The sequence below is a fragment of the Humulus lupulus genome, chromosome 4 (assembly GCF_963169125.1).
Source record: "Humulus lupulus chromosome 4, drHumLupu1.1, whole genome shotgun sequence".
NCBI lineage: Eukaryota > Viridiplantae > Streptophyta > Magnoliopsida > Rosales > Cannabaceae > Humulus > Humulus lupulus.
Window position 1 is genome coordinate 4136817 of NC_084796.1, and position 63096 is coordinate 4199912.

Here is a 63096-nt window from a genome sequence, read left to right on the forward strand (position 1 = left end):
CACAGATTAACTCTCAATTTTCCAAAAGTCCTTTTACGATCCTCCCAAACCTCTATTTATAGGTCTGGGATTCTCAACTGATATCCCCTTTAGATAGGGATATTTTATTATTCACCTTATATTTATATTACAATAAATGTTTAAAATACAACTGATCCCTAAATTCGAGTGAAGAGTGAGAGATTCCCGGGTGCCTAGACGAATTCTCACTGAAGTCGTTTCGGGGAGTTTGACGTAGTCTCACATGCATGTTGAATACTCCTTCGAGGTTTCCGTGGGCCAAAGGTGATATATGCATGGCTCTCCTCGGACCAAAAGTCATGCAAGTTTGGCTCTCCTCGGACCAAAAGTCATGCAAGTTTGGCTCTCCTCGGACCAAGGTGGTCCGAGCCAACTCCTTTTGCACCTTACCTCGGGTAAGTCCGAGGTAAGCTCCTCCATGACATGTCCGATCGGACATGATGGCCTTCTCCTCGGTCTAAGGTGGTCCGAACCATCCTCTTTGGCATCCCACCTCGGACAAGTCCGAGCCAATTTCCTTCAACCAAGGTCCGATCGGGCCTTGTAATCTTCTCCTCGGACCAAGGTGGTCCGAGCCAACCTTCCTCCTTCTTCTCACCTCGGACAAGCCCAAGCATACCTCTTCCATGGCATGTCAGATCGGACATGATGTCCTTCTCCTCGGACCAAAGTGGTCCGAGCCACCCTAAATGGCACTTCACCTTGGACAAGTCCGAGGCATCTTCAACTACGTCTGATCGGCCATTATGTGGCCTTCCCTTGTCTGAAACTTAAGTCCCAAACTTTGGCCTGCACGGGACCTCTTTCCCTTAGTCACTCTTTGGACACGTTCGAGCCAACACCTAGAAAACCTTGATAGGTTTACCTCGGACACACTCGAGCCAAAATATCAAGAGGCTCCTCAAGCTAAGGTCCGATCGGACCTGTTGCTTTTATCCCTTGAACCAAAATCCAAACCCCTCCTTCAATCTTCTTGGACTTGGTTCCAAACCAATCTCTAGGGTCTTCAAACTGGGGTCTGAGCCAAGTAACCCTTAGACCACATATTCTCTTCGGTCGGGTGTATTTAACTTGATTATGGCACCTCTCAAGCAGTCCAATTTTTAACTGAGGTATTGGGCTACCGCTAAGCCAGATCACCCAACTAATTCATGCCATTTGTCAATTTTATTGCCAAATCATCTTTTCAAATTTTTGGGATAACAGATAGGTAAGAAGGTCACGGGATAACCTTCTTACCAACTCCCAGGTGCCTTCTCCTATAAATATGAAGACCTTGAGAGTTAATAGGGGTGGGATCCTCTATTGTAAGAAATACCCTTGTAATAAAATACATATATAGCAATAATACTGACTAGTGGAGTAGAAGGATTTTAACCTTTGAACCACTCAAAACGTATTTGGGGTCACCATCTCATTTCCAAGATCATTCATCTATTTCGATTCAACATAAGCACTAATCCCTTTCTCTTCTTTTCTTAATTACCTGTTGGCGAAGAACCACGTCAACAGTTTGGTGCTTTCATTGAGAGCAAGTTCGATTTGTGCTGTCGCAAATATCCAACTATGGTGACTACTCGATCCAGGCACGGTAACGAGACAGAACAGCATGATGGGCAGGAGGCTCATCATACTGCCATCCCTGGTGAAGAAATTCCTGAAGTCCAACAGCGGCCAGGCAAACAGCCAGCGGGCCAAGACGACACCGGAAGTTCGGCGCCCCGGCCACCTAATCTGAACCCCTGTTATTACACTGCGGTGGAGATGGAGAATGCTCAACTGAGGAGCCAGCTAACAATAGCTAACCAGCAGATCAAGGATGTGCTGGCCCGACTACCCCCTCTCACAACCGACGCTAACGTCGGAGAGAGGCAAGGCGAGGCTCCTAAGTCTCGTCGAGGTAACCGGTCCAGGCATAGCCGCTCGGACAGACTTCCGACAGCCAACTCCACTCCTTCATCACACCAACGAGAGGCAAACTTCGAAGAAGTGCCTAGAGCCGAACAACAGCAGTACAGCCGTTCGGTCAGAACTTCGACTCTTAGCTCCCAACTAGCCTCGAGCGCGCCCAGGGCAGCTTGAAGAAATTCCAGAAGAAGGTCCGAGGAGGGCTCGCAGCGTCAGCCCGCCCCCAACAGCCATCCCGCGCCTCGTCCAGACCGCCAGGCGCGGGACCCGCAGGTTGGCAGGGCCGAAAGGCCCCCACCTAATTTGATCCATCCTGACGGAACTAGGATCGCCTCTCCAGTCAGGCCTCCTCCGTCTCCAATCAGATATCCATCTCCTCCTCGGCCCGTCCAAGATATTCCAGCCTATGGAAGTAGCAGGAGAAACCCGCCATCAGCAAGACCTTCCCCGCGTAGCAGGGCGCCAAGGGAAAGCCCAGATCCTCAGCACCAAAGGCGAGCTCCATGCCTCTCTAGCAGGAGCTACTGGACCAGCAGTCGTCGGAGTGACCTTTCTGGCGGAGACCTGCGTCAGCGTTTGAGCTCGGCACAAAGTCCACAAGTCACTCAGGGGGGTGACCTGCGAGACCGCTTTAACTCCCATAGAGGGGAGCAAGTAGGAGGCGACAGCCGTGCTCGCTCAGGAGGGGCCCTGTCCGAAGTACGTAACGACGGGAATGCCCCAAATAACCTATCTCAAGATGGGAGGGGCAATAACCCACCAAATATGTATAATGGATCTGGAGCTATTGAACAGCCCCGGAATAACCAAGGACATCAAGACCAAACCCTTGAGATCCTGACCCAGATGGAGGAGCTGATGAGGAAGCTCCTGTCGGAGAAGGAGAAAGATGAGTATGATTTAGGGGACGAGATGGAGCTATAGCATCTTCCCGAGGCCACATGACTTCGAGCTCATACGCGCGTCAAGCTCGGAGCTCTGATCCGAGGCCATCCCGAGAACAGATGTACTTCGGGGTCTATCTTTCGAGCTTGTGAGGATTTCGAGGCTATCATCTTCGAAGTCGTCTCTGCTTCGCAGGCTCGATGCTTAGATTTCGGACATATTCCAGACTTTATGAGTTCATTCACTATGAATCCAGCTTTCGAGGTCACACTTCTCATGGCTCGAAATATGGGTGTAACAGTTACAGCTGTTAGTTGGTTCGGGATTATACCTAATTGCAGCCAAGGATATATATTGGGCTGGTTAATTAGTTATAACTAACTCTCTTTGTTCGAAAGATTCGATTGGGTATTTTTGCTCTGTTTTCTTTCTTTTTCTTCTATTGATTTTTGCAGGTGTTGGCAAGAAACTCCATTGAAGATGGTTGAAGGTTTATGTGCAAGCACTAGAATCAAGCCGTGATTGCTGAAGGAGTTCAGCTGGGTCTTGATGCTATAGATCCAAAGGTTTTCGGATTTGAGAAATTGTTGAAGGGAGTTCAACATTGAGGCAAGGGGATCTTGCATTTATAACCAAGGGATTTGGTTGTTTAGGGTAAAAAGCTTCACTGTATTTTGAGATAGTTTGTACAGTTTTTACATATAGATTCTTGAACTGGTTTATGTAAAATTACTTCTGAATATAGTGAGAGTTATTACCCTGGTTCAAGGAACCCAAGCACTAGTCGGCTGGAATGAGTTTTCAGTGCAGACGAAGCTTGTAATTTTGTGTGTCAACTCTTATGATTGTGTTGCTAAAACTTAGGTTTTTCAGAAACCATTCAGCAAAATTTTCCACAAGCTTCCATGATCTTCTCCGGTCGAGGCAGTAGTTGATCATGTTGTACTGCAAAATCGAATCGCACCACCTCGATCTTTCTCAAACCACCGAAGGGACTGATTCGCCAAGCCATCTCCGTTGCTGGTGATGCATGAGGATCCAATCGGAAAAGACTATTTTAAAAACGGAAATGACATCGAGAACAATGGCTCTGATAAACAAAGTGTAAGTGATTTTGATCACGAATATAATAATCTTATTTATTAATTTCATAATTATTCCACCATAAATATGGAATTGCACTATAAATATTTATAGAATTATATTTAGAGAGTTTTCTCTTGTATTCCATTGATATAATCAATAAAGGTAGTTTTGTCCTCCTTTGTTCGTTAATTAGTGCTGGTTGAGATTACTGTTTTATCCTTCTAATTATCTCTTGATCCTGAAGTACCATTAATTCACTAGTGAATACTTAATCTATAATCAAATTATAGATTTGAGCTCAATAAATATTACGTCCCAGAATTAACCCTTAAGGTAACCAATATTCGATCCGTTAGGAAAGAATGAATTCCAGTATTGTAATTAATGTTTCTAACCATCTATGATATTGAATCTCCAAAACAAAAGTCATTAGCCTCGTTATACTAAGATTCCTTAACTAGTGAATCAAAAAATCCAATAAACAAACAAGAGTTCATGAATGCTCATGATTTAGACTAATCTATAAATGATCATCGATGATAATAAGAATTAAATATTTATGTCAAACGGTAAGTTTATAAAGATAGTTAATTCATATTGGTCTTGTCATATATAATCACTATTATATACAGTACATTTACTAAGATGTCCATCCACTTCCACTAGTAACCATTCATTAAATATTCCTTACTTTAATATGTTACTGACTATTTTATTCATTAAATGTGATCTTAATTCTCTCCTACTAATACAAAAGCATATTCTCATGAATGAATATGAAAATTTCTTGATATTATTATATAATTTATTCATACAATAATTATAACATTTAAATATAATAAAATTGTACTTTTATTTAAATCAATAAAATATCTTTAAATGCTTTTTTTGGCATTAATCATAACAATCTCGCACTTGCTCTCAAAGCAAGTAAGGCAACTCCCTTAATATATATCTCGGAAGAACTCATTCATGTTGTCACGACCCGAGCCCTAGGCCGTGGCAGATTTGTAATATCCATAACTTGGGTGGTCAAAGGTCAAACTTTGACCCTCGGTGGAAAATAGTCTTTATAAATGATCATTTAATTTATATTAAATATTACTATAATTATAAGTCGAAACAATGGAATAACTCCTATAATTATATATGAAAATATTACGGATAAAAGTAGGATCATTTATCTTAATACATAGAATAATAATATCCCCACAGTTATGTAGTCACCAAACAGTTAAATTTAATAAGTCATAAAATACTCAAAATAATACTTTGCATCCACCATTCCTCATTTCTAACTAGGACATAGCTAATTTAGATGTACATACCAATAGGTTCCAAATTAAATACATACAATGTTCAAAAGATAGGACTATGGCACTAAACACATTGGCTTCAGCAATAATTCATACTTTTCCACGTTCGCGTCACTAGGCTCCTGGAATGGGAGAGATAGGGGTGAGCTTATAAAGCCCAGTAGGAAAGCAACTAACAACATAGGACTCAAAAGTTCAATAAAAACCCCTGCATGGTTAGCTTTTTAAAACAAAACATACATCATCATGTATAAACCAAAGTAGAGAGGGACCACAAATAATCATAAGAGCATAGCTACAAGTGCACATCACACCGTCCACTAGATCCCTAGTTCCCGTTACCCACCATAGAAAATCCGACATCCTAAACCGGGTAGCCGGACCTGATAACCACCACAAAGGGGAGGCTCAGAACACTTCCTGTATACAGATGCTAGGTCTTTACACCTACAGGTGAGTGGACACCTGATCTACCTATGATGACACAGAGACTAGATCATGAAACAACAACGTGCACCAATCATGATCACTATGGCTCTCATCGGTATAACCAAATGCAAGTAAACATGAAAAGAAAAAAACATATTCCCTTTATATTTTAGAAAATTGGGCAGCATAACAGTTACATTTGAATAAACCCAAAATCATAATCTGCATAAATAAGTGAACAAAAATATATATTTGGCACTCAGTGCCCTCAGAACAGATCAGAAAATATGCAGATTAAGTTTTCAATTTTTCAAACATTTTATAAATATCAAAATTGGAATATATTGAATGCAATTTAATACGAGTAAAATAAGTCCAATAGTCTAGTTGAGTCCCTGCCTCTTTAGATACCTCCTTAGAATTTAAGCTTATCGATGATCTTAGAATGATTTAGTCCAATTTTAATATCACACTTTTCCTACGTGCACCAAATGAGCAAACAATTATCATCATAACACTCCTTATTCAAAATCGTGTCCAATGACATATAATATGATCATATTTAAAATTTCAAGTTCCAGAACCTCACTCAAGCGGTGCACTATAGCGGTTGGTGGCAGTACCGGAAACGTCGACGAATAAATGCATAGCATGTATCAAAACGATCCTCTCGATGAGTACATCACGAAAAGTACAGCTCCTTCGCCCAAATGACCTCCGGTGTCGCCGGAAAACGCTTCCAAAGGGCGGAAATACCCAAAATCTTGCCGGAGAAAAACGGCGAGTTGACCGGAATGAATTAGTGGGTTTTGTTCCTCTCTCTACGCTGGTTCCAAGGGTATCAACCACTCGTCAAGAGGTGGTCGGAGTTGGCCGAAAAACACAGTCAAAGTTGACGAACCAAAACTTTGACTGGCGATTTCGAACGATTGACGGCGAGTTGGGCGGTGCCGCTTAGCAGTTGAGGTCACCGGAGCAAGGCGAAACTGATGAGCTGCCGCACGTCAATAATGGTGGCCGGTGGTGGTTGGGTCTGGTGCCTTGCCATAGGATGCCGAGAGAAGAAAAAGAAGAAGAGGAGGAGGAGCAGGAGAGTGTCGGGGAGAGAGAAAGAAAAAGAAAAAAAAAACTGAATATATAATTAAATTAAATTTTTTTTTCCTACCCTTTTTTACTCTTCCAACCTGAGAAAAGTCTCAGGTTTCACACATGCCATTGGCCACGTCAATGGAATATGAAAATAATCGGTGATCAACATCAACAATTCAACAATCTCAAGTTCACTAGCATCAGAGCCAGTTTGCAAACTGACCATAATGAAAACTTTTATTAGCAAAATGATTTTTGAAATATTTTTATTAGCAAAATGACCACCTTTTAAACTTAACTTAATAATTAATTTAATAAATATAATTAACATTAAATTAATTTTTCTTTATCATTTAAAGAAAAAAAAAGGGAGTAAACCCTAGGGAAAAAGACCGTGACCTCTCTTGAAGGTCTTCCTCTCCACATTTTCTAAAGTTTTCTTCATCTTCATTGAGTTCTTCTCTTCATCTCCATTACAATACTCAAGTCTTTCTTCTTCAATGATATTCATATTCACATTTGACTTAAGAAAATCAAGAAACCATTAAAGAAGAAGTGAAAATTCCATCCAAGAATTGTAAAGGTTAGTAATTGACTATAATCTCACGTTTAACGATTGAGTATTTGTTATTTACAATTATATAGCAACATGAAGCATAAATTTAGGTTTTTCTAAGAAAAAAATAAAAATCTGGTGTGAAAATAACCTCAGTTCGAGGTTGAAGACGACCTGTAATATGCGACCATATGCGACCAAAGGCGACCCTTTGGTCGCACATGGTCGCTTAGTGTAAATGGAAAACTATACTATGCGACCATGTGCGACCATGTAGGTCGCACATGGTCGCTCAATGTAATCGAAAAACTACACTAAACGACCATATGCGACCGTAGTGTAATTTTCAGATTCACACATGTGGTATTCTTATTTTACACTTGTTAATTTGAATATTTAACTTTATGACAGGTATGGATCACATCTTTATATGCATGGACTATAATGGTGAGTGGAAGATTACAAGTAATCGTATTTGGGAATGGTTTGGTACTGGTTGCAACAAGGGATTTGTGGTTGACCGGAGTATCAAGTTTCATCAACTAGTGAATAAAGTCTATGAAAAAGTAGGTGTTGATCGAAATTTATATGAAATTGAAATAACTCATAAGGTGGCTGGTGAAACATTCAACAAGATGGCACCAAGTAAGATTTGTGGTGATTCTGATGTAGAGGATCTGTTGAAGGAGTTGTACAAAGCTAAAGAAGTGATTCCTTTGTATGTGTGCGTCAAAAAGAATAATGATAAAGGAAAGATGAAGCTTGTCAATGATGGTGATGGTAATGGATTCACTGGTGATGATGTTGAATTTCGTTGTGATGATGGTGTTTTTGATAATGGAAGCTTTTACGATAACTATTTTGGGTGTCATGTAATAGATCAATTTCCAAATGATCCAAGCTATGTCCCGAGTGAAGATATAGCGCAGAGTGGTGAAGACATCATTGGTTCCAATCCCACACCAGATGATATAGTACATGAGGGAGGTAACAATGTACTCGAGGAATGTGAGAAAGTAGTTCAAGAAAATAATGATGTAATTGGGAATGACAATATATTCGGGGGAGGCCAGATTATCCCTTATCAACATTTTGATACGTTTATGGGAAATTTTGCACAATTTAATAGAGAAGCAAGTCAAAATAGTGGCAGACATGATGGATCTGATTTAAAAGTGGGTCAACACTATGAGAGTAAGGATGATTTGAGTTATTATCTTAGCATCATCACCATTAATGGGCGATTTGAAATGCGAACAACCAAATCAACCAAGTCTGTAAAGGAGGTTCGTTGTATTAGTGAAGATTGCTCATGGAGAGTCCGTGCTACAAAGATGAAAGATTCACATTTCTTTGTCATTCGACAATACTATAGTCTTCACAGTTGCTCATTAATGAACCGAAATGCCAATCATAGACAAGCATCCAGTCGTGTTATTGGTTCTCGTGTACAGGGACACTTTAAGAATAATAAAGACCCACTCAACCCAAGAAGCCTCGCAGGATTCATGCGTGAGAAAATGAAAGTTCAAGTCAGTTATTGGAAAGCTTGGAAAGGAAAACAGTGGGCTCAAAATTTGATTAGAGGAACGGCCAAAGAAAATTTTGCCTTGCTCCCTTCGTATTGTCACATGTTGAAGCGGGCAAATCCAGGTACAGTTACCCACATTGAACTTGATTCAGAAAATAAGTTCAAGTACTTTTTTATGGCTTTAGGTGTGGCCATAAGAGGGTTCACTTACATGAGGAAAGTAATTGGTATTGATGCGGCTTGGATCAAAACTAAGCATAAGGGTGTGTTATTAGTAGCAACTACACAAGATAGTGAATATCATACTTACCCCATTGCATGGGGTTTGGTTGACAGTGAGAATAACGCTTCATGGACATGGTTCTTAGAGAAGTTGAAGGAGTTGATACCTGATAGCTCAGACTTATGTTTTATTTCTGATAGACATCAAAGTATCAAACATGCAGTTCGTCATGTTTATGGTATGGCTTCTCATGGGGCATGTTATTGGCATGTAAAACAGAATATAAAACACCGTTTCAAAAGTGCTGCAGGGACTAAATTGTATAAGAAAGCTGCAATAGCGTACCGTATCGAAGAGTTTAATAAACACTTCGACCAACTTCGCAAAATATATCCACGTGTCGCTAAGTATCTTGAGAATGATGTCAAGTTCAGAAAGTGGTCTAGAGCACATTTTGGTGGTAATCGATATGAAGTCATGACCACTAACATAGTTGAGTTAGTGAACAATTTGATGCGAAAGGCAAGAGAGTACCCTATTATTGCTATGACTGATTTTATCATAAGCACAATGGGACAATGGTTCCTTGAACGTCGACGGGAAGCATATGCAGTGACAACTCCATTGACACCGAGGAGGGAAGAAATATTACGTAAAAGATGGGATGAAGTCGGTTCATTGATAACTCTCCAGTTAAACGAGAATGAGTACAATGTGATGTGTGGAGAACTCGATTCAATAGTAAATTTAAGGTCAAAGAGTTGCACGTGCAAAGTTTTCGATATTGATAACCTTCCATGTATCCATGCAATAGCAGCAGCAGGAAAGGCACAACCCCAAAATACTGGGGAACTCATATATTCTATGTGTTCAAAATACTACACGTCAGAATATTGGCTATTAGCATATGCTGAAACTATTTATCCCGTTCCTCCAAACTCACAATGGACCGACATTCCTGAAGATGTTATTGCAGTACAAGTGATAGCACCTCCTGAAGACAAGACTAAAGGAAGACCAAAAATCAATCGCATACCTTCCCAAGGTGAAGTCCCGAAGAAAAAATATAATTGTGGAGCATGTGGACAATCAGGACATAATTCAAAAAAATGTCCTAGTCGACAAGTGCCATTAGATGTTAGAAGCACAACTCATGTGTGATTTATTATTATTTAGTTATCTAAATACTATATTTAATGTTTCTTGTATTTGATCTATGCAAACTTGATTCAGATCTATCTGTCAAATTTATGCTAATTAAAGTGCTTAATGTGGATCTTGAGAAAGCTTGTGCGACCTTAGTGTATTTCAAAGTGTATCATAATATTGGTTTATACGACCTGTGCGACCATGTGCGACCATGGTGTATTTCAGAGTATATCCTAATATTGGTCTATGTGACCATGTACGACCCTATGCGACCATAGTTGATTAATTAATTTTTTGATAATTAATTACAATATATAAGTGATGACATCATTTCTATACATTATATAAGTTTGATTAACAATTTAATTACATTATCTAAGTGTGTCAATATATAATTAGATTATGTGACCATGTGCGATCCTGTGCGACCATATTATATAATTGTTTGTAATCATCTAAGTACATTATGTAAGTGAGTCAATCATTTAATTACAATAAATAATTAGATTATATAAGTGCTTTCACCATTAAAGTACATTATATAAGTCTTTGTAACTATTTAATTACATCATTGAATTACAATATAAAAGTATAAGACCATTTAATTACTATGTTATAAGTGATTTTATCTATGAATTTCATTTAATTAGTGCAAATTCAAGGTCTTCTTTAAAATGGTGGAAAAACACCAAAAGATCATGATGGTCGCTTAGTGCAAATTCAATGTCCTTTGTGGTCGCTTAGTGCAAATTCAAGGTCTTCTGAACTCCAAAAGACCATAATGGTCGCTTAGTGAAAATTCAAGGTCTTTTATGGTCGCATAGTGCAAATTCAATGTCTTTTGAACTCCAAAAGACCATGATGGTCGCTTAGTGCAAATTCAAGGTCTTTTATGGTCGCATAGTGCAAATTCAATGTCTTTTGAACTCCAAAAGACCATAATGGTCGCTTAGTGAAAATTCAAGGTCTTTTATGGTCGCATAGTGAAAATTCAATGTCTTTTGAATTCCAAAAGACCATGATGGTCGCTTAGTGCAAATTCAAGGTCTTTTATGGTCGCATAGTGCAAATTCAATGTCTTTTGAACTCCAAAAGACCATAATGGTCGCTTAGTGAAAATTCAAGGTCTTTTATGGTCGCATAGTGCAAATTCAATGTCTTTTGAACTCCAAAAGACCATAATGGTCGCTTAGTGAAAATTCAATGTCTTTTATGGTCGCATAGTGAAAATTTAAGGTCTTTTATGATTGCTAAGTGCAAATTCAAGGTCTTCTTTAAAATTGGTGGAAGAACCCCAAAAGACTATGATGGTGGCTTAGTGCAAATTCAAGGTCTTTTATGGTCGCATAGTGTAAATTTAAGGTCTTTTATGGTCGCATAGTGCAAATTCAATGTCTTTTGAACTCCAAAAGACCATAATGGTCGCTTAGTGAAAATTCAAGGTCTTTTATGGTCGCATAGTGAAAATTCAATGTCTTTTGAACTCCAAAAGACCATGATGGTCGCTTAGTGCAAATTCAAGGTCTTTTATGGTCGCATAGTGTAAATTTAAGGTCTTTTATGATTGCTAAGTGCAAATTCAAGGTCTTCTTTAAAATTGGTGGAAGAACCCCAAAAGACTATGATGGTGGCTTAGTTCAAATTCAAGGTCTTTTATGGTTGCATAGTGTAAATTTAAGGTCTTTTATGGTCGCATAGTGCAAATTCAATGTCTTTTGAACTCCAAAAGACCATAATGATCGCTTAGTGCAAATTCAAGGTCTTTTATGGTCGCATAGTGAAAATTCAATGTCTTTTGAACACCAAAAGACCATGATGGTCGCTTAGTGCAAATTCAAGGTCTTTTATGGTCGCATAATGCAAATTCAATGTCTTTTGAACTCCAAAAGACCATAATGGTCGCTTAGTGAAAATTCAAGGTCTTTTATGGTCGCATAGTGAAAATTCAATGTCTTTTGAACTCCAAAAGACCATGATGGTCGCTTAGTGAAAATTCAAGGTCTTTTATGGTCGCATAGTGTAAATTTAAGGTCTTTTATGATTGCTAAGTGCAAATTCAAGGTCTTCTTTAAAATTGGTGGAAGAACCCCAAAAGACTATGATGGTGGCTTAGTGCAAATTCAAGGTCTTTTATGGTCGCATAGTGTAAATTTAAGGTCTTTTAGGATTGCTAAGTTCAAATTCAAGGTCTTCTTTAAAATTGGTGGAAGAACCCCAAAAGACTATGATGGTGGCTTAGTGCAAATTCAAGGTCTTTTATGGTCGCATAGTGTAAATTTAAGGTCTTTTAGGGCCGCTAAGTGCAAATTCAAGGTCTTCTTTAAAATTGGTGGAAGAACCCCAAAAGACCATGATGGTCGCTTAGTGCAAATTCAAGGTCTTTTGAACTCCAAAAGACCATGATGGTCGCTTAGTGCAAATTCAAGGTCTTTTATGGTCGCATAGTGCAAATTCAAGGTCTTCTTTAAAATTGGTGGAAGAACCCCAAAAGACCATGATGGTCGCTTAGTGCAAATTCAAGGTCTTTTGAACTCCAAAAGACCATGATGGTCGCTTAGTGCAAATTCAAGGTCTTTTATGGTCGCATAGTGCAAATTCAAGGTCTTCTTTAAAATTGGTGGAAGAACCCCAAAAGACCATGATGGTCGCTTAGTGCAAATTCAAGGTCTTTTGAACTCCAAAAGACCATGATGGTCGCTTAGTGCAAATTCAAGGTCTTTTATGGTCGCATAGTGCAAATTCAAGGTCTTCTTTAAAATTGGTGGAAGAACCCCAAAAGACGATGATGGTCGCTTAGTGTAAATTCAAGGTCTTTTGAACTCCAAAAGACCATGATGGTCGCTTAGTGCAAATTCAAGGTCTTTTATGGTCGCATAGTGCAAATTCAAGGTCTTTTTGGGTCGCATAGTGCAAATTCAGAACCCAAAAGACCATGATGGCCGTATATACTATATTAAGGTCTTTTAAAGTCATTTTTCCCACAAAAAGTATACAAAAATTAGAAACTATGTATATCTAGCTAGCTAAGGATCCGCACTACCCACATATAATTGAACTGCATATGCCTGTCTGAATGTATCTATGTTGTTGTCGTTGAGCACCAATGTAGCTGACTTGTCGCACTTATCGGCAATGTGCATTTCCATTGTCTTAAGCATGAATATACCACAATCTCCGCTATAAAGATAAATTTAACTACGTTACTACCAAATTTGCAAGTATGGATTTAAAAAAGAATATATAAAATAAAACTTACGTTCTCTTGTTAAGAGGAACAGTATCTGCAGGGGCTACTTTTATATTCATGTGACGATTGCACTGATGACGTAAGTTTTCAAAATGACCACTGCCTTGAAGTAAAAAAGGAAAATATTCTGCAAGTGGTTGCATAGATTTTTTCATGGCCTCTATAGAGATCCAGTGACTTGGAATCGAGTCATAAATCCATATCGTCCAGTTACAGATGTCAATTACCACTAACATCCAGTGTTGTTCACCGTCATTCCAAGGCACATAGAAGTAATTGACGCCCGACCAAACTCTCGCCCTAACTGGTCTGATTCCATCAACAAACAACATTAGCTCTGGAGTTTTTTTACATACATTACTATTTTCCTGTCGAGACACGTGGTATAGTGCACGCACATGTTGTCCAAACTCATCAGTCAATATGCATATATCTTTTGGAAAGATATTATGAAATTTATCCATTCTTTTTCTAAATAAATAGGTAATTTCATCGACATGCTGCCAAAAAAACATTTATTAATTATTAATTATGATAGGAATATAATTAGTATTATATAATTATTATGATATATTTGAATGATAAATCTTACCTCACTATCAATATATCGTTGCTTTGCCAACAATATCTCAAAAAATCTTCTATCATGTGACATCTGGCCACAACGAATATAACTTGTACCACCTGTATCGCCATTGTACCACCTAAAGAATGCTTGCACATCATCTTCAATAGGTTGCCTAAAAGGGTCGAAAATAGGAGGTTCTAACTTAGAGTATCGACGTTTCCTTGGCCACGGTGTGAATGGTGATTTCAAGCTTGGGGCTCGTTTTCTTAACCTCAACGGTCGACCATCTCGAACGATTTGTTCTACCTCGTCACCAGGCTCTTCATTAGTAATTCCTTCATAAATAATGGATGGCGGTGTCTCATAGGAATTTGCAGACATATGAGACTGTGTGGTGACTTCGTTTTCTGCAGATTGTGTAGGAAAACCAGATGATGTATTCTCAACAATCTTCTCTCCTACAGGCGTGGAGGCTTGGCCACCCTCCATGTTCCTTTCTCCTATAGGTGTTACAAATCCATCTCCAAAAAAGTGTGCATAAGATGGTGAATCCTACAACCATGAAGTTACAAGGCATATTATTATAAATAAAAATATAGATGACAATAAAAATAGCTATATTAAAGTTATTGCAAATAAAATTTATTTGTTGGTTATCTTTTGTAGTCTTTTCTCCTCCAGCTCCAGAAAGTTGTGCAGCTATAGGTCGAAAGATATCAATCAAAATATCAAATCTTTCTAATAGTGTCTCATGCCTCACTCTATTCAAGTAAGCATGGTCGGCGATGGTTGTCATTATTGCGTCGTGCCTTTCTTTATTTACACGTTCAATCTCCTCATATCTTGCATTGTGCAACTTTTCTTGGTCGGCTATCAAACGCTTCATTGATTCCAATAACTCACTACGAGCATCATAAGAAGAGGGAGGCTGTGAAGATGGATGCAAGTATGATATTTGACGAATTGGACTGATTTGGGAAGGCTCCATATTCGAAGATGGAGGCTCCACACCCGAAGATGGAGGCTCCAAACCCGAAGATGGAGGCTCCACATTCGAAGATGGAGGCTCCACATTCGAAGATGGAGGCTCCACATGTGGCGCAGAACACTGTGGATCACGTAGAATGACATCACCCACTAAAAATGAAGAAATCTGATCAATTACGTCATCTTCATTGTCCTCGTAGCAACCAAGCCTTTCATAAAAAAGTTCTGCCTTCTCCTTTGAAGTTGGAGCTAATGTAGGTCGCACAAAAAACTAATACACAAAGAAAATAAACTAACATAAGTTGCCTTGATCATATTTTTTTTAATACAAGACAATAAATAATTTTGTATGTGAATAAATACCTCAACATCATTTTCTATTACTTCTGATATTCTTGTAACTGTGAGTTTATGCTTATCATTTATTTTCCAACCAAGCCATCGAGGAATATGGTTTCCTGGGATTCTTTGTCCTACCATGTCGCCCAACTTTGGCATTGCTTCACAAATCCATATCTATAAGAGACAAAACAATAATTCAAATCATATCACAAAATGTAATAAAAAATATCCAAAAATAAATAAACTTAATAAAAATATAATCATAATAAAAAAATTTACCAGAAATATCCAAGGACAACTAAAGAAGTTCCACTTAATCTCCTTCTCAGTGGGATTATTCTTCATATCTTTTTTCGTGATTTGCTCTATTAGTTTCTCATATGCCAGCTTCCCCCAACAATATTTGTCAAATATATCTAGCCTGTCCACTATCTGTAGCCATTTAAGATCTACTATCGAACCAGGACTTGGCATTATTAGAAATGCGCTGAGCAAATAGATAAAGCACAACTTCACTCTGTCCTTAGTCCTACATTCTTTCGATATGCTATCTAGAGCATTAGCTATGTCCTCTATTTTAATAGACATCTTGTCATTGAAGTACTTTTTCTTTAAATTGTTCTCAGAAGAAACAACATTCATTTCTTCAGGTGTTGGTCCGCCACTAGTGTACAATCCAGATACTATTGCAAACTCTTGGAGAGAAAACCTCATAGGTTTTCCATTAATCAAAAACCATAACTCATGCCTCTTTTGGAAATCTACCATCCTCAAAACTATCTGGTTTGCTAAGGTGCCAGGGAAAGAGCCTCGAGTGTCGAGGTCCAACAAACGACCCAACTGGGTGTAATGTTTAAAAACGACCTTGTCAAAATTTGAAAGCCAATCTTTTATTTGGTCTATTACACTCAGCGGAGATCTGATGGTAACTTTAGATTTTGCAACTGTATTAGTAGTAATGACACGGGGTATACAAGGAAGCTCTGTCGTTAATACAGTTCTGGGCATCTACAATAATAATTTGCCAAATGAATAAAAATATATAAATAATAAGAATATAAATATAAAAACTATAACATGAATTACAAATTTAACTAAACAACCCAAATTTATTAACTAAGTGACTTTATGCGACCAAAAATTTAGCTAAAAGACCTTGTGCGACCATGTGCGACCCACATGGTCGCACATGGTCGCATAGGGTCGCACAGTATATTTTGCAAATCATGTGCGACCATGTGGGTCGCATATGTGCGACCCTATGCGACTATGTGCGACCCTATGCAACTATATAGTGTGACTATGTGCGACCCTATGCGACCCACATGGTCGCACATGATTTGCAAAATACATGGAATATACTATGCGACCCTATGCGACCATGTGCGACCCTATGCGACTCTTCACTGGATCAAGAGTCGTAGGAGCAAGACTTCGATCACCGATGATAGCTTCTAAATCCTCACGATGACCTTGCATATGTTCCCTCAAAAACGCCACCAAAATCCCTCCTACTGACCTCCTCATAAGATCCATTGGACCCGTCCCACTCTTAGCAAAAATATCCTTCATTGTCCTGGGAAACCACTTTAGACCATTCAACATGTCCAAGTGCCCGTAGTCCTTGGCTACAAAATAAGCACAAGGGGGCTTGCACTCGTTGAAGAATTCCGCATGGTTCATCCCATCTGGAGCACAAATGACCCCAAATTTAGGCTCAGAGCCTAGCCCGGTGCCTATAACTGCCACAGGAATACATAGGTCTAAAGAGCGAGGCACGTATGTAAGGATGTGAGGTTCAATTGGTTGACCTTTCCGAGGCCCTTCCACGGGATCTATGCCTACTAATACTGAAAACTTAATGTTACATTTTACTTGAGATTTTCCTAGAGCTAGGGCAAACGCTATTTTACCGCCTTTGCTATGGCCGGCTAGGGCAACGGTTTTCAAGTCTGCACTCACTGCTGCTTGTTTATCATCGACCAATTCATCGATCAAAGGTTGGACACCTTCTCCTAACGAGTTGATGACTTGTGCCGCTGATTTGATTTCATTGGGCCCGGATGTAAGAAACCCGGACAACTAGAATCAATATTTGAAAAAAATTTAGAATATGATATATAAGATATAAAACATGATCGATTTTTAGGTCCATTTTCGTTGGGGTTTACTTTTACTAATTAATAATAGTAAATATTGTAGAGTATACGTACCTGAGGGGCAACGACTATAACTCCATGAGAGGATATGTGGTGGAGTAGATCTTCATAATATTCGTTTGGGATTATGAAGCCATGGCAGAAGAAGAGCACTGGATAAGTTCCCGCATTTGTTGGAGTGACAATTAACAGTGACTTTGGAGATGAGCATGCTCCTGCCTTAAATAATTTGGATTTAGTGGCAAAACTCCCCTTCTCAAAAACGGATGTTGTAGTTTTAGTTTCCATTTCCAAAACTGCTGCCATATATATTCAATATTTCTTATTATCACTTGTACTTTTTTCTCAAATAATATACTTTATAGTTTGTTGTGTTTGTTGTGTATACAGTAGTGTAGCACCCATGTCTATATATATAGATAATTATTGGGGTTTTTCTTTAAGCTCCACCGGTAAAGCTTTTCATTGTCCTCGACTCATGAACAGTTTTTAGCGTGATTTTTTTATGACTGTGTATATTGTAGTTGTTTAGAGCATCTGCAAATTTTCAGAAAATTCCGAATAGTTTACAGTATCAAAAACTAAGTTCAAACATATTATTTTTCACGCTCATAAAAAAAAGTAGTCACGTGTACAACAATATATTTGGACATAGTTTTCGATACCGTAAACTATTCAGGATTTTCTAAAAATCGCGACAATACTCTAAATAGTTACAATATATATGGTCATCAAAAAAATGAAAACTGTTCAAAGGTCGAGAACACTAAAAATCCTATGAATTGGGCTTAAAAGTGAAATAATATAAAAAAAAATTCTCATATATGTATATATAAAGGAGAAGAATGAGGGAAGCAATACGAGAGTGAGACGTACATTTATTGGAGAGTAAACCCAGTCCTGCAACATTTACATCAACGTGGAATAACCTTTCGTTCACATCCATATAGAAGAAGAAAGCACTGACATTTCCAAACAAAAATGTTTTAACGTATTATTATTATTATTATTATTATTTTAACTTAAATTACCAAACAAAAAACTTCTAATTTTAATTCAATAAATTAATTGCAAAAATCTGCCAAAATGATTATTGAAAATATACCGTCATGGAAGATGGTTTGTTAATATATATAGGATAATTTTTTGTATAGGAGCCTCACTTTAAGTCCTATTGGTGAGACTCTTAGTGTTCTCAATCTTTGAACAGTTTTCGATGCAATTTTTTTTATGACTATGTATATTATAGTTATTTATATTATGTCACTACAACAAAATAGAGGTTTTATGACTTTAATTGGGAGACATTGGAAGTCTACAATGTCTCCCACTTAGTGAGACGTTGTTGCTAGGGTCATTGTAGGTATATATCCCACGTCTCCCATTGGGAGACGTGCCTCACTTCCCACGTCTCCCACTGGGAGAGGTGGAAAGTCAAACGTTGACTTTCCACCTCTCTTATTGGGAGACGTGGGAAGTGACTCACCTCTCCCAATGGGAGACGTGGGAAGTCCCTAGGAGACATCCCACGTCTCCCATTGGGAGAGGTGAGTCATTTCCCACGTCTCCCAATGGGAGAGGTGGAAAGTCAACATTTGACTTTCCACCTCTCCCATTGGGAGACGTGGGAAGTCTCCCACCTCTCCCAATGGGAGACATTGAAAGTCTCCCACATTTAAAAAAAATAAATTAAATAAATTTATAATTAATATTATTTTAATTTGATTTAATAATTAATTAAATTGAAATAATATTAATTTAAATTGAAATTATTTTAATTTAAATTGAAATTATTTTAATCTAAATTTAAATTAATTAAATTGAAATAATATTAATTTAAATTGAAATAAAAAAATATATTTGTTAGATATATACAAGAAATACAATATTTGTTAGAAATATTCAAAATGAACAAATATTGCATTGTGTATGAAGAAAGAGTTAAAAAATAAAAAAAAAAACCTATCAACGAGGTCGGTAACTTTGGATTATCGGCAACACATATGTCGCCCATTCTTGTCGCAACTCATCAATTTGTGCCTCTGTATATGATGTGCTTGTTAGCTGCAAGAAATATAAAGTAAAATATATTAATTAATTATTTGATTACATTTATAGTTTCAAAAATAATTTGTAAATTTTAATTATTAATACCGTTCTCAAGTAATGCCTGGGACTTGCATGTTCAATCAAGTAATGCCCGTTCTCAACTAATCGTTTATTATCCTAAATAATATCGGGCAGCATTTCCCCTATAATAGTGACCTAACCATCTGCATGTGAATAACAAAACAAATAATTCAAACAACATACAATAAGTTTCTTCCTTATAGAATGCATATATAAAATTAATTGTTTATTATCCTAGATAAAATCGGGCAGCATTTCCCCTATAATAGTGACCTAACCATCTACATGTGAATAGCAAAACAAACAATTCAAACAACATACAATAAGTTTCTTCCTTATAGCTCCGCAGCACACAGTCAAATTTCTCAGAACCTACTTCACTAATACACACAAGTTCTCAACCTTCCGTTATCACCGCAGCACACAATTTTAATCTCAGAACCTACTTCACTATGGATGAATATTTAAGATATTCAAACTCTTCTAACATTTGTTTAATAATATTAAAAGTAGAAGTAAGAGAATATATATTTACCTCTTGCAATTAATAATTCAAAAGCTAGCAAAATTACTTCAAGTAGTAATCGAATTCGCTATTAAATTCACAAACCAATATAAATAAATTAATAAATAATAAATAAAATATCACTAAATATCTAGCAATATATAACTTATTATTATAATTTTAGAAACTTAATTACCTCAAATGTGTGATTGATAGATATAGAAGTTTTGATGCAAAGTACTCTCTAAAATCTCACCACCAAAATCACAACCTACGAAATTAAATTAATTAATATGTTAAACATTACTAAACAAATATCACTAAATTCCTAATAAGTAATTGATTGGTAAACAAATAAAAAAAAACTCCAATGAGCCACTAATTATAACCTAAACAAAAAATCAATAAAAAATTTCATAACCTAAAATCTCAATAATCAACAAAAACATAAATTTTTGCATATATTTATATTTTTAAAATTATTTAATAAATTTATTTTAACATAATAACTATATATATAACAAAATAGTTAGAATTTAAAAAAAAAAAAGTGTAAATATACATACAAAAATATATCTAAATTTCGAAATAAATAATGATAAAAATTAAAAAAAATCATGAACATATATATTATAATGAAATATATACAATGTGATAGGTTAATTTAAAAAAAAAACTATGAAATCTTAAATCTTAAATCTATAAAAAAACCTCCATGGAAAAACAAATAAATCTAACAATGTATAGAAAAAAAATGCATAAAAATGTAAAATTAACACAAAATCATGTATATTACTCATCCTAATGCTAAACCTATGATTTTTTATCAAAATAATTAACTAAAATTCATAAAAATTAAAAAAAACTAACCTTGAAAACCCTAAAATCGCAACCCCTTTCGTGCTCTCTGTTTGGTGTGCTCTCTCTGTTTGGTGTTATGAGGAAGAAGAAGACCCAAAATTCATTAAATGGCCAGGGGGACATCCAACGTCTCCCACTGGGAGACGTGGGACACGTGGCACGTCTCCCACTGGGAGACATTGAATGTATAGAGGGGTACATCCAACGTCTCCCATTGGGAGACGTGCCACGTGTCCCACGTCTCCCAGTGGGAGACGTTGGATGTACCCCTCTATACATTCAATGTCTCCCAGTGGGAGACGTGCCACGTGTCCCACGTCTCCCAGTGGGAGACGTTGGATGTACCCCTCTATACATTCAATGTCTCCCAGTGGGAGACGTGCCACGTGTCCCACGTCTCCCAGTGGGAGACATTAGATGTCCCCCTGGCCACTTCTCAACCTATTTCCAACGTCTTCCACCATTTTTAATGTCTTCCAATTGTAGTCATTAATAAAAACTTTCAATGTCTTACACCATTAGACATTTAAAACCCCTGATAAGTTTTAATGTCTTACACCAATGGTGTAAGACATTGTAGGGAGTCATTGTATGTCAAATTTGTTGTAGTGTGTTGTCACATCATCATAATTGTTAGTATCCATCTATGAGTAGTAACCATTAAGAAGTCTTTTACATATATAGCAGTCTATAAATGGTAATAGAATCTCTAAGTTATATGTCATTGTTATATTATAGAGTATTGCTATTTGGCACCTTAAGGAGTCCAACACCACATGGGTGGCACCTTATAGTTAGTTAGCGATATCTCATAATAATTATTAAATTAAAAAGTGTGAGACCTGATACTGGATTACACCAATAGCGATATATGACATACTTGTGGTGTTGGTCACTACTGATGCCCCTTAGCAATTCTCTATATTATGAGTGTTATTATTTAACATCTTAAGGTGTCCAACACCACATGAAGTGAAACATTAGTTTGCGATATCCCATGTTATTTATTAAATATAAATGTGTGAGACCTGATATTGAATTGCACCAATAATAATATCTTACCTCGTTCGTGTTACACCACATGTTGTGCGTGATGTAGAATAGTTGTTTTATACTGACTTTTGTGTGGGCATAGTTAATTCCCATTGCTATGGATTAATATTGCCGACCTTATCACCTTTCTTTCTTATATCTCTGTAACGTCATTCGAACAATTGAGCTGTTTTTTGGCTACTAGTACTAATAAAAAAAATGGAAAAAAAAAGAAATAATAATAAAGCAAGAAGAGAAAATAAAAGGCTTAATTAATTAACAAGTACACCTACAACAATGTAGGAAAACACATTGAAATAATAACTTGTTTTGAAACAATTCTGGTAAAGAAATATACAATGATTCATTATTTACTCTTGGGAAGTATTCGATCTAAATAGGGTAAATTAAGTTCAACGAAAAATAAAATAGTGACTAGATATTTTAATTGAAAAAAAAATAGAGAATTAAGTGATTATTTTTTATAAATGACCAAATACTAAAGTAATATGGTTTTTTATCTTTAATCCATATCTAATATGAAAGAAATATATCTGAAAAGAAACATAATAATGATCTAAAGTTCTTAATAATACAACTATATTCTATAAAAGAGAATTAAGGTAGCGTTTGGTTGCTCGACAAAAATGTATTGGTAATGGTAATGGAATGTTCATTCTTTTGTTTGGTTGAGACTTTGGAATCAATGATTGAATAAGAATTATTATGTTTGGTATAGTATGGAATGGAATGAAATTAATATTATATTGACCAAATTACCCTTATTGTTATAAATGAATAATTTTTTAATCAAATTAACATTATTTTGTAATGTTAGATTTTTTTTATATACCAAATTATCATTTTATTTTAAATTATAATTTTTTGAATAAATTTCCCTCATATACAAATTAAACATATAAATAATAATGAAATTTTAGTTATTAATACTCATATACAAAGTTTTTATATAAAAAAATACTCGTACAATTTCTTTTTAGAAAAAAATATCATTCTTTTTTAGGGGGAAAATAATAACATTTTTTTAGTAAAATATCATTAATACTTAAAATATGTACTAAGTTGAAATTTTTTCATATAAAAAATGTAAGGATCATCTTTTGGGAGAAAATCGGGTGGGAAAGAAATGGCAAATAGGGAAGAATATTATTATATTGGAAATGAATTGCTTTCAGCTCATTTAATTTAAGAATGTTGAGTATGTCGTATACCATAATTACAATTCCAAGGAATGACTTTTCAAATTTTAAATGATAAACCAAACAAAAGAATGGGCCCAGTTTTTGTTTTTTTTGCACTTTCGGAACATATTAAAAAAACATAAGAAAAAATATATATATATGAACAATAATAAGAATTACCCCAATAAAAATGTTATAAAATCAATTAGAATGAAAAAGAAAAACAAATACTTATTTGAGACGTGCAATAACTACCATGAGTAAGAACTAACTGAATTTTATGGTATGTTAATAAAGATTAAAATAACTTAATTCTATTTTACTTGACTGTTGTGGAAATTATGTACTATTCAATTACGCACACCAACTTCCCTTCTCCTCTCATCTTCTCCATCACAACCTTTATTATGAGACTATTACTTTGTTGCACTTATATAAATATATATATATAACAATTTTTTTTTTTAATAGCAGCTTCACTTTAAGCCTTACCGATAGGGCTCTCAGTGTTTCTCGACCTGTGAACAGTTTTCGGCGCGATTTTTTTTTTATGACCGTGTATATTGTAACTATTTAGAGTATCTTGCAAATTTTCAGAAAATTTCAAATAATTTACGGTACCAAAAACTAGATTCAGACGTGTTGTTTTCCACCCGCATAAAAAAAAAATATTAGTTGAGAATGAGAAAATCTGCCTAATCAGATGATAACTCTACTGGAAAACGTGTGTAATAGCTTGTTTTGAAAAAATTCTAACAAGTAAAATAATTTAACGAATTGAGAAATATCAATGGAGTCTGTTGTATATCTTTTATTTCTATATAATATCTAACCACCACTCCATAACTGAAATCTTTGTTTAATTTTGTCTGAAACAACGTTAGTTTATAAATAATGTTATGTGGTCACCAAACTAATCTTTATACATACTAACATATTTTTTAACAAACCATAAAAATAATAATTTTGACACCAAATTTGATTTGTCTTTTTCCTTAATTTATCATTATTCTGACTTCATCAATACAGACTTTTGCCATTTGTTATCGTAATTATATATAATTATTACAAACAAACTTCCTTTATGTCTGCAACCTTCACAGTATCAGCCGGTGTTGCTCGTTTGGTTGGAAAAACGACAATAAATTCAAAAAAAAATTATGAACAAACGACATGTAAACCAACGACAAGAAAGTATGAAAACGACAATTGTATGTGAAAAACTACAAATACTTTCAAACTTAAAGCTACATAGGAATTTATTGTTGACATGTTAAAGTTATGTATGTTCAGTTGGAAATAAATTATGTGGACTAGTATAAATACATCACTTTATTGTTAAACAACTATATATGTTTAGGCCTGATAATGGTATTATTGGGGACCATAATGGGATAGTGTTATATTTCTAAATATATAGATGGTCTCTTTGGACACACTACAAAACTATATGACCAGCCCATTGGGTTTACATACACTCAAGGCCCAATAACCATATTAATTCATTACTCTATATTTGGTATATGTCTATATACACTATATATTTTTTTTAAGGGTAATGGTGAAGGGTCTCTTTAATACACAGAGTATTCAGATGGAGTTTTATAGAATGAAGTGTTGTGATGTTCCAAAAGATACTATATATCTCAGCTTCATCTTCTAATTATTGTTCTTGGTTATTTACAGTGTTAAGATGATATTTGCTCAAGCTCTAAACAATAATGGTGGAGGTGTGTATTTACTAACTCATCTCTATTTTGGTGTACCTAGAAAAGTAAATACATGTTGTTTTGATGAGGTTGTTTTATGTTGAATTCTCTTAATAGTTTGTTTGTTTGCTCATCTATATTTTATCATGCTCAACTCTTTCTAAATGAAAGTAAGAGCTCCACTTAGAACCGCTGATTCTCACCAAGAAAACTATTGAAAGACTTAGTCTCACCAAGAAAAGATAAGTGACAAAGGAATGAACCAGAACCCAACGCATCAACTTACAAACTAACTAGCATAATCAATATGAAAAACGACAATATATACTAAATTAAAACGACAATATGTACTGTGAAAGACTTGGTCTTGTCTTCTGGTAAGGTTAGGTGTACTGACCATAGATGTTGGCCATCAAAGTCCCAAGAAAACATGTCTAGTGGAGTATAATTAATTATTATTATTGTTTACCAGCTCCCAAGAAGTTTTTATTAAGGGGGTATATATATATATGTGTGTACAATCACTATTATAAGTATCAAGTTTTTGGCCATTAGTGACATTTTAAGGTCATTTGTAGCTTTTTTTATTTCAAAATCAAAAGGAAAATAGAGGCACTATATTGATCATCTATTATACAATGTATCTACTAAATTTATATTTTACCATCAATTTGCTTTATTATATTACTAAGACTAATAATTGAATCTGCAAAGCAATGGGGCCTATGATCCGCCCTTTGAGCTGTATTCAACTCACATTTTATCAATTTTTGTGTTGACTGTTCTCTCTTTGCGAATATCTGTGTTCATCAATATTTCCAGTAATCCTTAATCATGGCTGCTGAATTGATTGGAGGAGCGCTTCTCTCTGCTTTTCTTGATCCATTGGTTGAAAAGTTGGCTTCTGAGGTGAAGGACTTCTTCAAAGGAAAAGAGACCATTCTTAAGCTGGTGAAGGAGTTGAATACCACCTTGTCCTCGGCTGGTCTACTGCTCATTGATGCTGAGGAGAAACTGATCAAAGACCAAAGAGTCAAGAAGTGGCTTGATGATCTCAAGGACACCATTTATGCTGCAAATGACTTGGTTTATAAGATCGACACCGAAGCATTGCGAGACAAACTTGAAATAAGTGAATCTCAAAGCGGCTACACTTGTTGTAATAAGGTACTACTCATGAAACTCATCCCAACTCCTCTTACTGCTTTTGATAAGGCAATAAAATCTGAGATAGGAGAGATCCTTGAAAAATTGAAACTTCTTTTAGATTATAAAGATCTTGGTTTGAAACGTATAGAAAAAGAAAAACATCCAGAGAGAGTATGTGCTCCTTTGGTGGAAGAATCAGATATTTATGGAAGAGATGATGATAGAAAAACTCTACTTAATTTTCTACTATCGGATGACATGAGTGGTGACAAATTTTCTGTGATTCCTATAGTGGGAATGGGTGGTATGGGGAAGACAACTCTTGCTCAACTCGTGTACAATGATGAAAGAGTCAACCAAAAGTTTGATACCAAAGTGTGGATTACTGTGGGAGATGAGAGTAAACTAGATAAAGTAATGAAGAAAATTGTCCAGAAGGTGGACCATTCTGCAAAATGTGAAATCGAAGAGCAGTATGAGCTTTTAGATAAAGTAAAGAGGGTTTTGGCTGGGAAGAAGTTTCTTGTGGTTCTTGATGATGTTTGGGATGAGGATCGTAATAGTTGGGAGGTCTTGAAAAGTTGTTTTACTTCAGTGCTACATGGAAGCAAGATCATTGTGACAACTCGTAGTGATATTGTTGCTTCAATTATGGAAACCGAGTCAACTCATTACCTACAAAGAATATCATTTGACAAAAGTTGGGAGTTATTTGCCAAATTTGCCTCAATTCATGATGTCAACTCGTGTGAGTACTCAGATCTCGAAGTAATTGGTAGAAAAATTGTTGATAAATGTAAGGGTCTTCCTTTAGCAATAAAGTTACTAGGTGGTCTTTTACGTGGTAAACAACATAGGGAGGATTGGAATGATATACTAAACAATGATATATGGGAGTTGTACGAGAGAAGAAGTGTTGGAATTCTTCCAACTTTGTGGTTGAGTTATTTTTATTTACCTTCACATTTGAAACCATGTTTCGCTTATTGTGCCATATTCCCAAAAGATTACGAGTACAGAAAAGAAGACATGATGTTGTTATGGATGGCTGAAGGTTTTCTACATCCTAAGCAAGAGAAGCCAATTGAAAAGGTTGGAGAAGAGTACTTCCAAGATCTAATCTCGAGGTCATTTTTTCAACCATCAAGTGAGGATGCCTCAACATTTCTCATGCATGACCTTGTTCATGATTTAGCTATGTTTGTCTCTGGTGAATTTTGTTTGGCAGTGAATGATACCAAAATTTCCAAGTGTACAAGCAAGGTTCGTCATTTGTCATTTAGGCAGGAGGGTCAAGTTGTTGGCCCTATGAAATTTGAGGATTTGTCTATAACTAATAAGGGTTTGTGCACCTTCTTATTGTTGTGGAAAAGAGGGCATTGTCCCTATTCTATGGAGCACTTGCTTGAATTATTACTAAGCACAAGGGGTTGCTTAAGAGTGTTATCTATAGCAGATGGTTATATGACAAAGTTACCTAATTCAATAGGAAAATTGAAGTATTTAAAGTTCTTGGAGTTAGACTTTTGGATGATTAAAGAAATACCCAGTACAATTTGTGATTTGTATAATTTGGAGACATTGTTGTTGGAGAGATGTGATAGTGTTACTAGACTACCAAATAACATAGGAAATTTAGTGAAGTTGAGACATTTTTGTATTCCCTTTGTATTAGTAGAGATGCCATCACAAATTGGTTTGATGAAAAATCTTCAAACTCTGAATAAGTTTGTTGTGGGAAAAAATAAAAATTCTGGGATCAAGCTATTAAAAGAGTTTCAAGATCTGCATGGGACTCTTACTATCCGGGGACTTGAAAATATTTGTAGTGTTGAGGATGTTTTGGAGGCAAACTTGAAGAACAAGAAGTTTCTAAAGCTACATTTCAAGTGGGACGATAGAGATGAACATGATGACTTGGAAAGAGAGAAAGAGATACTTGGTGCACTCGAAGCTCATCAAAATTTGAAGGAATTCAACATACATGGCTACAAAGGTAGTAGTTTTCCAAGTTGGATTGGAGATCATTTATTTTCTAATCTAACAATGGTGAAGCTATTAGATTGTAAAAATTGTATCTTCTTGCCCTCACTGGGGCAGCTACCTGCTCTCAAAGACCTTTCCATTCAACATTTTTACAGTGTGGTGAGAATAGATTCAGAGTTTTATCATTCTGCCACTAGTGTTGGTTCTTCTGCTGCAAACACAAAGCCATTTAGATCTTTGGAGAGATTGAGTTTCGAAAACATGACTGAGCTCCAAGAGTGGTCGTTTATCGAAGGTGGGGTTTTTCCTCGTCTCAAGTTTCTTGACTTTTTCAACTGTAAGAGACTCAAAGTGTCGTTGTTGCCTCATTATTTCCCCTCCTTGAGAGAGCTCGTAATAGATACATGTGAGAAACTAATGCCTTTATTCAAAACAAGGGCTGATCCATTAATGGACTCCTCATTTCCATCTCTTGAGATTTTGCAAATAGCTAGATGTGATGGACAGGAATTGCTTCTACAAGGGGGACTGCCTTCGAGTTTAAAGGACTTTGTAATTCACAGATGCAAAAACCTTGTGGCCATAGACAACGAGTGCTTTCAACATCTCAACTCCCTTGAGAATTTGCAAATTGGCGAATGTAGTCAACTTCGACGTTGGCCAAATGAACTCCCCACTTCTCTTTCTGATCTGGTCATCTTCGGCTGTAAATTGCTGAAACCACGACTCCAGAGGGACATAAGTAATAATATCAATGTCACTATTCTGGAATATGAATGTGATACTACTAAAGATGACCTCCACACCAGCTCCAGATGGTATTATATATTACTCTTTCTTACTCCTAATTGTTTACACTCTTTATGTTCAATAACTTTAGCTATTCTGATATTGATGTTATATTATTCCCACTAGCATCCGACTTGGTATACCTCGCATATGGAAGAATAATCCTTATTAAATTCAAATAAGTGGGACTCGATATTTGATTACACCAATAGCGGAATGCTACCTACTTGTGGTGTTGGGCACCAGTAGTGCTCCTTAGCAATTCTCTTAATTAATGAAGGCATTGAATATGATGAGGCACTACAAATCTATGTATAGCAACATACAAAACCAACTATTCGTTTACAAATCTCTGTAAGTTGCTCGCATTTTTCTCTTGATATTATTTACTAAATTTTGAAAGTTTGTGTACTAGTAAATAAGCTTTGAATACAATTTTCTTTTTATGTATAATTATTGAAACTCTTTTCTGTTTCCAACTTTAGTTGCTGATATATTGAAGAATTTGTACAAAGATACTTATTGGTGTTTTTTTCTTCTCATTACTAAATTCACAGGTTACGGTTCACAATTCACAGTTGGTCTGAAGTGGAACTATAAGTCATGTCCCTGCTGTGATTTTCTTAATCGGTGCTTTGATTTCTTCTTTTAATCATATTCATAATTCATAATCATAATCAATTCATTTGTGAGAAATTAAAGTCTGAAATATTATATGTTACAAGTGCTGTGCTTATAGTTTATGTTTTGAATTCATTGTAAATTTTCAGTTGTGATAATAAAGTCAAAGGTGACCTTCAAACTTGGTGGTGCTATAAGGCGCCTAGTTCTAGTAGTTGGTATTGGAAAAGAATTGTTAGGATCAAAGAGGATTTCAAGGTTGCTTATCAAGAATCCTTGCTCAGCAGGGATCAGTATAGTATAGCTAATTGGTATAAGCTATTGATAAACAAGTCCCAAACCAGATGGAATTATGCTTTTATCTGGAATAGACTTGGTATACCTAAGCATAAATTTGTCTCTTGGTTGATGTTAAAGCAACGGCTTCCTTCTAAAGATAGGCTCTTTCGGTTTGGAATAACCCAAGATTCACTGTGTGTTATTTGTGGCCTGCATGATGAAAGCCATAGACATCTTTTCTTCGATTGCCACTTTAGTAAGAGCTGCCTTCTCTCTATATTGCAGTGGCTTAGAATTGGTTCCAACTGTTGCGAGATGATAGGTTTGATGAATTGGATTCGTCGAAGTAGGCAGTCGGCGTGTAAAAGAAGTGTATATTTGTGTGCTCTAAGTGCTTGTGTTTACCATATTTGGAAAGCAAGGAACTCTGCCTTTTGGAATAGGTCGGTTCCGTTAGTGTCCTGTGTTTCTCAAAATATCAAGACTGATATTTGTATTAGACTGAGGAGGTTACTTGATAGGAACCTTGGTAAGGAGGATTTGGCTTGGGTGAGGAAGATTTATTGTAATTAATGCTGTTTAGTAGTCTGTTTCTTTCTTTGGTGTCTGTTTAATTGGTGTTTGTAATTTTGTTGTGCTTAATACAAGTTGCTGATTTACCAAAAAAAAAAAAGAAATCAAAATGTTATTCATGCAGTTTTTCTCGAGGCATTGTGTGTGTAGTGTTTTTGCCTCTATGTCTATGTAAAGTAAAAATGAAGTGGTAAAATGATTTTGATAATGGAACAAACCTTAATAACAAATAAAATAGTTCTGAAAACTTTACACGAGCTGACCCAAATATTTTGTTATGCTGTTAAGGTTGCTTTAATTTATAGTGAGCAAGTTATTATTATTAGGAAATTTACTCATTTTGTATCTTAAGTTTTTGCAAAATATTATTTTGGTACCATCTCTTTTCAATAATACTCATATGATATTATGTATTTTAAAATTATACATATTTGATACTCTAGACTCAGATTTGATAGATAAAATTTTGTCAATACGATCAAACTGTCATAAGTTATATGTAATTAAGTAATTAAATTTAAATTTGGAACTTACATAATTGACAGCAGTTTGATTAAATTAGTAAAATTTTATTAATTAAATTTGAGTTTAGGATACCAAATATGTACGATTTTAAAATACAGGGTAACATATAAGCATTATTGAAAACAGAGGGTACCAAAATGATACTTTGCAAAAACACAGGGTACCAAATAGTTACCTACCCTTATTATTATTATTACTACTAGTACTAGTACTGCTACTAATATTTTTTTTTTAATAATCTAATTATTATTAGTAAGATTAGTGGCTTATTACTACTAGTACTAATATTTTTTGTTAATAATCTATTATTATTATTATTATTATTATTATTATTAGTAAGATTAGTGGCTTGTCTCGAAGACCCTTTATTAGTTGAGAGAATAAATATTCGATATAGGAAACTACATTACTTAGACACTCTCTACAAGGTAAGTGCTTTGCTTGTTTCAAGCCTATTGATACTTTTTTTCTAGAAATGGTTTAATGACCACTCTTTATGGCCGTATTTTCATTTGTGCTTTTTCTCTGTTTTGAATATATGCCTTTCATTTGTTCTTTGTTGATAAAAGCTAATTTATTCTCTCTTTTTTTTTCATCTTTATTATGGGAAAAAAGAACGCTTCCTCGTAGAAACTATCATAGCTCTAACCTAGCTCCAAAGTATTTGACAAACCCTTTGGATGGGATAGGATAAAGATGGTTTGGCGTGCAAATATGTCTCTCACATTTAAGAATTTTTAGACTATTAACAAAGAAAAATAATAATGGACATCTGTGATATCCAACACCAAATGAAATTGATATACTTATATTGAGCTCACACAATTTAATTCAATAATTAATATTAAATATTACTAAATAATAATACTCATATAATTTAATTTAATAATTAATATTAAGTATCAATGCCTAAAAAATATTCCCAAATTACAACATCCATTATCAATATAAACTTTATTCAATATGTCTTTCTTTATCTTTATTTCCATCAATTAAGGGGCGTTTCTTTGATCTAATATTTATATGTATTTATTTATCCCACTATAACTAATAATCGTATTATGACATCACTGATTTTATATTATTTTAATTCATTTACTGATTTTTAATTATAGTTGTTTGGTAACACTAAAAAAAATTATTTAATTAATTAAAAATTTAACAATTAAATAAAAATTATATTTGATAATTCTATTTTTATTTAATATTTTTTTAAATTTTAATTAAAATTTATTAAATTTTAAAAATAAAATTTTTTCACTTTCAAATTTTTTTTAAACAGTTTTCAATTTTTCATTTTTTTTTCTTCTCTTCTTCAAATCAACACCTCATATTATTAAACAAAAAATAAAAATTATCAAACGCGTTTATTATTTTTTATTTTTAAAAACAAAAAACAAAAATAATTACCATACATATTTTAACTTTTTGAAAATAAATAAATAAAAATAAAATAATATTTTTATTTTTGTGTTTAAAAAATTTAAAAATACAAATTTTGCCAAACGGCCCAGTGGCCCCAAATGAGTGTAGCTAGATTTTAAAATAAGCCAATAAGGGTGGTTTATATATATTAAACTCTTCATAATTTTTTTTTTTTTTCACACAATTTCTAATTTTTTCTTTCAATTTTTTAACACTCTCAATCAACTGAAAAAAAGAGAGAGAGAGAAAGAGAAAGTCCACTATATTTGTTTACTTTTCCAAAGTGACTCTTTGCTTGCTTTATTTTGCTTTGCTATTAAGTAAACTTCTTGCAGTGGTAAAGAGGTCTCAACAATATTTTGTAATTAAATTCAACATATTTCGAGACTTTTCTGCTACATCAAATAATATTTCTCTTTCAATATAAATTACACATAAAACTCATCTCATGTTCCAACTGGTTCGTATATAGTCTAACGATAATCGACATGGATAATGAAGAGACCTACGATCATTACAACATCGAAGTCGGAAACGACACCGTTCAGACGCTAGTGACCAACAGCCCGGGCATGGTCGATTCATGGATTGCCAAGATCGAGCGTATCCACCGCCGCCGCCTGAACCGTCTCGTCGTCGGGCTCGACATCGAGTGGAGACCCAACTTCAGGCGTGGGCAGTCGAATCCAGTCGCCCTCCTCCAACTCTGCGTCGGCCGCCGCTGCCTCATCTTCCAGATACTCCACGCTCCCAACTTCCCCGATTCGCTCACTCAGTTCCTTGGTGACGGCAACTACACCTTCGTCGGGGCCGGAGTTTATAAAGACGCTGAGAGGCTGGCGTCGGAGTTGGACGTGGATGTGACAACCTGCGTAGAACTCGGGGCCCTTGCGGTGGAGGCCTCCGGCGGCGACCGGAGACTGAAGAATGCTGGGTTGAAGGGCTTGGCAAGGGAGTTTCTTGAAATGAATTTGGAGAAGCCGCGGGAAGTGCAGCTGAGCAAATGGGACGCGCGCTGGCTGACGCTTGATCAGGTTCAGTACGCATGCACTGATGCTTTCGTGTCCTTTGAGATTGGGAGGGTCTTGGAAGCCTGGAAAGCTAGTTGAGTTGAGTTTGTAATGATCTGTGTTGGTCGATTATGGTATTACTATTAATTAGTACGAGTACTTGTATGTAGAGATATCAAAGTTTCTGATGTAACTCAATTTTCTACCGTCTGATTGTGGAGATTGAATTAATTATATATAGTTGTCATTCAGAGGAAAAGTAATCCTGTGAAATGAAAGACTGAGAAGTTGATCGAGTGCTTCGGAAATCCATTCATGATCTACGACATGGTGTGTGTTATGAAATTTGAAAGATAGAGGGGAATTTAAATTAAGAGAATATGAACTGAATTGTTTAAAGTGATTTAGATTATCTCAAATAAATTATTAACATTATAAGTAATTAAAATATTATTTTTTTAAATCTATAAAAATGAAAAAAATTAAATTTAAAAAAAGTTTCAAATTCAAGTATATTATTTTAAAATCTAGTATTTTTTGTTTTTTAAGATAAAATTTTGTAGGCGATTTTTGTAATTTAAATTACAAAAAATATTAAAGAATGTATATACTATTAGTTAGGATATAGGTTCAACTACATGAATATGTTCCTTTAAACTTTTTCTTTAAATTATATTCTTTTGATTCACTTGGCATATAGTTCTTTTGCATTGTTCTAGAGAAGCACATTTTTCTTGGAATATTATTTTTGTTCTTGTTATCGATTAACTAAATGTTCTCGTAAATATGTTTACTTCCAACATATAACGCTTAACACTAGGATCTTAACACTTCTCGACATAAAAAATATTACATGACCTTATGTCCTAAATCCTTGAATTTAGTTGTTTATTATAGATATAGGGTTACCTGTGGTCATCTTTCACTTCATATTTCTCATTCCATTTGGTTTATTTTTTTTCTGCTATGTTAGTCATGATCTCATAGTTATAACTTGGTACCTTTTTCCATTTCCACTAACAAGTTTCTTTTTAGGTACAAGATCTCTCATGCTTCAAAATCGGACTTGGAATGTTGACATGCTTCTTACACTTTTTTTTTCAACTCATGTTCTTATGATTGAGTCTATGGCCTTAAGCCCTATTGCTTTTTGTTGTAGAATTTAAGGATGTAAGTATACACAATCGTAACAAGTAATAAAGTAATAAATAAGTAGAGTGTCGAACCCACAAAGAATAATTAATCAATTACCAACAAATTAAGTTTTAATTTTATTTGGTAGACGAATTTTTAGCTTTAGAAAAATTAAGAAACAAAACAAACAAACAAAAAATAGTGATATAATTCAATGGATGAAAATTAGGGCATTTAATTTCATCAACTTTTCAATTTTTTATTTCACTATTCATATTTTATAACTCTTCTTCCTAAATTGATAGCGAGTTAATTTATTAAAATGATTCATATTCTTTCTCAAGATATATATAAGATCTAAACTTTTATGTGAACTTTCTACGTCTCTGTGATAAATTTTAACATATAGCAGGCATTAAGAAAAAACCGTAAATGTTACACAATCCATACAGATACTCTCGTGCAATATGTAAATTAAGATTATTTAACTATAGCATATTCACTTCTCAAATCTCAAATCAAAATCACAAATCATGTAAATGGTGATGAGCACTCACAAACAAACACAAATTAAATTATTGAGAATAGAGATGAAGAAGTAATCATTAAATCCTCATAGAAAATAATAGAAATTCAAGTGACTAAATAAAAAAAAATCCTAGACAAAAGATTTAGTTCATGATTATCGCAGTTACATTCATCAAAGATAAATTAAAGACATTAAACATTAAAAGAAGAAATAGAAGAAGAAAAAGAAGAAGATACTCTCTCTATGTTTAGCAGCAAAAACTGCACTAAATGTGTTTATATAGAAGCCCTAGTGATTATGTGTGAAAAGACTTTCTTGCCCCCATAAAAATACTGTTTTCTTGCTCTTCACGAAAAATGTATGAAACAATAGCCACTACAAAAAAGGGGACTTTTGCCAGTGCAAATTTGCGCCGGCAAAACCCATGGAGTTTTTGCCGATGCAATTTTGCGCCGGCAAAGAATCGCGTCGTATATCCGTCGCTAATTTCACTTTTTCCGACGCAAATATAATGCGCTGGCAATGGCCTTTTTTGGCGACGAAAAAATACGCCGGTAAAAAAATCTGTCACGATATTGTGTAAAACACTTTTAGCGGCGCAATAATGCGCCGGCAATAGTTTACTTTTTTAGTGGCGCATTTTTGCGCCGGTAAAGGTGTATATGTGAAGTTAAGATTGAAACTTTTTGCCGACGTAATTTTGCGCCTGTAAAAGTATTTTTAAAATAATAATTTTGATTAAATTACTAATATTATTTTCAATATATTAATATTAATTAATAATTTTCAATTTTAATATATTAATAATTATTTAATTTTTTAGTAATATTATTTAATTATAAATAAAATTAAAATTAAAATTTTAAAAATAAATAAATAAAAAATTACAACTATTAATATTTATTGTCTCCACCAAACATGAAAATATAAAAGTAATTTAGTAAAATAAATGTCTCATAAATTAAATTTTAAATAAATAGAAAAAAAGTTCTACAAATGAGTACTGCCCGCCTCATCATTCCCGCCCCCGTCAGCATCATCGTCTTCGTCCGAATCCTGGTCTGGTAAGTCAACAGTAAAACCAGGAGCCAATTCACCAACCTGCTTCAACAAAGCACTGAGCAGGAGATCTTGACGTCGTTGACGACTCTCAAGTTTAGTCGTATGCTTCTTTAGGTTCTGATTTTCTAACATAATGTCCTGATTTTGCTGCAAAATGGTGTCCACTTCAGGTGGCAATTGCCCGGACATTTGAGAAGTTGACGAAGATGCTGCCCTCTTTGCGCCAATTGCCTTCAACCTAGGCAACCCCCCAAACCATTTCTTATAACGCGAGCGGGGTCCAAGGACATCCGTGACAATATCCATATCAGGCAGGAAATGACCGTTGACATTATCGCCGACACAAGAAGCAGCAGATGATGCAGGGGCCGTACTCTGCGATGCTCGACGTTCGGTCATCTCATTCTGCACAATAAAAAGCACGTATTTTGAATTCCAATATAACATTATTTGAAAACCTAACTTATAAATTTTTAATATAACAACATATAAAATATAACTTTATTATCTATCCTCCAACATCATATCATTAATGACTACAGACCAGTGATTGAAAAAGAATGTAATTAATTTTGTTCCCGTATCAGGGAGCAAGTGGGCTAAAGTAAATTTGGTCATGAAAATCCATTTCTGAATGAAAATCATGAAGATATTATTGATATATACAGTAGGTGCAGTTAATTCCATTAATGGGGAATTTACGTCTCCAAACATATACATCAACTACATTTGCATGTTTTTCATTCAGAAATGGATTTTCATGACCAAATTTACTTTAGCCCTCAAGCTCCCTGATACGGGGACAACATTAGTTACATTCTTTTTTTATCTTAGTCCACAATCATTAATCATAAAAATATTGGCACATAGATTATAAAGATTTCATTGTTAAAATTTTAATTAATAATTAATAAATAATTACTAATTGACAACAATCAATTAATAATTAATATTTATTAATTATTTACTAAACTTTTTTAAAGTTAAATGATCATAAATTAGTTAAGGTTATGCAACTTACATGTTTTGTCGCCGCTGCATCACTAATCCACTTATCCTTCTTCTTGTGGAGGTGCTCGAATGTGTCGATCATGCTCGGGAGCTGGCCAGTAGATGGGTCCATCTAAAAAAGCAAATTATTTAAACATTGTGACATTTATAATATTTTCGTAAATGTAAGGATATAAGTTATTATAATTTACGTGATCATAAACATGGGCAATGATGGATTTGGAACCGTGTCCTCCTGGTATGGTCATTTTAGCTCGAGCTTCTTTATTTTTCTTCGATATACGCTTCAAAAAGAAAACAGTACTCATTAATCTAAATTGTAATTTTATAATTAAAAATTAATGTAAAATCTACGGCATACCTGGTGAGAATCAGAAGCCTAAAAATCACACAAAATTTCCCAATCAGAAGAAGTAATCGACACAAAAGGTTTTGACTTCGCTCTCTCATTGTCCACCTCCTCCAACATCTACCCAGTGTTTCTACATCGTGTGGCACCAATCAGTCAGATGTTTTTGCATTTGTCTTACCATGGCATCGTTGATTACTGGATTGTCTTCTGGATAAATAATTTTTTCCTAAAATCACAATTAAAATTGGAATTTGTTAAAATATTATGAAGATAGACAAAATATTTAATAATGAGTTATTAAAGGTTTAAAGAATGCTTACAGATAGTCTCTTTCGAATAACTTCGATATCAGCTAGTTTTACTTATTCCCAAGCTAGTGTAGTTGGGGGTACGGTGCTACGCAAATAACGAGCCATGGAATTGTTGAACCACTTGCCGTACTTTTGAATAGCTTTTCCAGTTTCTTTATCAAACTCTACTTTCAAATGACTAACTTTTTTGATGGCCAGCTCCTTCTCGATATTGGCACCGTAATAAGCTCCCCTGCCTCTCTTGGAGCCACCACCTGTGTCATTACTTGTTTCGGCCATTCTACTTTAAAATATTCATTAATTAACTAATTCAAATTATGTATGTCTGTTGTTTTTTGTTATAAAATTAACATTTATTCATTATGGTATTTCCAAACCTACCATATTCCGATCTAGTGGATCCCTTGGAGATAGTAAGGAGTCATGTACTTCTCCTCAGTTTTTTAAAATGTTTCTCAAAAATTTTAAAAAATGAGGAGCAGTACATGAATACATTGTCTATCCCCAAGGCATCCACTAGGTGCATCACTATTGTTTTTTGTTATTGAATTAACATTTTATTACTTATTGTCTTTCCCAACCTACCTTATTCCGACCTAGTAGATCCCTTGGAGATAGTAAGCAGACATGTGCGACTACCCACTTTTTCAAAATATTTCATCAAATATTTTGAAAAAATGAGTAGCAGTACATGAATACATTGACTATCCCCAAAGCATCCAATAGGTGTGTGTACCTAAATCTGATACTATCATTAATTAATGATAATAAATAAAGTTTTCATTGAATTAAATAAAAAGTTACATACACTTGTTTAAATTACATATCACTGTCCTCATCATCACTAACTACAACATCATTACGAACATCACTATCACTATCACTATCGACTAGAACATTATCGTCATCCTCATCGTCTTCATACTCGGCCAACGTGTCGTCTTCAAATTCAACTTCATCATCGACAACAAATTCATCTGAATCTTCGCCAACCAAATCATCGACGTTGTGCACTTCAGTGGCATTGACATCAACCCGATCATACTGAAGATTATCAAAAATTGGAAGTTCTACCCACAACTGAAATGAAGAAGAATTAACCTCTTGCAATATTGGTATATCATTTGTGGTCTCAGTATCATCAACATCAGAATTTGAGAAATCCTATACACTCCTCGGAATGTATTCATTAACGAGCCTCCAATCATCCCCATTTTTCACATCTCGAAGATAATACACCAACTTCGCTTGAGATGCGAGAACGAAATGATCATCTTTATAACATTCTTCGTTCACATATACACTCGTAAAATTGGATTCCACTTTAATTCTACTTGTATTGAACCATCTACACTTGAATAGGACAACACTGTAACCCATCAAGTAGGACAATTCAATTACTTCTTCCAGAACTCCATAGTAGTTCACTCCTTCCTCACTTGGCACCATTACACCGCAATTTTGTGTTTTAAGCTTCATATCACGACCACGAGTCACAAATTTCACACCATTCACTATCATCCCTGGATATGAATACACGGTGCCGCTTGATTTGTTTGCGAGAACATACAATTCATTATTCACTTCAGTAGGTGTTGACTCATGCAAACCGTTCACCTATCAACATTAACATTGAAAGTTAGTTTTGGATTGATTAAGTGGGGTTTCAGAAAAGAATTGACTAATATACATACTCTTTCTTTGAACCACTGAGGAAAATCAGTTTCTTGTTGAACTTCAAGATTCGAGCCCCCCCGTCTTCTTAATTCATCCATATGCTCACTACAAATGAACAAAAAAATTATGATTTTGGCATTTACTCGGTATATAAACCAAACATCATTATTGAAAAAATACTAGAAAACACACCTAAGGTACTCCTTAATTTCGGCATAATTGTTCAAGATATACCACTCAGCCTTTTGCTTTAACTGCGGATTGAAGAGCATACTTGATTTCTTACCAAATGGACGACCAACAGCCTTATAAATAGAATAGTCCCGATTTGTTTGGGATTCAACGCGATCGTCATTCCTCTCAAGTCGATTGAATCGAGTCTCAACCCCCCGCAGGTACATTGAGCAAAAGGTTAAAGCCTCGTTCACCACGTAAGCTTCTGCGATTGAACCTTTCGGACGTGCACGATTTTTTACATACTGTTTATAAACTCCCATCGAACGTTCAATGGGATACATCCACCTAAAGTGCACGGGACCGCCAAGAATTGCCTCCTTCGGAAGATGCAAAACCAAATGCACCATAATGTCGAAAAATGCTGGAGGAAATATCATTTCCAACTTGCATAAAATGGTGATAATGTATGTCTCCATCTTCTCAAGGTCTTTCACATGCAAAGTCCGTGCACAAAGTTTTTTGAAAAAACCGCACAACTCAATAATTGGCTTCCAAACTTCCGGAACCAAAAACGACCTAATTGCAGCGGGCAACAACTGCTGAAACAACACGTGGCAATCGTGTGATTTCAACCCAGTTATCTTGCCATCATTGACATTGACATTCTTCGAAAGGTTTGCAGCAAAACGGTCCGGGAATTCAACTGACTTCACAAATTCACAGAAAACTCGACGCTCCGGGACACTGAGGGTGTAACTGGCGTGCGGTTTCTTCCACTTGTTTCCCTCTTTGCGGAGGTGGAGTTTTTCCCTAATTTTCATGTCTGCTAGATCAAGTCTTGCCTTGTCAGTGTCTTTAGATTTTCCCTCTAAGTTCAACAAAGTTCCCAAGACACTGTCGCAAACATTCTTATCAATGTGCATTACGTCCAAATTATGCCTCAACAATAACTCCTTCCAATAATCAAGCTCGAAAAATATGCTCTTCTTCGACCAATTAAGTTCAATCGGAGCCCTTTTGCGTTTCACACCACCAAATTCTTTGTGTTTCCCAGGATTTCTAATCAGCAAATTCTCTAATTGCTTCAACACATCATCACCGGAGTAATGTTTCGGTGGTGGCCTGAGTTCCTTGTTACCGTCGAATAGTGCTCGTTTGCTCCTCCATTCATGATCCATATCAAGAAATCTCTTATGGCCAATGTATGCAATTTTACTTCTAATCCCTACAGAGGGAGTTTCTTCATTGCATGTGGGACACGCCTTATACCCTTTTGTGCTCCACCCAGACATCATAGCATAAGCTGGGTAGTCATTAATGGTCCACAAGATTGCTGCACGCATATTGAACAAGGTACTATTGTATGCATCTCTTGTCTCGACACCATTCATCCATAACTCCTTCAACTCATCAACCAAAGGTCTCATATAGACATCGATATCTTTTCCAGGTGAAGAAGGACTTGGAATAAGAATAGACAACATTAATGACTGTGGTTTCATACACTTCCATGGCGGCAAGTTGTATGGGACAAGTATCACAGGCCACATGCTGTAAGAGTTGCTCATGTTCCCAAAAGGATTGAAACCATCTGTAGCCAACCCAAGCCTAACATTTCGAGGTTCGGCTGCGAAAGATGGGTATAACTCATCAAGGTGCTTCCACGCCTTACTGTCAGCGGGGTGCCTCATCACACCATCTTCCCTTGGCCTTTTAGAATAGTACCATCTCATATCCTCTACAGTATATCTGGAACTGTACAGCCTTTTCAATCTCGGCGTCAACGGAAAGTACCGCATGACCTTATGGGCCACTTTCTTCCCGTTCCCACGATTATCTTGCCAGCGACACTCACCACAAACCGGACAGAATTCCAAATTCGCATTCTCCTTCCAAAACAGTGCACAGTCATGCTTGCAAGCATCGATGGACTCATATCCCAATCCAATACTCCGCAACTTTGCCTTCGCCTCATAGTTAGACTTAGGTAAAATTGTTCCGTCAGGCATAGCGTCGACTAACAATTCCAGCAAACCATCAAAGTAATGATTGCTGCACTTGTTAATTACTTTGAGATGCATCAGCTTCACCAAGAAGTTCAACGCGGAATACTTTCGACAACCCGGGTACAGTTCACTTGACATCTCCTTAAATAAATTGTCATACTTGTCGCGATGTTGAGGATCATCTTGGGGAGGATCATTATAGTTTCCAGCAGGAACGTCATCTTCAGCGTAAACATCCTCCAGGATATCCGCTATCTCATCTCTATCATGATCTCGTACCACAGCTGGTGGCGACGGCAGCGCCTCTCCATGGTAATGCCACACTTTGTAGGACTGTACGATGCCATTGTTGAATAAATGCATCGAAATTGCATTTATAGGCTGGAACTTAACATTCCCACATTTCTTGCACGGACAGCGAACCAAACCCCGATCGTTCAACTGATTTTTGGCGATATCGAAGAACTCCTTAACACCATTTCTATACTCCAGAGATCAACGATTCCTCGCACTCATCCAGCTCATGTCGCTCGCCATCTTTAAGCGAAATAATTAAGAAAATATTAATAATTGTCTTAAAATGAGGGAAATGATAGTCAAAGTATTTCATGACTGTTTGTCTCCCTAATTATCACTAACTGATAATAATATCCTATCTCTGGCAAAAATAATTATTTATAGAGATATTTCCGGCTAAATTACTCAAACTTACAACTTACTAACACTTAAATGACACGTGGCACCACATGATTGGTACACATTATTATTATTATTTTAAATAATTTTTCATAAAAAAAATCATTTTATATTTTTTATTTTTTTAAAAAAATCCAATTTATTGTTTTCCAATTTAAAGGTAACAAAAAATATTTTTTTTTTTCATTTTTTACAAAAAAAAAATCAAATTTGCTGCTTTTAATCAATTATTTAGGATTGAGTAAAAAAAATATTTAATCTTAAATTATTACTTAGATTTTAAACAAAATTACTTAATCTTTAATTGCAAACAAGTAGACAAAATGATAAATAGGAAGATTTTAATAATAATAATAATAATAATAATAATAATAATAATAATAATAATAAATTAAAAAATTTGAGGATATTAACAATATAAAATTAAATTTTAAAAAAAATGTATTTTTCATACTTAATCTTAAGTTGAAAAAAATTTTGAATTTTTTTTTAAAAAATGTAAATTTTATTTTTTTCTTAAATTAAAAAATATTTTAAGAATAATAACAATGTAGATCAATCATGTACTGCCACGTGTCCGTTGACTAGTCTACTTTAACATTTACTTATTTATTACTTTTAATTTAAAATTAATTTAATTATACATTAATCTCCATTTTGTAATTTTTTATTAAATTCTTCAATTTGTATTGGATTATTTACTTAATCAATAATAATTTTATTATATTTATATTTTATTAAATCATTTATATTTTTAACTTTTTCAATTACAAAACATCTAATATTAATGTTAAAATTAATTATTAATTATTATGATTGGTAATTTTATTTTATTTAAATTATAGTTAAAAATTAATTTTTTGATGAATTTTTAATTATACTTAAATTTTTATTTAATTAATTATTAAACTTTTATAAATTTTACTAACTCCAACAAAATTTGGGCAGCATAACGACTATATTTCAAACTATCCCAAAAATTGAAAAACCTACAAATTAAACACATATATAACCAGAATATTCCCAGAGCAATATACAGAACATTCTCATAACATGCACAACATAAACCAAGATTAATAACATATATCAAATCTTTTTATATCATTTTATATTAGTAACATCAAAACAATTTATTTAATAAATATTTATAAACAAGTAATATTTAATATAAAAAATATAATATATATTTTTTTAATATACATAATCTAATCTATTTTTTAATATACATACTAAGCATTAAAATTAAAAAATATACATACTCAAATCAAATTTTTTTTAATAAATACTAAAATCATATTTTCTTTTTCATTATTAATCTCATTTTTATAAAACTACACATATTTATTTATTTTTTTAACAGAAAAATATAACTATAATACCAAATATCACACACATACATTTATATTAATCAATTTTCTAAAAAAATTTAACATTAAATAAACATATATACACACACATTTACACATATACATAAACATATATACACACATATACTGAAATGCATAAATATATATTCGGATATATAAATATATACATATACTCGGATATATAAATATAAATATATACTTATATATATAAATATATACATATATATAAACTGATAAATATAAATTAATATATATATATATATAAAACGAAATAAATATATATATAAACGGAAATATATATATATAAACATATATAAATATATATATATATATAAATTAACATTTTTAGACTTGTTTTACCGAGAGTAGCTACACACCTGTTTATATAGGGAGAGAATAACAAAAAAAATACAATTACAAAACAAAATATAGAGAAAAAAAATCCAAAAATGTTAAAAAACCTCGAATACTAACTTGAGAGAGAAGCTTCACTAACCTTGAGAGAGAAGCCACAGTGGGATAATGGCTCACGGTGGTCGGAGAGTATATCACAGAGGAGAGAGAGAGAGAAGCTTTGTGTTTCAGAGAGAGAACTGAAATGGGGAAGAAGGAGGCTCGGGCGGCTGAGTATATCGTTATAACTTTTGCCGGCGCGTTTCGTTGCGCTGGCAAAAGTCTAAAAATGCGCTGGCAAAAGTATTTTACTAAACCCTACACTCAAACGACGTCGTTTTAATTATTTCAACTTTTGCCGGCGCATTTTTTCACTTTTGTCGGCGCAACTAAATGCGCCGGCAAAAGTATACCCACCTACCTTCTTTGAAACATGTGGAAATTTAAAAAACACGTTTGACTTTTGCCGGCGGGTTAGGTGAAATGCGCCGGCAAAAGTTTGTATGTTTATTTTAAAATCTGGTGACTTTTGCCAGCGCAATTCGGGGTTGCGCCGGCAAAAGTTATGACATTTTTTAACACCATATCTTTGCCGGCGCAATTCGGGGGTTGCGCCGGCAAAAGTCACCTTTACCGGCGTAAAATTGCTCCGGTAAAGGGGTTGATTTTTGCCGGCGCAATTCACGAATTGCGCCGGTGAAAGTAATTTTTGCCAGCACAATTACGAATTGCGCCGGCAAAGAACTTATTTCTTGTAGTGAGCGCTCAGACACTAATTCATATTTCCAGGAACTTTGTTTTCTGACTTAGATAGCGCTGGAGCACTAATTGTGCAGATCAAACTTGAAACTCGCTTCGAATAACCTATAGTACCAACTAGTAGTATTTTATTCATAACTCTCTCGATATAATTTGTCATCTAAATTTTATGTGGTTGAACTATTCCATTTTAATTTCCATGTTACAATTATTAATACAAACTTTGATGAACTAAATATTAACTTGAAACGTTTAAAGAGAAGTGTATACATAATGTGCATGATTTTCATTGCTCCGGCTTTGATATGTTCTTTGAAAAGTCTTAGCTGAAGAAGCCGGCAGCATGGAATTTCCAGCCAACTCTAAATGTCACGACAAAGACTATTCTGAATCAAATAAATGAAAGATGGGAACTTATTTCACTTATTTTAGCTCTAAATTTCGACAAAATATAAATGTTTAATAACAACATTTATAGAAACTTCTGCACTTGACATCTTTAAACTTAAAGGCACTACCAAGGAATTAATATATAGTTCACATATTAAAGTTATCATGTTTGAGTTTTTCCAGAAGAAAATATAGACGCTCCACTGCGAAATAGTGATGAAGACTTGAGAAAAGTGGTGAAGGCATGAACAAGAACTCAATGCATCCATTTTCAATATTATTATTGGTTTTAGTATCATTTATTTATGCGAAATTGGTGAAAATGACTTATTTTTTTAAATAATTTTGTACTTTGATTTACTTTTGTCTTTTGATAATGTTTTGCAAAATGTTTTCTGTCTAAAATTCGGCCAGTTGTCTATATTTTTTGACCAGTTGTTTGAATTTTTCGACAATCTGTCTAAATTTTCGACTAGCTGTCTAAATCATGATAGGTCATTTTGCAAAGAATTATTAAAACTACGCTAGAGTACAAAATAACTTTAAAAAATAAGCTATTTTGCCAAATGAACTTTTATTTATACCAAACTAATAATGCTCCCAGTAATTCTTGTGAAGTAACTATCCGAAGAAATGCCTTAATGAAGGCATCCAAAGAAGCTCAAAACCAGAGAATTGAACCAACCAAAAAATAGAGAAAATTGAAATAAATGAAAAACGACAAAATATGTGAAAAACGACAGAAACTTGGGAATAGAACACAGTGAAACAGGGAAAAAAACAGAGAATACAAATGATTAATTAAGTAATCTCCAATGATTATTAGATGTTATAAAGACCCTTCTCCTTCAAGCTTTCAATAGTGTCCCTCAAACACACTTCCAAAGGGATGAAGTTAATTCCCAAACTTCTTACTTTCAAATCTGATACTTGAAACCTTGGCACAAGAGGCTTGTTATCTTCACATCTGCAAAATAATATTAATTTCCTTATTAACCATATATTTATAGAGTTAATTTAGTTATAACTTGTTTAGACATTTTAAATTATTAAATTACTTTTGAGGAATATTCAAAGAAGGGTAGAGATGTTGAAAAAGCTTCAAAAGTTCAAAAATGTGAGTAATATGTCCAGCAAGACAGTATCTTCCACTGGCTGAATCAACTTCAAATGCTTCAATATGTGAATTCCCAACATCTCTAACATCCACAAATGGCAACACTGTGTTGGGATATGTTTCAGGTCCTGCATTATATTCACACACACAAAAAAAAAAAAAATTTAAAATAAAAAGGTTTTCCTAAATAAGGTGAAAAAATTCAACTTGTGTAAAAATACAAATGATCATTTTTATTAGTTTGAAAAAAAATTCAACATCCCATTGTCAAACTTAGTCAATATATTGACTATTGGGAAGAATTAAAAGACAACTTGAGTTTCTTTTTTACATTTTCATTGTTATTTAAATTTATGTTTGACTTTGCTTTAGAGTTTGGTAAATGACAATTTTTTTATAGGGGTTTTATTTTAAGCCCTATTGGTGGGGCTCTCGACGTTCTCGACCAGTGAACAGTTTTCGGCGCGATTTATTTTATGACTGTGTATATTGTAGCTGTTTAGAACATCCTGCAAATTTTCAGAAAATTATGAATAATTTACAGTGCCGAAAACTAAGTTCAAACAAGTTGCTGCACGCGTGACTAATTTTTTTTATGTACGTGGAAAGCAACATGTTTGAACCTAATTTTCGGTACGACTTATGGGTCGAGTACACTGAAGAGCTACACCGGTAGGGCTTAAAGTGAAACCCCTATATGATAATTGTCCAATATATATATTAGTGGAATAATTTGATGACAAAATTTTACTAAATTATCAATGTGAAACACATTATTGTGAATGTAAGACAGCAGTAGACATATGTATATATTCGTACATACCATTTACTTGTTCTAGAAGCAGTTTGACACTTAAATTTATAGTTGGCTGTATGAGAGGACCAAACACAACTCCTGGATGAATAATCACCAAATCAATCTTATTTTCTTTTGCAAAGTCCCAAGCAGCCTTCTCAGCTAGTGTCTTTGAAGCTGCATACCAATTCTAGAACAAAGAAAAATAATTTAAGAACTAAAACTGATATGTATGCAAGCATTTCTTAAATTGATATAGGTCTATACCTTTGTCCTCTCACAAAAATCAGGATCAGAAAACCATGTCTCATCAACTACAACATCAGAGGTCAGAGGCTTATCATTCTCAAACACTGCAGTCATGGAAGATGTTATAACCACTCTCTTCACAGATGAAGCTTTTGCACATGATCTAAGAACATTCAATGTTCCTTTCACTGCCGGTTCTATTATATCTGCCTAAAATACAAGGATGAGTGATCATAAATGTCAGTGAAATACAGTCATTCAAACACACTTAATTACCTGTGGATCATTGGCTGAATGAATAACAGGAGAAGCAGTGTGAAAAACACCATCACATCCAATGATGGCGGAGTCGAAAGAGCCTTCTTCCAATAAATTTGCTTTGAACAATCGAAGTCTTTCTTTAGCTCCATCTAGGGCAACCAAGTGTTCTGTTTTCTTTGGATCATCTACATATATATCATGGAACATTGGTAAGAGAATGAGATTATTATGGGATTTTAAGTTGGTATATAGAAACTAATAAAATTCAACTCGGATTTTGAAAATGAAATGATGAAGAGAGAACTTACTTGGATCACGAACAGATGCTTTGACAGTGTAACCACGTTGTAGTAAAAGCTTAACAAGCCATGAAGCTATGTAGCCTGAACCTCCAGTCACACACACCACCTTTCCTACTCCACTCATTTTCTATCAGTATAAATATATATATTTATATATGTCTATGTATAACTAGATAAATAATATTAATGACTACATCTTAATGGATTACAGGTATATATATAGGCTAACTTGCATGAGTAGAAATGTTTAGGAGTACTTGTCAACTATGTAACCTAACTTATTGAGAAATATTACCGACCAATCAACCAAAAGTATCACCTCTTTTCGTGTTGGGAACAGAGTCGTCAACTATGTCGGGCAAGGGGTTGGTTGCACACGAAGAAGCAGAAACTAAATATATGTAATAATAGATACTCTGAAATAATATGTCATGCATGATTAAATTGATATTGTTTTTACAAAAGATGGCACGCAAACAAATATTATATTATAAATAAAAGTCATGATAATATTAGCACATATATTATTTGACAAGAAAGCGTGACCATGGTTGAAAAATAATAATACAATTAATGTATAATTGCTTGTCTTTATTTTTCGAGTGATTTATATATATGGCCCGCCGACCTAGATGGTGCCTAGAACACTGAATTTATTTTATGAAAAAAAAATAATATTATTTTACAATTTAGTCCTTTAAATAAAAAAATTGACATTTATACCCTCTAAATTTTAAAATTTAGTTATTTCATGTAAATATTGACAATTATGTTCTCTAAATTTTATAATTTAGTACTTTGTATGTATATTTTAATATTTTTGTCCCTTCTAATTATAATTTTTTCAAATTTTACCCCTGTGAATAAAATTTTTGGGTTCGTCACTGTGGACGATCAGTTATGGGCCATTTAATAAAACAAAAGTTAGTATATAAGTTTTTTAAAGTGGAAATTAGATTCTATACTCATTGTTTAGATTTCAAGTTGAAGAATAACTCCTGTCAAAAAATATTACAAAAATAGCCACTTTTTTGTTTAACATCCCTATTATGCCCTCTACGTAATTTATTATTTTATTTTATTTTTGTTTTGTTTCTAAATAAAATTATTTTCTTTATTATATTAATTTTTAAAATTTATCTGTTTCATTTGTATTTATGAGAAAATGATGAATTATGAAGAATGTAGAAAGGGTAATTCAGTCAGTTTCATAGTAAAAATGGGTAGAAACTTTAAAAAATTATTTATATGGGTATAAATGATTAATTTAAATATCAACAGGCTATTTATTAAGTTTTCACTTTCTTAAATGTATATTGTTCTATAATATCATCAATGTTTTAGACAAAAAATGTAGGTTAGTGAGCATTGTGATTTGCTAAGTCAAATGCCTAATTTATGTAAGAATAGACAGTAGATTAATGGATGTTTAGATAATAAAATTAACTGTAAGAAAAGGGAAAGTATAACAGTAAAATGAAACGGTATATGATATAGAACTATAAATGTGGGCTGGCCCGGTCCACATTTTCGTACTTCTGAATAATTCGAATCGAACCATATTCAATTCGTGCTGAGCTGGGCCAACCCATATTTAAAAGAGTAAGCCTCGCACGGCCCATGGGCCCAGCCCATGTTGTGTCGGTCTACTTTCTTTATTTGGGCTTATTTTATTATTGCCAAAAAATGTGATGATGGAAAATTGAACTCTCCACCTCCTCTTTATCAATCAATGGACTCATCACCGATCTAAATTCATTTCTTTGTTTAAATTATAATTGTAAATATTTTTATATACTTTTTAACAATACTTAACAAAAAATCATATAAAAAATAATTATTAGAATTTGAATATTTACTAATAAATGCTAAAAAAATTAACTCACAAATCTTAAAATAAATTAATATAATGATAAAAATATAAACATTGAGAAAAATAATAGACTTTTATTATCATTTTAATTTATAGATAATTGATAAATAAAAATTTATTATCATTATTAATGTCAAAATATCGGGTTTTTTATCGTGTCGTGCTTTCGGGCTAATTGTTGGTGCTTTCGTGTTGTGCCTTTAGGCTTGCCGTGCCGTGCTCAGGCCCATGTCGTGTCGTGCCAATTTTCAATTCGTGTCGTGCTTGACCCAAGCCCATATTTTAAAATAAGCCAATAAGGGTGGTTTATATATATTAAACTCTTCATAATATTTTCAATTTTTTTTTTCACACAACTTCTAATTTTTTCTTTCAATTTTTTAACACTCACAATCAACTGAAAAAAAAAAAAAAAAAAAGAGAGAGAGAGAGAAACTCCACTATATTTGTTTACTTTTCCAAAGTGACTCTTCACTTGCTTTATTTTGCTTTGCCATTAAGTAAACTTCTTGCTATGGTAAAGAGGTCTCAACAATATTTTGTAATTAAATTCAACATATTTCGAGACTTTTCTGCTACATCAAATAATATTTTCTCTTTCAATATAAATTACACATAAAACTTATCTCATGTTCCAACTGGTTCGTATATAGGCTAACGATAATCGACATGGATAATGAAGAGACCTACGATCATTACAACATCGAAGTCGGAAACGACACCGTTCAGACGCTAGTGACCAACAGCCCGGGCATGGTCGATTCATGGATTGCCAAGATCGAGCGTATCCACCGCCGCCGCCTGAACCGTCTCGTCATCGGGCTCGACATCGAGTGGAGACCCAACTTCAGGCGTGGGCAGTCGAATCCAGTCGCCCTCCTCCAACTCTGCGTCGGCCGCCGCTGCCTCATCTTCCAGATACTCCACGCTCCCAACTTCCCCGATTCGCTCACTCAGTTCCTTGGTGACGGCAACTACACCTTCGTCGGGGCCGGAGTTTATAAAGACGCTGAGAGGCTGGCGTCGGAGTTGGACGTGGATGTGACAACTTGCGTAGAACTCGGGGACCTTGCGGTGGAGGCCTCCGGCGGCGACCGGAGAATGAAGAATGCTGGGTTGAAGGGTTTGGCGAGGGAGTTTCTTGAAATGGATTTGGAGAAGCCGCGGGAAGTGCAGCTGAGCAAATGGGACGCGCGCTGGCTGACGTTGGATCAGGTTCAGTACGCGTGCACTGATGCTTTCGTGTCCTTTGAGATTGGGAGGGTCTTGGAAGCCTGGAAATAAAGCTGGTTGAGTTGAGTTGAGTTTGTAATGATCTGTGTTGGTCGATTATGGTATTACTATTAATTAGTACGAGTACTTGTATGTAGAGATATCAAAGTTTCTAAGAGCATCTCCAAATGTTTGGTGTATTGAGTATATTTATTATATAAAATATCAAATTTTGTCAATTCCAAGTAAGATTTTTGTTTGTTGTGGTCGGAGAAGTTGCCAGTTTCAGGCAACGTTGCTTATTTTATTTCTAAAATTTTAATAATATTTTATATTAATTTATGTACTTTTTTGGCAACACCTAAAATTACTTGCATTGTTGATGCTCTAATGTAACTCAATTTTCTACCGTGTGATTGTGGAAATTGAATTAATTATATATAGTTGTCATTCAGAGGTAAAGTAATCTTGTGAAATGAAAGACTGAGAAGTTGATCGAGTGCTTCAGAAATCTATCCATGATCTACGGCTACGAGTTCAACCAAAATCATGAGATTGTTTGGTACTAGAGTTGAGTTTATGGGTGTATAGTTAGAGGATCAATTGTTTAAAAAATTAAGATTATCCTCAAATTAACTTTAAAAAAATAAGACTCATTTATAAACAAAATCTCTCCATTCATTAAACAAAACAAAAAAATTAAAAACAAATTACATCTGAATCTTAAAAGAGCAAACCAACTTCAAATTTCATTGGAGCTTAAGAAAATTCGCACCACCACCTTAAAAAAACTCCATAAAATACAAAAATAAATTACTATTTTATAAATATATATATAAATGAAGAAATAAATTTTATCTTGAGAAATAGAGAGAAATCCCTTATCTTGGGAGAGTTTTGTATAGAAGATATAAACAATGCAAAGTCTGTTCCACATTAACGTCTATTCTGTTATATGCTTTGTATATATATTTATTCTAATTAATATTTACTTACCTAGTCTTACAGCTATTTTCTAGCATTACTTTACGTGAATTAGTTCTCCAAGATATATTGTAAATATCCTGTATTTGCCTATTTAAAGGCTGATAATATTAATGAGAAAACAATCTCTTCTCTAAACCTTTATATGGTATCAGAGAGCCCACACGATCCCACCTTATTATTCTTCTTTTTTTCTTCCTTCCAATGGCGAATGAACAATCCACCATTCCTAATACTAATGAGCCTGCTAAGCCATTTACTATTCTCCAATTGCAAAACACCATCAAATTAACACCCACCAATTACATAGCCTGGAAAACTCAGTTGCAAGCAACACTTCTTGGTTATGATCTGTGGAAATATATCGATGGCTCTTTTCCTTCTCCTCCCAAAACCATCACCACTGGAAGTGTTTCTGCCCCCAACCCAGCAGCCTTGACTTGGTTCCGCCAAGATCGACTAGTTTTTGGTGCTCTCGTTGGGGCTCTTTCCCAAGATCTTGTACCTCTTGTCTCTCAAACTAGCACTACCAAGGAGGCGTGGGATATCATTTCCTCCACATATGCTAGTACATCACGTGGTCACGTCAAACAAATAAAGACCCAGCTCTCCAAACTTACTCACACTAATCAATCGATTCATGAGTATATGCAAGCCATCAAGCGGTGCACGGACCGTCTCGCTACTATGGGAAAGCCTATGGACCATGAGGACATTATTGACAAGGTACTCCAAGGTCTTGATTATGAGATGTACAAGTCTGTCATTGACGTCGTCAACGCTCGAGACACCCCTATTTCCTTTTAGGAACTTCATGAAAAATTAATCACAAAAGAGGTTGTTGTTGCTAACACATCTTCTCCTGCCCAATTCCCGACCACTGTGCATGCTACCCAATACCGAAAAAATTATTCTAAAGGTCAACAATCAAGCTCTTCATCACCACCCCTGCTTCCCACTCCTCAATCTTCTTCTTCAACCAATCCACAACGACCATATTTGGGTAAATGCCAATGGTGTCGGGTCACTGGTCATGCTCTCAACAAATGCAATATATTCAAGACCATTTTTCCTACCATTGAGGTTCCCACTCCGGTCTATGCTCGATCTGCTCAAATGGGTCGACAGCCTCCTTCCTTACCTCAAGCTCACATTATGCAAGCTGTTCACAATGGCACCTCATCCCATGGCTGGCTCCTGGATAGCGGCGCATCCCACCATGTCACAAATGATCTCAACAACCTCTCATTACATGCACCATATGATGGCTCAGATGAAATTGTCATTAGTGATGGCTCATCCCTTCCCATAGCAAATACTGGTTCTTTCTCTCTCACCACTCTTTCTAAAAATTTTACTTTCTCTAATGTCCTACACGTTCCATCTATCTCACGAGATATCCTCTCCATCTCAAAGTTTTGTCAAGAAAACAACACTTCAATTGAATTCTTACCTTCTCTTTTTCGTGTCAAGGAATAGTCGAAGGGCACCACTCTTCTCCAGGGGCCATCTAAAGCTGGTATTTATGAATGGCACCCGAAACCTCCTCGAGTCTACACAAGTTTCAAAAAGCCCATTCATGATTGGCACCATCGGCTTGGGCATCCATCTAGTTCTATTCTTAGACTTTTAAACTCCAAGTTTTCATTAGCTATTTCTGATTTCTCTATGTCGCATTGTAATTCATGCAATATAAATAAAAGCCACAAGCTACCTTTTTCTGATTCTACTCTTACCTCTAGTGCTCCTATTGATTTAATTTTTATTGATGTATGGTCTAGCCACTGTTCTCAAATGACAATTACAAATATTATGTGATTTTTGTTGATCATTTTACAAAATACACATGGTTATATCCTCTCAAAAAAAAGTCTGACACTGAACAAACTTTTTATCATTTTCAAGCACTTGTTGAGAAATTTTTTAAGAAGCCAATAGTTCAAGTGTTTAGTGATAATGGTGGGGAATATGAAAAACTTAAACCTTACTTTGCCCATCATGGCATTTCTCATCTTACTACTCCTCCTCACACTCCGGAACATAATGGGTTTGCGGAGCGTAGACATAAGCACATTGTCGAGACTGGTTTATCCATTCTTTCTCATGCCAAAAAGCCCTTAAATTATTGGCCATATGCATTTGCTACAGCCACATATTTGATTAATCGACTCCCAACTCCAACACTTAATAATGATTCTCCCTATCTTCGACTTTTTGGGACTGCACCCAACTATTCCAAATTGCAAAATTTTGGAAGTTTGTGTTACCCATGGCTGCGTCCATATGCTAGTCATAAACTTGATAATCGGTCTCTTCCATGCATCTTTGTAGGTTACTCTCCATCACAGAGTGCCTATTATTGTTTACATCTTCCAACTAACAGGGTGTATGTCTCTAGGCACGTCAGATTTGTGGATAATGTCTTTCCCTTTCCCACCTTTAGTCCAACATCTACTCCCATCTCTCCTACGAACATTGTTGAATGGTGCACTGTGGCCCAACCTATTGCATTGCCGCCTCCTATGCAGCCCACTGTGCAACCTGTTATTGAGCCTCAAACACCACCTACTGTTACCATCTCACCACCGCCCTCACCTCCCCAGCCGCCGTCCACCACCCCACCAACTCCTATTGTCTCACCTAATCTCCCTTCACCACCACCTCCTCCACACCCACTAGAACCATTGTCACTCGTCTACGAAATAATATTGTTAAGCCCAACCCAAAGTTTGTCAATCCAACCACTACTCAAGCTCAATCAACGGAACCCCGTAACATTACTCAAGCTCTAAAAGATCCTCAGTGGCGTCTTGCCATGACAGTGGAATATGATGCTTTGGTCTGTAATGCTACTTAGGAACTTGTTCCCTCTCACCCCTCTCAGAATGTTGTTGGATGCAAATGGGTTTGCCGAGTTAAATAAAAATCTACGAGTGCAATTGAGCGTTACAAGGCTCGCCTTGTTGCTAAGGGTTTTCATCAACGGCCTGGGATTGATTATTCAGAGACTTTTAGTCCAGTTATCAAACCTACAACAGTCAGACTCATGCTCTCTCTTGCAGTGACAAATGGGTGGAATATTCGACAGCTTGATATTAACAACGCCTTTCTTCAAGGTAATCTTAATGAACATGTCTTCATGTCACAGCCTCTGGGTTTCCTGGATAAAGATAAGCCCACTCATGTATGCAAGCTTAAGAAGGCTATCTATGACCTCAAACAAGCTCCGAGAGCTTGGTATCAAGAGCTCCGTACTTATCTTCTGTCTTATGGTTTTCGCAATTCTATTGCTGATTCTTCATTGTTTATCTACAAGCATCATAATGTCACTTTTTATCTACTGGTATATGTTGACGATATTATTATTATGGGTCCTTCATCTTCCGCTCTACAAGTGTTTCTCACTAGCTTGGCTTCTCGCTTCTCCCTAAAAGACTTGGGGTCACTCTCATATTTTCTTGGTGTTGAGGTCCTGCCTCATGAGCATGGGTTGTTCTTAAGTCAAAAGAAGTATGTTCAAGATTTATTAGAACGTACCAAGATGTCAGATGCTAAGCCGGTATCTACACCCATTGTCACTTATCCCTCTCTCAACCTCATTGATGGCTTGCCTTTAGCTAATCCTACTGAGTATCGTGCACTAGTTCGCAGTCTACAATATCTATCCTTAACGAGGCCGGACGTTGCCTTTACGGTTAACAAGCTCTCCCAATACATGCGCAAGCCTACGAATCTTCACTATGCTGCACTCAAAAGACTCCTTCGCTACCTTAATGGTACGTCTCAACATGGTATTATCATCCATCGCCAATCTCCATCACAACTTCATGCTTTTTGCGATGCGGATTGGGCGGGTGATCGTGATAACTACTTATTTACCACTGGCTATATTGTCTATTTGGGACGAAATCCTCTCTCTTGGAGTTCAAAGAAACAGCAGAGCCTCGCTCGATCTTCGACAGAAGCCGAATTTAGATCTGTGGCAACCACTAGTGCTGAGGTTATATGGCTTCAGTCTCTTCTCCAAGAGCTAGATATTCATCTCCAACAACCTCCTAGTATTTACTGTGATAATCTTGGAGCAACTCATTATGCGGCCAATCCAGTTTTTCATTCACGCATGAAGCATCTTGCACTGGCCTTCCACTTTGTATGAGATCAAGTTCAGAAAGGCACACTTCGTGTGCAACATATCTCAGGTCATGATCAATTGGTTGATTGTCTCACAAAGCCACTACCTAAGTCTCGTCTTCATCTCTTATTTACTAAGATTGGACTTGCTCAACCACTGTCCATCTTGTGGGGGAATATAGAAGATATAAACAATGCAAAGTCTGTTCCACATTAATGTCTATTCTGTTATATGCTTTGTATTTATATTTATTCTAATTAATATTTACTTACCTAGTCTTACTGCTATTTTCTAGCATTACTTTACGTGAATTAGTTCTCCAAGATATATTGTAAATATCATGTATTTGCCTATTTAAAGGCTGATAATATTAATGAGAAAACCATCTATTCTCTAAACCTTTATATTTTGGACCTAAAAATGATATTTTTGTGATGGAAATTGGGCTTTTTGCGTGAGAGAGGTGGAGCAAATATGAGAGAGAATCGTTTCTGGAAAAAATGAGGGAAAGAGGGAAAGAGGGAAGAAGAAGGGAACCACATGTTCTCGGTATAGGGACTTAACATTTTCCTAATCCGCGAAAAAGAACCGTGTATCTGAAAATGACATGTTCTCGGTATAATGTTCTCGGTACAAACACTAATTTTTGTAGTATTATTGAAATAACATATATTTTCCTAACACTCACAACCCTTACAAGTTCTCTCTAAGTGTTTCCCTAATCCCCAAAACTTATAAATGAAAAAAATCGTACCTTTGAAGCTCTTTCTAAAGCTATATATAAAAGTTTAGTTTTAGAACTTTTAACAATACCAAAAATACTCCGGTCGAAACAGATGTAACAAACAAATCTACCAAAACACTACCAAAATACCGAAAGGTAGTTTTTAGTGAGATTAAAGTCAATATGTGGGAATTACAATACCACAAGTAGTTATAATTTTCTATTTCTAATGTCACCTTTCACGAATTAAAAAAAACAAAATTATGCCTTTATTTTTCTCATAAAAATTATATCCTCTTGCCCCACTTTCATATTAAGAAATAAATTTCATATGAGATTCACGCCCTACTCATTTACATTAACAATTCATGACCAATTCAATTGATTGGCAACCACTATACAAAATCTAAATTAATTTATTTAAGAGAGAGAGAGAGAGAGGATGGCCCGCCGCTCATTATTTCCGAACTATTTTGTTAGATATGGACTATTTAACTTGTTGGTTAATAATAAAAGTAAACGTTTACTTTCATATTATAATTAATAATGGTCCATTCTGATTATATTTGATGATATATGGGTCCCATGATTAGTTAAGATGATAAATATTAAGACTCTAAAGTTGAACTAGTACTCCATCATCAGATTATATTATAGGGTGCTGATATAATGCACCCCTAAAAGGGGTACATAGGTGCACCCCTGTTTTTGTGTACTACATAATGTTTGGCATAAATTTTTTTTAATAATCATGTATATTTTTTTTTTTTAAATTCTCAATAATTTATAATACCAAATATAAGATTTAAATAGTTTATTATACATGTGATTGATTTTTTATATACATAAAAAGTAACCTATTTGAATCATATTTTTAGCACGATAACTTATTTAAAATATTTCAAATTTTTATATATACTCTAAATAACTACAATATACACTCTAATAAGAAAAAATTGCTTTCAAAATAATCCAAATACCAAAATCATGAAGGGTGCATTCTAGGATTACCCTATATTATATTGTTGTTTATGTCATTATATATGCAAAATAAAGTCTTCGATCTTAAAAGTATAGCCATTGACCATAACTTGTAGTAAGGTATTTACAATTTTCTACACAATATTAAACTAAACTAATAATAATAGAGTGGAGAGTATAATAGGTCCATATTCTGCTTTTTGAGCTGTATGTACTCAAAATCACATTTTGTAAATTAAAGACTCTGTATTGCTCGATCTGAGTGTTGTTTGCCACTTTTCTATTATAGTTTTGTTAATTCTTATTATCTCTTTGCAATTTTTTTTTTTTTTGTGTTCATCCTTCTTTCCTTAATTCTTTCAAAGTTCAAATATCATGGCTGAATTTGTTGGTGGAGCACTTCTCTCTGCTTTCCTTGATCCGTTGGTTCAAAAGTTGGGTTCGGAGGTGAAGGAGTTCTTCAAAGGAAAAGATGGGATTCTGAAGCTGGTGAAAGAATTGAAAATTATGATGTCCTCGGCTGATCTACTTCTGATTGATGCTGAAGAGAAGCTCATCAAAGACCAAGCGGTGAGGAAATGGCTTGATGATCTCAAGGACACCATTTATGACGCAGATGATTTGGTTTACATGATCGAAACTGAAGCATTGGAAAAGAAACTAGAAGGAGAATCTCAAAGCAGCTACGCTTGCTGTAAGGTACTCATGAAACTCATCCCAACTCCTTTTACTACTTTTGATAAGGCAATACAACCACAAATAGAAGAGATTCTTGAAAAATTGAAACTTCATCTAGAGAATAAAGATCCTTGTTTGAAACGTATAGAAAAACAAAAACATCCAGAAAGAGTATGTGCTCCATTGCTGGAAGAATCTGATGTTTATGGAAGGGATGTTGAGAAAGAAGTTATTATTAAGTTGCTGCTATCGAATGACACGATAGATAATGGTGACAAGTTGTCTGTCATTCCCATAGTGGGAATGGGTGGTATTGGAAAGACTACTCTTGCTCAACTTGCATACAACGATGATAGAGTCAATAAATGGTTTGATACCAAAGTCTGGGTTACTGTGGGAGACGATGAAATGGTAAATAGTTCAAAAGTGATGAAAACAATTATCCGAAAGGTGACCCATAATTCTAACAAATGTGAAATTGATGAAGAGCAGTTTGAGTTGTTAAATGAAGTTAAGAAAGTTTTGACTGGAAAGAAGTTTTTCATTGTTCTTGATGATGTTTGGGATGATGATCGTAATGGATGGGAGGTCATCAAAAGTAGTTTTGTATCAGGGTTTCGTGGAAGCAAGATCCTTGTGACAACACGTAGCAATAGGGTTGCTTCAATTATGGAAACTGAGCCAGCACATTACCTAAAGGTAATATCTTTCAAAGACGGTTGGCGATTATTTGCCAAATGTGCTGGAATTGACGTGGTCAACTCAGATGAGTACTCAGATCTCCAAGTAATTGGTAAAAAAATTGTTGGCAGCTGCAAGGGTCTTCCTTTAGCAATAAAATCACTTGGTGGTCTTCTTCGCAGTAAGCCAAATAAAGAGGATTGGGATGAAACACTGAACAGTGATATATGGGGGTTGTATGATAATAATAGCATTGCAATTCTTCCAGCTTTATGGTTGAGTTACTTTTATTTACCTGGGCATTTAAAGCCATGCTTCACTTATTTTGCTACATTTCCCAAAGATTATGAATTTGATAAAAAAGACATAATTTTACTGTGGATGGCTGAGGGTCTTTTACATCCTCAGAAAGAGAAGAGAATTGAAGAAGTTGGAGAGGAGTACTTCGAAGATCTAATCTCAAGATCATTTTTCCAGCCATTATCAAATCGTAAGAAGTCGGTTTTTCACATGCATGATCTTATACACGATTTGGCAAGGTTTGTCTCTGGTGAGTTTTGTTTGGGGGTGGATACAAAATTATCTACTTGCACACACAAAATTCGTCATTTTTCATACAAGCTAGATTGTCAAAAAGATTATGAGCCTAAGGTATTTGAGGAGTTATCTGAGGCTAGGTGCCTTCGCACCTTCTTATGGCACCAAAAACTAGAACCTAATCAAGTATGGTGGTCGAAGATAGAGCACTTGCCTGAATCATTCCCACGGCTACGGGTATTACTTATAAGGAATGGATTAGGGTTTAAAAAGTCGTATGTATTGACCAAGTTTCCCGATTCAATAGGCAATTTGAAGTATTTAAGATATTTGAAGCTAGATTGCCCTTTTATTGAAGAAATACCTAATACAATTTGTTATTTGTACAATTTGGAGATACTATTGTTGGAGGGATGTACTTCAGTTATTCAACTTCCAACTAATATAGGAAATTTAACCAAGTTGCGACATCTTTGTGTTCCCTTTTCATTAGAAGCGATGCCATTGCAGTTTGGTAAGCTAAAAAATCTACAGGAACTAAATACATTTATTGTGGGACCAAAAAAAGCTTGTGGCATTGATTTGTTGAAGGAGCTTGAAGATCTTCATGGGAGTCTTTGTCTAAAGGGACTACAAAATGTTAGTGGAATTGAGGAAGTTTCGGGTGCAATATTGAAGAGTAAAAAGTTTCTTGGTTTGCTATGTTTGGAATGGAGTTATGGTCATGAACCTGGTGACTTGCACAAAGAAAGAGTATTACTAGGTGCCCTCGAACCTCATCCAAATCTAAAGGAAGTTAAGCTCCAACACTACAAAGGCAGTGGTTTCCCTCATTGGATTGGAGATCACTCGTTCTCTAATTTAGCAAGGGTAGAGTTGGCAAGTTGTTATAATTGTACCTTCTTGCCACCGTTAGGACAACTACCTTCTCTCAAAGACCTTGTCATTACGAGTTTGAAATGTGTAGTGAAAATCGACTCGGAGTTTTACTACTCTACTGCTGCAACAGAGACAAAGCCGTTTTTTAGATCTTTGGAGAGCTTGACATTTGAGTTTATGGAAGAGCTCCAAGAGTGGTCATTTATCGAAGGTGGAGTTTTTCCTCTTCTTAAGAAGCTTCGTTTTTTCAGGTGCTATAAACTCAAAGTGTCATTATTACCTAATTATTTTCCGTCATTGAGAGAGCTTGTAATAGCTAGTTGTGAGCAACTAATGCCTTTACTCCCAAGAGCTCAACCACCCGTGCACGCCCCATTTCCATCTCTTGAGATTTTGGAAATATCTTATTGCGATGGGCAGGAGTTGCTTCTAGAAGGGGAGTTACCTTTGAGTTTAAAGAAAATGATGATTTTAGGTTGTAGAAACCTCAAAGACTTGGATGACGAGGCCTTTCAACACCTCACCTCCCTTGAGAAGTTGGAAATTGTAGACTGTCATAACCTCAGATGCTTGCCAAATGAAATGCCCATTTCTCTTTTTGATCTGAGCATTCACTACTGTAAATTGCTAACATCACGAGTCCAGAGGGAGACTGGGGAGGACTGGCCAATTATTGCTCACATTCCTAATATATCTATTAAGGCTTAAATGATGACAGTGTCATCGAATTCCAAGTCTCTGTAATTTTCCACACCAACAGGTATTGCTGTTTCCTATCTCATTTACTTGTTTAAAAGATTTCTTCCAATTATTTAACCATCTAACAAATATACTTATATATGTTTTTTTTATGACAATTCTTCCACAGGGCTCCACTTTAAGCCCTACCAGTAGAGCTCTCAGTGTTTTTCGACCTGTGAATAGTTTTCGGCACGATTTTTTTTTTATGACAGTGTATATTGTAGCTATTTAGAGCATTCTGCAAATTTTCAGAAAATTCTGAATGATTTACAGTACCGAAAACTAGATTCAAATATGTTGTTTTCCACACGCATAACAAAAATTAGTCACGCGTGCAACAACATGTTTAAACCTAATTTTGCAGGATGCTCTAAATAGCTACAATATGCACGATCATACCCTACCGGTAGAGCTTAAAATGAATCCTTATAGGAGAATTTCCATATATATATATATATTGACGATATATAGCTTGACTCTAAGTTTTTTTTTGGTTGTGTGGATTGGTATAGGTAATCTAAAGAAGTTAGCACACTTGACTTCACCTGATAGAGTTAAGGAAAGACTTCATTTGGATAAGGCAGATTTATTAGAAGGAAGGATCCATTGACTTAATATTGATGGATATGAAGGTGCTTTCAATGTCCTGTACTTTTTTCAGCCCTGTCGCAAATGGTTTTCTTTTTACTGTTAGTGTATTCCAAATAGCTGCAAACATTACTATACTAGTGGAATTCACAAGTGTTTCGATGGAAATCCATTTAAGAGGTTAATTTCTTCTCAGTTCAGGCATAACTCATTGATCTGGCATTGAAGAGAACACTGGAATATATGAATAGCGACAAAATATATGAAAAACGACAATATTTTTAAGAAAAGAAATCAACCTGAGAACAGAACATAGGGAACAGGGGAATACATACATAAGCATGATGAGTGTATGTGTATATAGGTATATATAATATCACATTAAATTTTATATCTATATATATATATATATGTATATAATCGATACTTATGATGAATTAAGTAATGCAATGATTATTAGATGTTATAAATAACTTTGTAAAGAGATGAAATTAATTCCCAAACCATTTGATTTCAAATCAGACACTTGATATGCAGGCACAAAACTCTTATGGGTTAGTTTGTCGTAAGATTTACTGTAATATGGTAAATAGTTTTTTTACTTGTAATATGGTATTAGAGCTGAGCCATGAAGCGCAGCTGCCCTTTATATTAGATTTAAATATTTATATTAATTGAGGAATGAGATCAGATTCTTACACAAAATGAAAATGAAAAACATTTTGTTGTAAATTTCACTCTCAAGATCACAAAACACTTGTTAGATAGACAAATATATATCTATAAGAAAAATTCTAGCAATGTATATAAACCATAAAACAATGCACACGAGAAAGCATAAAAACAGAAAAGTAGAAATTGACAAATACACAGCAGGATTATACTGGTTCAAAGACTAGCTTCCTAGTTTTCTACATCCAGTTTTGGAATATCATCATGGAGGCTTTTATTGAACATCAATGGAGGAAGAATACAGTCAAGTGTGGCTAACAAACAAACACTCGTACTCAGTGGAATACTCTCACACTCACCTGAGCAATTCACTGTCACCACAGTAGTAAAATTGCTCAATAAACTAGCCCAAAACCCCACACTCTTTCTCAACTCTCTTCTCTCACATTCTTGATCTTCTCTCGAGTTCAATCTTGGAGCTTCTCACTCTTTCTCTGTAAAAAAAACCATGTCATAAACCAGCCCCCGAAACT

General features: G+C 34.9%; 8 protein-coding genes and 1 long non-coding RNA gene across 10 annotated transcripts; 4 read left to right on the forward strand and 5 right to left on the reverse strand.

The window, feature by feature from the left end:
- Positions 1-13111: 13111 nt before the first annotated feature.
- On the reverse strand, positions 13112-13934 carry LOC133828782 (uncharacterized). Its single transcript, XM_062258885.1, has 2 exons — positions 13450-13934; positions 13112-13370 (listed from the first exon to the last, which is right to left on the reverse strand). Exons 1-2 carry the CDS (start codon positions 13902-13904, stop codon positions 13217-13219), a joined length of 609 nt encoding a protein of 202 aa, XP_062114869.1. The 5' UTR covers positions 13905-13934; the 3' UTR covers positions 13112-13216.
- On the reverse strand, positions 13930-16384 carry LOC133830812 (uncharacterized). The gene is made up of 5 exons (XM_062260885.1): positions 15617-16384; positions 15359-15511; positions 14613-15266; positions 14038-14560; positions 13930-13940 (listed from the first exon to the last, which is right to left on the reverse strand). Exons 1-5 carry the CDS (start codon positions 16343-16345, stop codon positions 13930-13932), a joined length of 2070 nt encoding a protein of 689 aa, XP_062116869.1. The 5' UTR covers positions 16346-16384.
- Positions 16385-16708: 324 nt separating this feature from the next.
- Positions 16709-17867, reverse strand: LOC133830814 (chlorophyllase-1-like). The gene is made up of 2 exons (XM_062260887.1): positions 17551-17867; positions 16709-17419 (listed from the first exon to the last, which is right to left on the reverse strand). Exons 1-2 carry the CDS (start codon positions 17800-17802, stop codon positions 16709-16711), a joined length of 963 nt encoding a protein of 320 aa, XP_062116871.1. The 5' UTR covers positions 17803-17867.
- Positions 17868-19371: 1504 nt separating this feature from the next.
- LOC133828783 (uncharacterized) lies at positions 19372-21142 on the reverse strand. Its single transcript, XR_009891317.1, has 4 exons — positions 21002-21142; positions 20328-20402; positions 19651-19769; positions 19372-19560 (listed from the first exon to the last, which is right to left on the reverse strand). It is a non-coding gene; the product is annotated as an uncharacterized LOC133828783 (long non-coding RNA).
- Positions 21143-25549: 4407 nt separating this feature from the next.
- Positions 25550-30413, forward strand: LOC133829709 (putative disease resistance RPP13-like protein 1). Its single transcript, XM_062259481.1, has 3 exons — positions 25550-28888; positions 28986-29213; positions 29417-30413. The coding sequence occupies exons 1-2, from the start codon at positions 25770-25772 to the stop codon at positions 29029-29031; spliced, it is 3165 nt and encodes a 1054-aa protein (XP_062115465.1). The 5' UTR covers positions 25550-25769; the 3' UTR covers positions 29032-29213; positions 29417-30413.
- Positions 30414-32605: 2192 nt separating this feature from the next.
- LOC133829710 (3'-5' exonuclease-like) lies at positions 32606-33592 on the forward strand. Its single transcript, XM_062259482.1, has one exon. The coding sequence runs from the start codon at positions 32771-32773 to the stop codon at positions 33389-33391; it is 621 nt and encodes a 206-aa protein (XP_062115466.1). The 5' UTR covers positions 32606-32770; the 3' UTR covers positions 33392-33592.
- A 12119-nt stretch (positions 33593-45711) lies between these two features.
- On the reverse strand, positions 45712-48039 carry LOC133829713 (phenylacetaldehyde reductase-like). Its single transcript, XM_062259486.1, has 6 exons — positions 47888-48039; positions 47595-47764; positions 47337-47528; positions 47097-47259; positions 46215-46401; positions 45712-46123 (listed from the first exon to the last, which is right to left on the reverse strand). The coding sequence occupies exons 1-6, from the start codon at positions 48003-48005 to the stop codon at positions 45979-45981; spliced, it is 975 nt and encodes a 324-aa protein (XP_062115470.1). The 5' UTR covers positions 48006-48039; the 3' UTR covers positions 45712-45978.
- A 2384-nt stretch (positions 48040-50423) lies between these two features.
- LOC133830816 (3'-5' exonuclease-like) lies at positions 50424-51038 on the forward strand. Its single transcript, XM_062260889.1, has one exon. It carries the CDS (start codon positions 50424-50426, stop codon positions 51036-51038), a length of 615 nt encoding a protein of 204 aa, XP_062116873.1.
- A 6950-nt stretch (positions 51039-57988) lies between these two features.
- LOC133829711 (putative disease resistance RPP13-like protein 1) lies at positions 57989-62059 on the forward strand. 2 transcript variants are annotated; one of them, XM_062259483.1, is made up of 2 exons: positions 57989-61322; positions 61431-62059. In XM_062259483.1, the coding sequence occupies exon 1, from the start codon at positions 58163-58165 to the stop codon at positions 61268-61270; it is 3108 nt and encodes a 1035-aa protein (XP_062115467.1). In that variant the 5' UTR covers positions 57989-58162; the 3' UTR covers positions 61271-61322; positions 61431-62059. The 2 variants fall into 2 exon arrangements, with proteins under 2 accessions (XP_062115467.1, XP_062115468.1); XM_062259484.1 differs by having other exon boundaries at positions 61816-62059.
- The last annotated feature ends 1037 nt before the right edge of the window (positions 62060-63096 follow it).

Bases quoted from the DNA above. Each gene is read 5' to 3' on its own strand.
- LOC133828782 (XM_062258885.1), bottom strand. From the start codon at position 13,904: ATGGATAAATTTCATAATATCTTTCCAAAAGATATATGCATATTGACT. The intron at 13,371-13,449 runs GTAAGTTTTATT...TTATCTTTATAG, and splicing joins GTTCCTCTTAACAAGAGAAC to CGGAGATTGTGGTATATTCA.
- LOC133830812 (XM_062260885.1), bottom strand. From the start codon at position 16,345: ATGCCCAGAACTGTATTAACGACAGAGCTTCCTTGTATACCCCGTGTC. The intron at 15,512-15,616 runs GTAAATTTTTTT...TGTCTCTTATAG, and splicing joins GTTGTCCTTGGATATTTCTG to ATATGGATTTGTGAAGCAAT. The intron at 15,267-15,358 runs GTATTTATTCAC...TTTGTGTATTAG, and splicing joins TAATAGAAAATGATGTTGAG to TTTTTTGTGCGACCTACATT.
- LOC133830814 (XM_062260887.1), bottom strand. From the start codon at position 17,802: ATGGCAGCAGTTTTGGAAATGGAAACTAAAACTACAACATCCGTTTTT. The intron at 17,420-17,550 runs GTACGTATACTC...TATTGATTCTAG, and splicing joins TTATAGTCGTTGCCCCTCAG to TTGTCCGGGTTTCTTACATC.
- LOC133829709 (XM_062259481.1), top strand. From the start codon at position 25,770: ATGGCTGCTGAATTGATTGGAGGAGCGCTTCTCTCTGCTTTTCTTGAT. The intron at 28,889-28,985 runs GTATTATATATT...TATTCCCACTAG, and splicing joins CTCCACACCAGCTCCAGATG to CATCCGACTTGGTATACCTC.
- LOC133829710 (XM_062259482.1), top strand. From the start codon at position 32,771: ATGGATAATGAAGAGACCTACGATCATTACAACATCGAAGTCGGAAAC.
- LOC133829713 (XM_062259486.1), bottom strand. From the start codon at position 48,005: ATGAGTGGAGTAGGAAAGGTGGTGTGTGTGACTGGAGGTTCAGGCTAC. The intron at 47,765-47,887 runs GTAAGTTCTCTC...ATATATATGTAG, and splicing joins AGCATCTGTTCGTGATCCAA to ATGATCCAAAGAAAACAGAA. The intron at 47,529-47,594 runs GTAATTAAGTGT...CTTGTATTTTAG, and splicing joins ATTCAGCCAATGATCCACAG to GCAGATATAATAGAACCGGC.
- LOC133830816 (XM_062260889.1), top strand. From the start codon at position 50,424: ATGGATAATGAAGAGACCTACGATCATTACAACATCGAAGTCGGAAAC.
- LOC133829711 (XM_062259483.1), top strand. From the start codon at position 58,163: ATGGCTGAATTTGTTGGTGGAGCACTTCTCTCTGCTTTCCTTGATCCG.